The sequence below is a fragment of the Delphinus delphis genome, chromosome 1 (assembly GCF_949987515.2).
Source record: "Delphinus delphis chromosome 1, mDelDel1.2, whole genome shotgun sequence".
In the NCBI taxonomy this organism is placed as follows: Eukaryota; Metazoa; Chordata; class Mammalia; order Artiodactyla; family Delphinidae; genus Delphinus; species Delphinus delphis.
In genome coordinates, this window is record NC_082683.1 from 167,099,964 (window position 1) to 167,172,052 (window position 72,089).

Genomic DNA, 72,089 nt, shown 5'->3' on the forward strand with positions numbered 1-72,089 from the left:
GTAGCTGGCACTATGGAGATGGGATACGCCCAGCTTGTACATAAAGGCCACAGCTGGGCAACACATCCAAAGGGAGCAGAGCCAGGTTTGTTTTAGGAACAGGCCTCCCATGTGAAATTTGACTTTCCCCTCTTGTCTGATTTGGCCAGTTGAACAGTGCTCACCTCTAGATCACAGGAAGTACATATTTGCTACAAAGTCTCCTTGGAGAATCACATGGCCCTCAGATGAGCAATAATACAGATTTCTTATTTTATTTTATTTTCCATGAGAATAAAAGTGCCTCCCTGCCAAAGGACATAGTTTAGGCTTTGCTTTTAGCTGCTCCCAGGGGTACTCAAGAGACTGGTAATTTTTTTTTAACTATGTATCAAGGGGAAGCTGAACACTTTTGTGGAAAAAAAAGGGAAATATGCTTCATGCACCTAACTGACCTGTCTCCTCCAGTGAACTAGGCTTCAAGGGTAAAGTTGAATCCATTAAAGTCTTGGTGGGAGTGGCAGCACATCTGAGGGGGCAAAGGGTTCTTTGAATCATCCCAGCCACACCTCTTGTTTAGAAAAAATCAATTATGCTGTGCAAATATTTTGTGGATCACAACATCTATTGGCAGCCAGTCTTTTTCTTTTTTTTTTGCTGTGAATAAAAGGGAAAACAAAACTGGGCAGAATTCTGGGGTGTGGATATTTATGTCAGCTCCAATGGGGAGCAAAGTTTGAATCCTGATAATTGTGGAAGCGTTGGGATATGTCTTCACTTCTTTATAGATGTCAGTGACCAAGTGCAAGGTCAAGGACGCTGACTTGAATAGTACCTGTACTGAATTTTATTTTGCTTTTAAGAATGGCCGAAACGTGAATGAATTAAAAGTCTACACATAGAAGCTGGTCCAGAAATAGGACTGAAAGAGAGGAAAAAGTGGTAACAAGCTCAAATACTAAGAAAGATTTTTGAAAAATCATAATTAATAAGAACGAAAGTGATGGTGTCAATTTAAGAGAAGTGTGAAAGGTATAAAGATATAGGAGGATGAAAGATACAAAGGAGGATGAAAGAGGGAAAATGATTAACAAGAAGCAAAATTAAAGTATTTTTGGAGGTGTTTTTGTGATATAAGAACACATCTTAGCTATAATAAAAAAAGTTGGCCAAAGCCCCAATAAAAGGAACAAAATAAGGGCCCTGGTGTTTGTCAAAAGATGTTTCCAGCAGCCTTTCCCAGGGGTAAGCTCTCTGTGCCCTTGTCTTAACCCTGCTTGCTCTGTTTCCTTTCTGATCAGGCATTTTGAGTTTGAGATCCTGGGTCTCCAGCTTCTACTCACCCTTTATTTCCTATTTTACAAATTCTCTTCTCTGGATTTCCACTTATGTGACTACCAGCCTAAGTTTACCAATATGGTCACACCTCTGTTAATCTATGAGTGCCCCCCACCTCCTGCTTTTACAGGTTCTCCCCAGGCTCATGAGGTCTCCTGAGAGATGTCTAGGGGGTGGGGTCCAATGAGGGGTCTTCCTCTGACATCAACCTTATCAGTTCTTATTCATCTCTTGTGTACGCGTTTGTATACCAAATGGATGCTCAGCCCCAAACCCTCCCTGGACTGTCTTCCGTGGACCTCCCTGGGGGCAGCCTTGCCATGTACTACCTCATGTGCCAGACTTTGCTCACTCCCCCTCCGCCTTCTCCCTAATCCTGGGGTCCAAAGGAGCTAACAAATGTAGACCAGGGTGGACAAACATTCAAGGTGACAAAGCAGAACAGATAGTGAGTCTGTAAGGACAAAGTTGAGGGGTTTGGAAGACAGCAACAACATTGCCATGAAGTGGTCAGAGTTTGTCTTTGGGACCTGCTAGAGCTGTGTCTTTCCAATGTTGTGTTCCTTTCTCTTCCCTATTTTCTTCTTTTGAACACCTGTGACCACCCTCTGCGTTCGGAGGAAGGAGAAGGAGGGCAGGTGGAGGGAAACAAATGGGATTTCTCCCCATCCCAGCCCACCCCCCTCCCAGCCTAATCAGAGCTCACTTTGTGTAGGATGTCAAGTTCAAGTTTCTGTTGGTGTTCTCATCTAAACTCACCATAGTAATGTGTTTTCATGAGCACACACATACATACTTTCTCTTGATATTTAATTATCGTTTAGAGTTCTTGAATTATATTTTAGAATGAGTTGAGTTATGGATTAAAAACAAAACCAGACAAACAAAAATCTACTTATCATGGGCAGCAGAAGCTGTCTGGGTAAAGGAGAGGGAAAATTGGAGCCAGCTTCATGTAATTTTTTTCCCAGGTGTATACTCAGAATGCTGCCGCTTACTTCACTCATTTACACATTGGATTAATATTTTAAGATACCTACTCCATGAAAGACACTATGTGGTACTATGAGGAGAAACACAAGAAACTAATCCTCATGAGACTTTACAATAGAGGTGAAATTAACTATGCATGCAAATATGTGATCCCCACAAACGAGGAAGTGTTCCCTGAAGTACTATATGTAAAGACACTTTGTAAATGATAATGCTATAGATAAAAAGGAAATATTCCTATTTATTAATTGAAATTTGAGTTTTACAATGAAGTGCTGTAAAAGTTGCCACTTCTGACTATTGTGATTAAGAAAAACACTGTGGAAAAGATGATATGTGAATAGATCTTTGAAGCACACAGAGAAGAAATATAAATAAGATTTTGATGGGTAGAAGATGTTAAGAAGAGGACATCTCAGGAAAAAGCTCCAGTAATAAAAGACACTGAAGTAGAAAGGTTTGATGTGTGAAAAGGATACCGTAGGTTTAGAAAGAAAAGAGAGACTTTCAGAAACATGGCAAAGGAAGGACTGACTGGGATTATGAATCATTCCTAGGAGCAGGTGAAATAGAAGGAGACAAGGAGGACCCCAAGGATTTTATTCTGGAAGTTACGTTACCATTAGGAAGTCTGGGAAAGACAAAAGGAGAGCTGGTGCAGGAGAGAAAGATGATAAATTTGGTCCTAGACACATAGAGGTGAAGATTAGGATGGACCTTTGAGGCTGTAATATTTCAGAGACAATGGGAATTTGAAACTGATGCCAAGAAGTGGTTAAGGCTATTAACAAAGCAGGGAACTATCTGTGCAATGGACCAATTTAAATCCATAACAGTAAGTACATTTACAATAGACGTAAAGTATAAAAGGAGAAAACCTGGGGAAAGACTTCCACTTAGTGAATGGAAGGCGGACACAGCTAGTAAAGAAGAGAGTAAAGAGGTGAATAGAGAAGAGGGACCAGAATAGTATCATTTCACAGAAGTCAAAGGAGGAGCCAGTTTTAGATATGGAGAAACCTCAATGCTCCAAGTACCATAAAGGGGTAAAACTGGTTGTGACAGAGAAAAAAACCTAAGGGTCCACTTTTTCCCTTAGAGTAAACAGCTCCATGCAAGTGGTAGAGGGAAGACCAGCAATGGTGGATTAACTCATGAGTGCAGCAACAAGGCAGAGAATTCTGTTAGAAATTTGATAATTAAGAGAAGGAAGAAGGTGGATGTGTATTTTGAGGGGGTATCAGATTTTAGAAAGGCTATTTGCTTTTCCTCAGGACTGACCTGAGCAAATCTCAGGTAGAGGAGAAACTTTCCACAGGAAGAGAGAATTTAAGATGCCGTAACATTTAGAAAGAATCGCTGGTAAAGAAAAAGCATAGAAAGACAAATATGCATGGAAACAAAATCAACCTGTGGAGAGATCGCCTTTAGGAGAGACAGAGATAGAAGTAAGGGGAAGATGGCTAAATGATTGGCAGTTATATTGAGGCAAAGGTCAGAGAAAGAAGATGATGGAACTCTCTCTAAGAGTGAAATAAAAGGTTAAGATGATTCGTAATTGATATCCAGACTTAAAGAGAAGAACAGGACCTTGTAAATATCTCCAAATTTGTCAACCAAAAGAAGGGATTTCTCCTATAACAACTGTGATTGTTGCCTGATTTAAGGGAAAAAATGCATTGAAAAAAATTGGAACAAATATGATGTAGGTAGAAAGCGTTTTCTAAAAAAATTTTTTTTGAAAACAGCCCTGTTATTTTCCCTCTGCCTGACTTTAATTTAAAACTTTGCTTCAGTAAAACAAATCTACTAGAAGATGTCGAACATTCCTTATAGAGAAATTGTCAAGGTTCAGATTACAATCAACGTTTTATTACAATGGCTTATGAATCCACCTAATTTAGATTTTGTTTTAAAATAAATTAGATTCATTTTTATTATAAATTCTACATAAGTCTAAAGCAAACAGCTTGTCATTCATGCTCAAACATAAAAACAGGCTCTTGTAAGTCCACCTAGTAGGAAAAAATAAAGAAATGATAAGTGTATTCTTTAACAATGGTTCTTTGTGAACTTTGTTTTCATTAGATTTTTAATAATAAAAAGGCCAGTTGGTTCAGGATAGAGCGGTATAATAAATGCAGCACATTAAAACAAAATAAAGCATACATTACTAAACTGTCTAATACTGAATCTGATAATTTATCAAGTTGACCCAAAATAATAAACCGTACTTTGAGAAAAAAATGAAATAAAATTGGACATTTTCAGAAAGAGAAAAAGAAATACCATATGCTAACACATATATATGGAATCTAAAAAAAAAAAATATGTTCTGAAGAAACTAGGGCAGGACAGGAATAAAGACGCAGACATAGAGAATGGACTTGAGGACATGGGGGGGGGGAAGGGTAAGCTGGGACAAAGTGAGAGAGTGGATGGACATATATTCACTACCAAATGTAAAATAGATTAGATAGCTAGTGGGAAGTAGTCACATAGCACAGGGAGATCAGCTCAGAGCTTTGTGACCACCTAGAGGGGTGGGATAGGGAGGATGGGAGGGAGATGCAAGAGGGAGGAGATATGGGGATATATGTTTATGTATAGCTGATTCACTTTGTTATACAGCAGAAACTAACACACCGTTGTAAAGCAGTTATACTCCAATAAAGATGTTTTAAAAAAAATTAGACATTTTCTGAAAAGAGAGCCATATTGCTTACAGAATACCCCACATCAATACAATCTAAGGAGGAAGAAAATTTGTAAAATTCAGAGTCAAAGGAATTTCTGGCTGTGGGCATACCTCCAGGTATGTGTATTCTAGAACTAGCATATATAATATGTTGTTAAAAGTACTAGAATATGGGAACATGTATTCAAATTAACTTTTTCCCCCTCTCTGAAGTATTTGAGTCTTTTCGGAGAAAAATATATCAGACAAACTGGCTATTATTAACAAGACAAAAAACAAAAGTTTAATAATAATAGTAGTAGTAATAAAGATGTATCTTGAATGCACACCATGTATATTGTTTGTGGGTTTTGTGATACATACACAATTTGTGTCTTTGGAATATAAACTTGGATGGGTAGGTCGGGTAGAAACATGCGCATGGAACATTAGTGAATAGCACCCTACAGGTTGAGATAATACTGAGTTCCAACAAGGACTATTGCAGTTCAGGTGAAGTCCTGGGATCTGGAGGGCGTAGAAAAAGCCTTAACATGTAGAAGGTCAGCTGAAGAACTCTTTACCTCCACCCTGTTACAAAACAAACAAATTACAAGTATATAAAAGTGAAGATGAAAGCAGAAAGACCTAAATTCTACTTGTAGTTTCACTGATGATTTTTCAGACCCGTGTTCAGTGCTGATTCTCTTTATGCCCTCATCCCAGCTTCATCTTCCCAGGATCACAAGGTTACTCTTAGTGTAAGTGGGAAAGTCATTAAAGTTTCTGAAAGGAATAGATTTTTTAAATGTCCATTGACTCAACTCCAAGAGCTAGAAGAATCCAGGTGAAAGGAAGAAATTGTAGACTTTAATGGGGAGAATGGGAAAAAGGAACTGGAAATAGGTTAATGTTACTTACCCTCCAACACACACCCATTGGTAACCCGCACTCTTAATTGGTTGGCTGTGTTCACCACACTTATAGGGGAAATCCTTGATTCTTGTATAAGAACAGAAGGATGTGATCCAGGTAGCTTAAAGAGGTTTGAATCTTAAGTTAAATCTGGAATAGACTCTGACACTGGAATACTGAACTGATCTACTTCTAGGACTTTCAAATAAACAGTGAGCCACTAAAGCTGTCACAGAGAGACTTAAATGAGCTAAACACTATAACTATTTTCCATCATTTTGTTGATACTCAAGACTACAGTTATTAGTTACAGAATATTCTGTACCAATTGCTGTAAGCTGTGTTCTGTTCACTGAATTGTGTTAATTTTTATTGTAAGATAGTTACATGCTATATATTTTTTCAACAAAAAATATTCATGATGACTGGGTTAGGTTTCTCATGTATACACTCTGAGAATCCTGGAGAAAGACTCTCAGAATCTTGGAGAAAGAAATGTTACAGTTGTAAATTCCTGCATTGGAAAGGAAGAAATTGTTTAACAATACAAAAAGTCCATAGAGAGGAAGCTCACGACCCTGCCAGTACACGGCGTAAAAATGCACTGGGGTTTTGGGTTGGTTAAATTTCCCAAGCTTGCCTTTACATATTTGGATAAAATTAACTACTTTTTTTTCCTTGATTTTTTCAATCCTGATGTATTTTCAGGGAAATTTGATCCATATGTTTCTAAATCATTTAACTCCAACTCATCAAATGTTGTTTTGTAAGACTATTCTCTGCCCAAGGTTTTCTAAACAGTCTTAAGAAGGCCTCTAAACTAGAAATGGGGAGAGATACATGTGGTGCCCATTGCCAAACCTAAATTTTCTTGAACCCAGTGTTAAGGAGAAGACTAACATCTATTTTTAAACTTGGCAAACTATAGACACATTCAGCTGCTGACACAAAGAGTGAAACAACAGTTAGCTGCTACTTGTGTAAATTGTGGATGCAGAAAGACTTGTTTTTTAAAAATCTATGGAAAAGGATTCAATTCTTAATAACAAGTATCAGCACAGTGTTTTGCTTTTTTCTAAAACTTTCTGATAGTTATTATTACTCTTAGTTCTCAGCATAATCCTGTGATGGACAAGGTAATTATACCCATTCCCATTGTATACTTGAGGAAACTGAAGCCCAGAGAAATCAAGGAAGCTTCATATTATACAGGGATGATGTGGCAGAAGAGGTCCTATAACCCAGTCCTCCTAGCTCTGAATTTAGCGTTGTCTATGTCTCTCCATGTCTCACACAGGGTGAGACAATATCCCACTTCAGGGCAGCATTGGGCGACCCAGCGTATAAAACTCAAAATGAGTGTCACTAAGGGTCTTGTTAATTTCAGGGCCAAAGTACACGCCTCTTTCCCCAGGGTACCTCTGAGCTAGATATGGGGTCAAGCAGCCTCAATGACAACTGAGTAAAGTTAGTGTATAGGCATTTACGCATACCTATAGATTTCCTCTAATCCAATTTGATCTACTTATGTCTAATCAGTTTATTCACAGATTTATTGCAAATATTATTACAAAGATTTATGGCAAAGATTAATATGACACTTGATGATATTAACAATGATTGTGTCCAAGATATCATTTGATTCTCAAATGCTGAAAAAACAATAATTGTTTTTCCCTATTTTATAAATAAAGAATCTAAGGTATGGAGTTAATTAATTTTCCATATTAAAAGCAGAGTTCTGATGTGGTACATTTTCTAGAATTTCCTGAGATGAAGCAACTTTAGGTTTGTCTTCAATGTTAGTGATGCTGTTGAGGATGAAGATGATGATAATGGTGACAACCACTGACGGGGTTTTTACCATCTGCCACGTACATGATCTTGATTAGTTGTCCCAAAAAATATTGAGGTAGATATTCTTGCTCTAATTTTTAAAAATGAAGAAACAGGCTCAGTAAAGTTAGCTATTTTATCAGCTAGGAGGCTGTTTGTTGCAAGTGACAGATAACCAAACAGATAACTGATTGAAGCAGAAACAGAATATTTTGATTTACATAACTGAAATCTCCATGGGCAAGGCTGGCTTCACGTGTGGTTTCATTCTGGGTCACAAGTAACATTATCAGACCTCAGATTTTTCTCTACTTCTTATTTCTTCTTCTCTCTATTGTTGACCTTATTCCCAGCTCCTACATGGAAGCAAAATGATAACCAACAGTCCTAGATCTTTTCATGCTTCAATAGTATGCGCTTATCCCTGGTCAGTATTGGCTGTGTCAGGTCACGCGTTCCCCCCTGAACAGATTCCTAAACTCTCTTTCTGGTTTAAGCCTGGATTTCATGCTTACCCTTGATTAAGGGTAGGCCAAGTTCTATCCAAACCACATAGAATGAGGGTGAGAAGGGAGTGGTCCCTCAAGAAAATTCGAGGGGAGTTTATCAAAATAACAATGAGGGCAAAAGGATTCTAGGGACCCAAATAACTATCCACTGTTACAAGCATGCCCAAGGTCAAACAGCTAGAGTGGGAGAGAGTCAGTCTCACACTCATATCTTTTTAATTCCAAAGTCCATCCTTTAACCCATGGGTTAGTGATTTTTTTCTGTAAGCAGCCAGTTAATAAATGTTTCAGGTTTGCAAGTCATACAGCATGTGATGGAACTACTAAAGTTGGCCATTGCTGTACAAAGTCAGCCACAGAAAACACAGAAACAAATGGACATGGCTGTGTTTATAAAACTTTACAAAAAGAAGTGAAGGAACAGATTTGGTCGTGTGCCATAATTTGCCAATCCCTGCACCCCACCTTTCATGATCCTGATCAGCTACAATCTCCACATACAGAACAGAGCTAGAACAGCTTCAGTGATAAGAGAAGGTAAAAATTATTGACTAGATGAAGGTGCACCAGCCACAAAGCTAATGATCAGTCATGATGAGAACCCCAAGTGCCCATGGTCTACTCCACAGAAAATCCCCCATGGACTCCTGCTTTAACCAAATGAAATACAAGAAACAGAAGCATTCAGAGAGGACAGTTTATGGGTTAGACAATATTCTACACTATGGAGATATTTCCTATATCATAACCTTAGCACAAGCTTTCTTCAGATGTTCTTATCCCCCGAATAATTTAACTTCATTTCTGACAATCTTCGTGGTAGACAGAATAATGGACTCCCATATACGTCCATGCCCTAATCCCCAGAGCCTCTGAATACGTTACCTTATAGGATAAAAGGGACTTTGCAAATGTGACTAAGAATCTCAAAATGGGGAGATTATTCTGGATCATCTGAGTGGGCCCAATGTAAACACAAAAGTGCTTCTAAGAGAGAGCTGGAACAGTTAGGGGTAAGAGTGGAGAAGGCAGTGGGATGAAGGAAGCAGAGACAGCAGTGTTGCTGTCACAAGCCAAGGGACGCTAGCAGCCTCTAGAAGATGAGAGTGATAAGGGAGGGATTCCTCCCTGGAGCCTCCAGAAGAAACCAGCTCTGCTGACACCTTGATTCTAGCTTCAGAAAATTCATTTTGAACTTCTGATATCCAAGAATGTAAGAGAATAAATTCGTGTTGACTTAAGTCACTAAGTTTGTTGTAACTTGTTAGAGCAGCTCTAGGAAACAAATGCAATTCTGTACCTAAGAAGGTTAGTATTATTTTGGCTGTTTTCTCCTCTACTGGAGTTAGTTGTAGAAGCATAAACGAGTAAGAAAAAAGCAACAACCTTGTTCCCAATATCCCAAACTCACTTGTTATATGTAGATTGTGCCTTCTGCTGAGAAATTAACATACATGGACACTTTGATATTACAGTGATTTCATAGAAATATTAGTTGTAGGAATAATAATAGTAGAAAAGACAAATTAGCTAATGCATGAAAAAAGGTGGTATATAGGAGTAAAAAATAGCTATTATTATTATCAGTAATTGTGTTGATAGTATTAGTAACAGTAATAGTATTGGTATTGGTATGAGTACTAGTAATAAAATTAATCATTTTTTGAGTATATACCATTGCTAAGCGCTATCTAAATATTTTCTATGCATTGCCTGTTTTTAGTCCTCATATAATATGATGAGGTAGGCATAATTACCCTCATTTTGTGAATGATGAAAAAGAATGAGAGTGAACTTAATGTCTGTGCCCCCCCAAAATTTTATGTATTGAAATCCTAACCTCCAATGTGACAGTAGTAGAAGGTGGAGCCCTTGGGAAGTGATTAAGTTATGAGGGTAGAGCTCTCATGGGTGGGATTAATATCCTTGTAAAAGAGACCCCGTAGAACTCTCGTCTCTTCCCACATGTGAGGACACAGCTAGAAGAGGGACATCTATGAACCAGGAAGTGGTTCTAACTAGACACCAAATCACTGCCTTGATCTTGGACTCGCTGGGTTCCAGAACTGTGAGAAATAAGTTTCTATTATTTAAAAGTCACTCGGTTACGGTATTCTGGTATAGCTTCCTGAAAAGACTGAGATGGTGAATCTTTGGGAAATTACATTGTTTGCCCAATACATTATGGTTAGTAAGTAATAGAAATAGAGTTAAACCTTGGTATGTTTATTAATAAAATCCAAACTTTTTACAATAATTTGATTTTGAAGCTATCATTCCTATGCATCTAAACTTAGCTGGTGCACTGAGAAGAACTGGATCCTTAATGAAAGAGGATACCATGGGACATCAAAGACACACTTTGTTCATCTAACACTTATGCCAAGAGCTTACATTCCTTTGTTAACATTGTTCCCTCTGCTAAGAATGTCCTTGTTGGTCTGCCTAGTGAAAACTCAGGCCTCTGTCAAGGTTACGATCAAACATCACCTTCCTTGTGAAGCCTTTCTGGTTTTTATTGAAATAGAGTTGCTTTACAATATTGTATTAGTTTTAGGTGTACAACATAGTCACTCAATATTTTATAGATTATACTCCATTTAAAGTTATTAAAACACTGCCTATATCCCTTGTATTGTACAAGATATCCTTGTAGCTTATTTATTTTTTCCATGGTAGTTTGTACCTCTTAAGCCCCTACGCTTCTCTGACCGCTACCCCCTTTCTTCTCCTATCACGTAAAAGACCACAAATAATAAATGTTAGTGAGGATGTGGAGTAAAGGGAACCCTACTACACTGTCCGTAGGAAAGTAAATTGATACAGCCACTATGGAAAACAGTATGGAGGGTCCTCAAAAACTAAAATTAGAACTACCATGTGAAGCCTTTCTTGACATCATCACCTCGTCTTGATTTCACTGTGTCTCTACTTCTGTGTCTCTACTCTAGGTTGAATGTTCTGTGGTAGGGTCCACACTTACCTGGTTATGTTTATTTGGTGTACATGTCTCCCTCAGTAGGATACACGCTTTCTAATATCAAGAAACCTGCTTATTGGCAACTGTATATCCGGTGGTAGCACAATTCAGGCGCATTAAAATGTTTAATGAATATTTAGTAATAAAAGTACAAAAGAATGAGAAAATATGTAAATTAATAAATTAATAGATTATTTTCACAAGGGGAAGGGGGGGTTCTCATTCCAGAGAAAAGTTGAGATTTTAGTTCTCAGTGCACCTTATTTTAAAATTCTATGCCACAGCACAAATATCTAAATATCTAAATAATAAGGAAACAATTTGTAATTTTATAGCAAAAATTGGTAGGACTACAATACAAATAATTTTGCTTCTCTTACCAAGATGGCGGCTTTCAACTAAATATCGCATTTTATTTCTTATAAATTCTGGTGTTTTTTCTCAGACCAGTGAAAAGGAAAACTAAAGTTGATATGTGTAAAGATACATCCCAGACAAATTTTTTACATGTGAATGAGAAAATCTTGTATTCTAAGATATGGAATATGGTGACTTTGTGAAGTGTTCCCTGGACCTTTCACTTTTGTAGTTACCTTAATAAATAATTCAGCAGTCCTTACCTTAGGACACATGGAGTATGTAGAACTGGTAACTTAAACCAATGGGTGTGAACGGGAGGGGGTGGCATCAATAGAAGTGACTCGGGATATTCTAAGATGTACATACACAAATTTAGACATAGGTGGTAATTGAAACTAGAGCTGAAGAAGAAAATACAAGGACTAAACTAATCAAAAATATGATTGTGACTAGTTTCCCATTAAAGTTGAAATAGAGTTTGATGGAACAAATTGGATTTGACTTATGAGAGTTTTCTATATACGGAAGAAATATTTTGATATGTGGGTTTGGATGAAGGTAAGATGTGCTGAAGAAGAACCACTAGCAAATGTAAAGAAAGAGAGGATTTGGGAGAACAGACAAATGTAGTGGGAATTTTGAAAAGTTTACTATGAAATGTACAATTGCTTTTCTCTTATTAACATTTCTGGGCCTTCCATATTACCACCAATGCTTTTGGTGTGAGTGGAGTATTGTAGGTTAATGTGACAAAAGGCTGGGAGCCTAACGCAAGGTTTGTAGGGGGAGAAAATATAGTTTTCACACAGAGACAGCCAGCATAATAATAATAAATACCTTGCCTATTTAGTTTTTGATTGATTCATTCATTCAAAACACAATTACTGGGAACCTATTAAACACCAAGTATAAATGATACCAATTTCACATTTCTTTGAATTTGTGGAAACTCAGATGTGATATAAGTGTTTTTCATACAAAATACCATGTGAACACAGATTTTAAAAGAACACAGACACAAAATCTCTTCATTATGACAGGGGCAGAATGCTTCACACGTAAGATGTCATTAATGCCAGAAGAGTAGAAATATCACTGAAAGAAAAAGGATCAATTCATTCTAGACATGGAAGAACACTTGATCAATGGTGTAGGGTCATAAAAGTAGGGAGAGCAAACAATCCTACATCATTTGAATATTAGAGTAGAAAATGGGGAGCAGAAATGCAGCAGGAGATGAGATTGATGCTCATAACAGTCTTATGAATTGGTAGGAAAAGATCTTACTCTCACTTAAATGAGAAGAGAAACTCAGAATTCAAAGCATCGCTCAAGGTTACAAGGCTGATAAAATTAAGAAATGTATTTTGCCTCCCATTCCAATGATCTTTCCACTCTACTAATATTTTCAACACTGAGTTCAAAGAAGCTTTAGGATTCTATGATGGAGTTTCAGGAGTTTCAAAGACAGGCAAAGGGGAATCTGAATTAACAATCATGAAAGCTCCATTTGTGCTTTTAAAGTAATTGGACTTCATATGTTAGATGTGCTTGAAAACCATTTTCCACCACATAAATAAAGTTGAGAGATATAGCACTATATCAGTCTTCCTCAGGTCAAACTCATGGCTCCATAATGAGACTGTGAGGTAATTAGTAGGCATGAGTAATGTTATCATAACTGGAAGATGAGAAGATGGCAGCTCTCTCCTGGACGAGGTAATACGTAGCTGGTGACCCATGAGAAAGGCTGACTCAGCTGGGCAGCAGAAACAGTTTAGTGAGCAGAGCTAGAATGCGTTCAGAATATGTGAGAAGAATAGCTAGGCTTGAGAATGACCTGATGGATCTATGCATATGTCCATTATTTTCTTGCTAAATAATCTATCCTACAATTTTCTTTCTGCAATTAAAAATAAATTTTATTCCTGTTATAAGTATTTCCTTTAAAAACTCCCTTTGTTTGTTTATGTTTAAGAGAAAATCTTCCTCTTGGGTTAATAAAGAGAGGAGATGAAAAGAGAAAGGCTCTGGAATGAGAGGAAGGTAGTAACTTGCCAGTATGAGATTGGGAGGATCTCTGACAGAAATGGAGCCATGGCCATGTAATCTTCCTCACCTCTGCTCTGTTATGTTTCTAAGAGCTGCAGCATATGGCTACACAGGCTGCACATTACACAACTCCTGAGAGTGCCATTTACATAGACCATGATGTGAAAGGAGATTCTTGCAATTGATTGAGGCAGATGACTTGCTATAGTAGACAAATAATGGACTCCTAAATACATCTATGTCCTCATCCCCAAAACCTGTGACTGTGTTATGTTGTATAGCAAAGGGACATTAAAGTTGCAGATGGAATTGTTTACTAATCAGTTGACCTTAACATATGGAAATTAAACTAGATTATCCAGGTAGGCCCAATCTGATCATCTGAGCTCCTAAAAGCAGAAGAGAGAAGCAGGAAGTAGGTCAGAAAATGAGACAGAAGTAGAAGAAGGAGCGATTTGAACTGTGAGAGAGACATGACCTGCCATTGCTGGAGGACAGGGGCAAGGAACCAAGAAATTCAAATTTCCTCTAGAAGCTGGAAGTAGCTCTTAGTTTACAGCCAGCAAGAAAATCTGGTTCTCTATCCTACAACATAACATACTTAATTCTACCAACAGCCCAAAGGAGGACGAAATGAATTCTACTCTAGAGCCTCCAATAAGCGCTGGTTTTCTTGACCTGGCTTAATTTTCTAGCAGAAAACCAACTAATACATTAATTTATTGAATCTCTTCCTTTAGGTAATCCAGTTGTAGATTTTAGGCCTCAAAATTAAAGAATATTTAGTTGGAAAAGAATAAACTAGCTCTTCCCTCTCCAAACTCAACCAATAACAAGAAATGAGTCTTTTTACTGTCACTGACATTCTCTCTGATAAAAGTGCCACGTTCTTTAGAAAGAATGTCCAAAATAGCAAAGTGATAAGGGCCAAATAAGAATTTCACCTTTTGGAGGAATTCTCATGAAGATCACCCTTTCAATTATCTTTTGCTTCCTAACAAACCACCTCAAAACCTAGTGGCTTAAAACAATAATGTGTTTGTTATTTCTCACAATTCCATGGATCAGGCATTCAGATGAGACACAACAGGAATGGCTTATCTCTGCTTCACACAGTATTTGCTGGGGATGGAATAGCCAAGATGGCCTCTTCATGCATACATATGACAGTTCAGCCAGCGTGGTTTGAACAGCTGGGAGCTGGCTGAGACAGCTCAACTGGAGTGATATGTCTGGGTGCAGGTTCTTGCTGTTGGCTGGTTCCTTTACTATTCTCCATGTAGCATCTCCTTTATTCCACAACACTACCCCTCAACTGCCACTTCAAAGTTGGTCTTTCCATGGGGTGTCTCCAGCAGTGGGGTACCCTGACTTCTTGAATGGCAGAAGGCTCCAAGAAAGAGGGAGCAGAAGCAGAAGTTTTCCAAATTGGCACAGCATCAGACTTTCCCCTAAAGAAATGTACAAACCTCTACAAAATTCTCTTTTCTATATGAGTCAACCTAAGGCTAGAGATACTACTGGTGTCCAGATTCTATGTAACCTTGCATTAACTAACAAAGAATTAGAATTCCATTTTGAGATGCCTCAGTAAGTTCTCAGAGGCTATGAGACTCTAGCGTGATAGCAAGCCAAAGGTCAAGTTCATGTGAAAAGTGTTGCACGGCCTTCATTGTTGAGGGAATTTTACCTCTTGAATGTGCTATCATTAACGCCTTGAATATGGCTACACACTGACCTGCATGCCTTCCTTGACATTGGACGGTATGGTACATTGGATTGTCAGCCCCAGGACTTAACCCCTCACTGTTCCAGCCCTTTGTCATGTGACTTTGTCATTCTCCTCAGTATAAGCAGATTGTACTTTCCCAGTGCTTGACTTTAGGTTCAGCCAATTGACTTGATTTAGCCAGTGGAATATGGGCACATGTGTCAGTTGCCAGTTCTGCATGTTTCCACTTGCCCATCTTTATACCTCTGCCATTGTCATCAGATAAACATGTCCTGACGAGTCTACCAGTCAGATGACGACAAACATGTGGAGAAGACCTAGATCCAACCTGGAAATTGGAGTTGTACTTAATGGAGACCCATTTAGACCATCTGACCCCCAGCTGACCAGCAGATGTGTGAGCAAGAGGAAGCATTATTGTGTAAAGACACTGAGTTTGGGGTGGCTTATTATGCAGCATTATTTCAGCAATAATTGGTGAATACACATGGCAAGCTTAAATCACCAGAGGAAAATCTTCCCATGGCTTCAGGCAATGGTTGTCACTATGAAATTTGGAAATCATAAAGTCAAAGAACTCCAACCACCCAGCCAATGTTGAGATTCCTATATTACCAAGTGGTTTCCAAATTCTGCCAGACTAAATGAATTCCTGACTTTCTGGTATACTTGAAAGGGTACAAATTACAAGCCAAGAGGATGAAAATAACTCTTCGTGGATGTGCTGATGCATACCTTTATATGATGGGAAACTAGCTAAGAAGCTGTTACAATAGCAGTAACGCTGCCCTGACTAGTGCCAATTTCTAATATGTGACTTTGAGAAGCTTTAGAAGAAAAGAGGTAGAAACAGAAACTGCATTATAAAAACAATGCCTGTTGCCTCAGAGCCAAAGAGAACTCTGGTCATGCAATGGTCTTCTCAGCACTTGGATCATGGGGCCATGGTGACAGATGCCAATGCAAAGAATGTGGACATACGGCTGTTAGGAAAAACACAGACATCAGTGGCCAAAGCCAGCAACCTCCCTTCCCCTTCACTGTTGAGCAAGCAAAAACATTTTGTCTTGTAGAAAAGTAACTATTTCACTGAATGTATTTAGAAGTGTGTGTTCAAAGGTGACTTCCTGTTAACTTAGCATACAACTTAATCACATTAATTGATATTTCTAGCATCAATTGTGTAAAAGCCTATATAGAAAACAAAATTAGAAATAGGTTGAGATATATCTTACATTCAACACGGGAACCATGGAAAGAGTTCATAATTTGATTTAAACTTTTGCATTTGAAGCAATTAGCATTTAAACAATTGATGTAAAAAATACAGTTTCAGTCTTTTTCTACACAAAACATGAATATTTTACAAAATTGGGTCTCTGTTCAAATTTAAAATATTTTGTGTTGGTGTAGCGGCATTAACTATATTGTCTGCAGTATCTCACCCTTACTCTATAGGTTATGTCAACATGAAATTCCTGAAAGTAATGTCAATGAAACATGAAATTAATTTTGTGTGGCTTACTAGCTTTTGCCAAAACAGCAGTCATGTCTTTAAAGTGGTTACTTAAAATGCAGCTATGTTCTGTCTATGGAAAGTTTAATTTTTCTCTTAGGACTTGGTCCCTTTATTATTTCTCCTCACACAACTGAAGGATATCAAAACCCACATGCTTTCGTGGCATTTTGTGCCCTAGAGATCTGTAAGTCCATTCCCAAGCGGGGGCCTCCAGTAAATTTTAACATTTATCTGCTGTCCTGTGTTATATAATGGCAACTTAATGCTTTTTACGAAGAGAGAAAGAAGGTCAAAAGATACAGTAATAAATCAGAGGGGGTGAGGGTGAAGAGGAGATTACCAAGAATGCTTTGGGGGGAGATAGTTAGCCCACTTGAATACCGAAGGTCTATAGTTTCCTGTGGTAGGCAAAATCTTTGAAGCTCAAGTTCTTATTATGTGCTCTCAGAGCTGACTGAGAAGGAGAAGCTTGGACACTGAATTTCCCTTTGACACCAATCCCTTCCTCTTACTTCCATTAAGCATTATCGGAGTTGGTTGGGGAAAAATGAGTGGCATGCTTACAATGAAGGCTGACTGCACATTCCAGAGAGAACCAAGTCATGTCCTTGGGGAAATATGCAATAAAAAGGTAAGCTAGAGGTGGCTGTTGAGAATGCTTCATTCACTCAAGAAGAAGAGGATTTTAAGTAAATCATCATCATTGCCCTCATCTAAAAATTTTTACATACACGTTTGATTAATGACCTTACATTTGGGACCAGGGGAAAATGTTTAAAGCAGAAAGAATAGGTTTCTCAGAAATTTTACTCAAAAGATTTGCATTGTCATTGCTTCATGCTTGACAAAAATTAGGTCATGATGGTGACAATCATATTTTATAATACATGAATTAAGTAGTATTTATTGAGGACATAGTAAGGATGATGAATTATGCTAGGACCTTTGATATCCATGATTTTACCTATTTGTCACATTGTCCCTGTTGTAAGAACAGTTCTAATTTAAGCAAGTATAGTTGAGGAACTTTCTGGGGTAACAGCTGCTGTGTGGACTTGGGACCAGTACCTAAATTTGTTTACTCCTGTTATAGGATATGGTGATGGTAAGATCAAAAATCAAGACTCAGAAGGAAATGTTGAACCATAGAAAGATAGAGGGGGAAAAAACGACAGGAGAATAAAAGAGGGTTTACCTTGATAAGCTTGCTCCAAAAGGGATTTGAGGTAACATATAAAAATATACATAATATAAAGAAATAAAATTAATTTATTAGTAGTAAGAAAAAAATCAATTGTTAATTAGATAGAGAAGAAGATGCTTATTGATGAATAAAAACCATAAGCATAGACATGGTTTTGCAATTCCAGTCAATCCCAAGTACTCAACCTTGGGATGGTTGAAAGAAGGAAATAACAAAGAATACTTTTAATGTTGGCAAATGATGATGTTGGCACCAGGAGCCCATGTGGGGTGCCGTTTTGATTGCCGTTTCTTAATGTGGCTTGATTTCCATAGGAATTGCACCCCAAGTTAAGGCTGGTTCATTTTATAAGGATCTGTATATTGAGTCGTAATTTATTTCCTTATCAAATATATGAGGATTTTTGAGATGTCAGTTATGTTCTGAATGATGACTCTATCAGGCAAGAGAAAAAAGAAAACAAAAGCGTTTATAACGAGAAGATGACAATCTTTCCAACATGTAGTCAAAGGGGTAAAGACAATGACAGGCATACAGAGAAAAGAATGCTATGGAAGCTGAGAATCAGAATCTAGGAGGACTAGATCCAGATTGAAAGACTACTATTGGCTAGCAAGAAAATCTTTCACCAGAGGTAGGTCAGCTAGGAAGGTGTGACAATGGAGAAAACAGCTTAGGGAAATTTTTCTGGGCAGGCAAAAAGTGTCTACCAAAGACTGGCTGGATCAGAGAGACATCCATGAAGTATTGCCAGCCCAGATGTCAGGAATCAGAGTGGAGATAAGAAAGAAACAAGGAAATACACAAGCTTGTCTGGAGAGAGTGTGACGACAAGCATATAGGGCAAAACATGTCATGCATAAGCAAGACCTTTAAAAAAGCTATCTAAAGGTAAATACAGACCAGAGGAAAAATAAAGATATTAGTTGTGAAAGTGTGGTATCTAGATTAAAAACTGATTTTCCCTATGCCTAGGAGAATGGATGGAGAGAATGGATATCATCAACAGAATACAGTTGTCCCCCCTTATCCACAGTTTCAGTTACCCATGGTCAACCATGGTCCAAAAATATTAAGTGAAAAGTTCCAGAAATAAACAATTCATAGGTTTTAAATTGCATGCCCTTCGAAGTAGTGTGATGAGATCTCACCATCCTGCTCCATCCTGTAGCCCAGGAGGTGAATCATCCCTTTGTCCAGGGTATCTGGTCCATTAGTCAATTAGCAGCCCTCAGTTATCAGATCAAATGTCTCATTATCTCAGTGCTTGTGTTCAAGTAACATTTATTTTACGGAATAATGGCCCCAAAGTGCAAGAGCAGTGATGCTGCTAATTTGGATAAGACAAAGGGTAGCTGTAAAGTGAAAGGGGGGAAGTTTTTGACAATAAGAAAAGAAAAAAACAAAAGCTTATGCTGAGAGTGTTAAAACCTACGGTAAGAACATAATCTATCTGTGAAATTGTGACAAGGGAAAAAGAAATCCATGCTAGTTTTGCTGTTCACACCTCAAGCTGCAAAATTTACAGCCACAGTGTGTATTAAATGCTTGGTTAAGATGGAAAAGGCATTAAATTGGTACAATAAGATATTTTGAGAGAGAACAATTCACATAACTTTTATGACAGTATAAGATGTAATTGTTCTATTTTATTATTAGGTCTTGTTGTTAACTTCTTAGTATGCTGAATTTATTAATTAAACTTTGTCATAGGTATGCATGTATAGGAAAAAGGGTAGTATATTTCCATAACACTATCTGAGGTTTCAGGCATCCACTAGGGGTCTAGAAAGGTATCCCCTTTGGATAATGGGGGGCGACTGCATTTTCTGTGTTTCGGAGTCCCAGATGCATTTGTCACACCATGTCTAGTGAAGCTGTTAACCAGCTGCTATCCATTGTCAGTACCCCATATCCCTCCAAGCACCCAGTGCACAATATTGCCTCCTGATCATCTGAGCTTCTCCCCAACCCTCATGTGCTTCACTTCTTCAGGACCTCAACTGCCTCACCGTTTCAAATCCTTCTTGTCTCCACTTGCCTAATCAGTGTTCCATAATTCACTTGCAGCCATGGTGACTGCTTGGGCCAAGAGAATACGTTAACTACAGTAAGTTCCCTACATACGAACCTTCAAGCTGCGAACTTTCAAAGATGCGAACGTGCATCTGGTTCCAGCAAGGAACCAGAACCTGTGCCATCCACGTCAGGCGTGAGGGAAATTGCAGCTTGCCCTCCGTCTCCTACTGCTGACGATCCTTCAGCTCTACCTTCTCCCACCTCCTCTCCTTCCTCCAGTCAGTAACTCTTCTTGCCTGTTCACTCGATGCCAGGCCCTGTATGCCAGCTGCTGTAGTACTACTGTACTTTCAAGGTACTGTACTGTAAGATTAAAAATGTTATATTTTTTCCTGTTTGTTTTTTATGTATTATTTCTGTGAAAAGTATTATAAACCTATTACAGTACAGTACTATACAACCGATTGTGTTAGTTGGGTACCTAGGCTAACTTTGTTGGATTTAACGAACAAATTGGACTTACGAACTTGCTCTTGGAATGGAACGCGTTCATATGCAGGGGACTTACTGTATTGATAATAGTGAGCTTTGTAGTATCAGTTGCATTCTCTAACACCTGCAGAGGGTTAAAGTCTTTCCCCATCTCTCAACTTCTCCGATAAGGCTATTGCAGTCCCATGGGGGAGTCAGTGTGGTACCCAGAGGAAAGCAGACTTGGTGTGGAAAGCTTAGGGGAATGCAAGAAACTCTCCTTCCTCGGGACACCAATTCAAGGGCTCATCTTCCTTCTGCTTCTTCTCACTGTCAAAGTGGTAAAACCTTGAGGGTCTAAGCTTTGTCGGCCCAGGCTAAAGGAATGGGGCCAAGGAAGCTACTTACCTGCTTGGATCTCCAGCTAACACAGAGGTTTAGGCCACTGACTCGAGTCAAGAATCCTAGAAAGGGTGAAATAATCAGACAGAGAAAGACAAATACTGTATGATATCACCTATATGTGCAGTCTAAAAAAGACAACAAACCAGTGAATGTAACAAAAAAGAAGCAGACTCACAGGTATAGAGAACCAACTAGTGGTTACCAATGAGGAGAGGGAAGTGGGGAGGGACAATATAGAGGTAGGGGAGTAAGAGTATAAATTATTAGGTATAAAATAAGCTATAAGGATATTGTACAACATGGGGAATATAGCCAATATTTTATATTAACTATAAATGGAGTATAACCTTAAAAATTGTGAATCACTATATTGTACACTTATAACTGATATAATATTGTACATCAATGATACTTCAATTAAAAAAATTAAAAGGAGTTGGGAACCATATGTATAGTAATAACCACTACTGGGATTACAATGGGAAACTGAAAAAGGACTTGTATTTTGGGGTCCCAGCCATCTCTGGGAGCACCACCCCTGCCAGTACTGGCATTTTAACTGGGCAATTGTCACTTTAACCCAAGAAAAATTCATGTGCCTATTTCTGTCTTTAACAAAGGCCTTCTTATTTTAGCTATCCCCCCAACAAAAATAAAACCAAACAAAACAAAGTAGGGATTTCAGGTTAGTAAGATTGAGATTTGGGAATCAGAAAGCCTTAAGACTCCCAAATTACATCATTTAGGTACGTATTACTTTACCTACAAAAAAAAAAATCCTCGATGGACATACCTTTAGGATTACATCACTTCCCACATTTTCCCCCCAAATCTATAATCCCAAACTTCACTCAGGATTAGTCCGAAGAGACGGCAACACTCACCACGCAGATCCAACAGCTCTGCTAAAACTGCGTGGATTAACAATGTGCGCTCAGTGAGCTGAGGGGAAGGCTGATTTAATTCACTCGGGATTAAATCAGAATTCGTTCTGTTTCTCATAGGGGGAAGGTGAGGTGAGAAGCGAAGTGATAAAGGAAAAAATATGTATGTGGTGGCTTAATTGACTTGTACTCATTTATAAGTTACAGCCCATTGTTTTTATTATTTTCATATGTTCTTGAACTCTTCGAAATTCTCAAAGGAACAACTCCATATAAGTACAAAACCATGATGATACGCTATTGCTTTTTCCACTCCAGTTCAGCCGGCTCTAATGGTCTTCATGAGACAAGGGGAGATGGTGGTGTTTTTCTTAGCATGGAAACCTTCAAAATATCAAGGAGAGGGTGGCTTAGACAATGTCTCAAAATTTCTTTTTTCAGGAGCTCTGACTTAACAATGTTGTTGCAAAGAACAAAAAACGGAGGAGTGGAGGTAGGGGGTGAGTGAATCTATATGACAAATCTTGTAGTACAAGTGTTTGTGGTTAACCGAGAAACACATTATGAGTCAAACCTTTGGAAAGAGGTGAGTAATTAAAGACAAATGCTATGACATAATCATTTACACACAGCAGAAAGATTTTAGATTAAATCTGGCCTGACCCACTGCTCGGCAAGTGTTATCATGGATTCTTGAGAAGTATTCATTTATTTACTTTCTAATTTGGCCCATATGTTCTATTGAAAACAAAAAATTTCGTATTTCCCGGAGGAAATAGCCTGAGTCCAGCGATGGTTAATAAGGCTGGTGTATTTGGGAACAGACCCCCCCCGCCCCCCACCGCCGTGTGCACCACAAACCCGATGAACAACATGTCAGCTGGAAAACACCTCATCTGAAAAAAGCCAAGGAGCTGTGCTATAAGGACTTTTGCTGAAACAAATTCTCTTGTATTTAGGAAGATTACTGTGTGTACCGTGAGGTAATTCAGAGAAACGTCAGTTAAACCAGTCATTTTGCCATGATAATGAAAATCATGTTTACTCAGTTTTTAGCTTTGCTACTCTTCAACCTGCCCCTCAAACACACACACACAGAGACACACACACTTTTTGGCCTCATCCTATTTTCAGTTATCATAAATATCAGCCTGGTGTCGAGAAACCCGTTTTCAGAACAAGAACAGATTCTAGCCTCCCTCCTTTCTTAATCCCAGCCCTATAATATAAAACATGCCATGTAACTCCAGGAGACGGCTTCATGGTTTTCCAAATGCTATTAAATTTTAGCTGCTGCTTTTATTAAATGCAGGAAACAGGAGTGGGGAGGGGGAAGGGAAGACAGAGAAGGCCTGAGTCTCTACCTTTTGTTCTTTTTCTCTGCATAGATGTGCAATTGTTAAGGTAAGGTAGGTTTTCTGCAGAATGAAACAAGAGTCGGTTCTGTTTGCTGAGCTGGCCCAGTTCTTCTAGGAATCTTGGAACATTCTATTGAAGAGCAATACATTTGTCTCAGGGCAGGAGAAACCATGGTAACACTCATCCCTTCCAGAGAGAAAGAAACTTAGAATTCATGGTCCTAAACCCAAGAGTCACAGAGCGAGGATTAAGTATTAGAAACTGGCATGCATTTCCCTTACAGGATGATTATTTCCTAGTAACCACTATGTGACCACATTCTGTTCTTTGGCAGGGTAAAGCATGAATGTGTATTCCTGGAGAAACACACATTTAGAGCTGGTGGTAAAACAAATTATATATATGATACAACTAAAATAAAATAAAATAAAAATTAGAGTTGGGGGTAAAGACAGCATGCCTCGCTGGCCAGTTACTGTGTTCTTGGAAACTCCACTGATGTGTCCAAACTTGACAGATGTTCAGAAAGGTGAGGAGGCTTATGTCACAGCCTTTGAAAAATTATTGTGTGAATGTATGTAGGTGTGTGTGTGTGTGTGCACAGTCATGGGTATATTTCTTCCCGCAAGTTGAAACCATAATTCCATCAATACTGTTATATGGGAGAAGTAAAAGCCACTCTAGGAATCTACTGTACTTCTCTCTAGGGCTCTTATGATTGTTTTCGCCTTTGCTCTCATCCTTTCCAAATCCCTTTGTTTATTATTGAAGCTTATATTATACATTGTTGAACGAACGCAGGTCCCATGGGAACCACAGTTCTCCCCGTCCATGGGTCACTTTCATACCTGTTGTGTTTGGAGCAGTGGTAACAAAGCCCAGAGTCAAGGGAGCACACTCACGAGAGCGGTAGGCAGGAATTTCATTACACCACATGACACAGGTGGGATGCTCTTCCCACTTCAACTACTGCCAACCTCATGGGGCACAGACAGATGGGCAGGGATGCTTCACTGCTTGCCTATTTGTCTCAGGGCCTTTCCCTCTCACCTCTCCCAAAGCCAACTATTTGGTAGAAGAGGATAACGCTTCTTGAGAGAGAAGGACTATTGTCAGGCAGTCAGTACAAGGGTCTGAGTCCCACTTAGCTCTCTTATTCTCTTCCCTCCCCACAAGGTATTCTACCCTAGATTTTTTTTCAGCACACTTTCAATTCCATGACTGACCAAACCTTAATCCATATGTTTTCACCTGCAGCTTTTCACAGTGTACTTTGTGACTTTTCCCCAAACATCTCTGTTTTTCAGAAAAGGACAATCAGCCTTCTGTGTGTACATCAAACAGTCAAGCTAGGTCTTGGATTGTTTAGCTAAATAGTTGCACTTGCTTATAGGAGTTAATGAATAAAACAAGGTCTGGATTTCACTAGTATCTTTGAACCTGAAGTCTTGCATTTCACACCAGGAGCCAATTTCATGCAGAACTTTCCTATTATAACACCTAAGATGAAAGAAAAAAAGCATTACTTAAACAAACTGGCATTTAGAACGTAGCATTAAAATCTAAAAACTGAGGCTAACTTCAGAATTTCTATTTTTCCCTTGCTGCAATGTTTATGTGTTTGATTTTTAATTGGAACATGTATCTATGCTGATAAAAGATCAGAAACGATAGAGCTCTGAATAACTGGGACAGAAAACAGTCTCAATGAGGAAGAGAAAAATAACACATAGGAACCCTAAGACTCCTGATTTGTTTTTTCTCAGATATAATACAATTTAAACTTGGAGAAGACCTACGTGAAATATCGCTTTCTTTATTTCTCAGAAGTTTCAAGTAAACAATTTTCCCTTTGTTGGCTTGACTTTTGGAGGAATGTTTAAAAGTGTGAAAGATATAAGAATAAGTTGCAAGAAAAGGAAAATACATCCCATTATGTATATCCTAATGTTATCTGATTCCAAAATCACTGCCTGGGGGTTTTAACACCTCATTAAGTTATTCACCTCATTGTCTTCAAGAAAGACTTTGCTTTTGACTATTATGAACATCTATTGATCTAATGAAGCCAGTAGGTTCAACACACTACTACAGCCCCTGCTCCTTTTAAAATCAGCCTGGATAAATTTGTCAACTGAGCTAATGAGAGAGCCCAGAGGTTGGGTTTTAGACAGATGTGTTTAAATGACTAATACATTATGGGCAGGTTCTATAATCTTGGGGCTCTATGAGGTTTCCCAATGCGGATAAACACCAGTGAGGGTAAACTTGGACATAATGGTACCAAGGAAAGTCGTACAACAGAGAGAGGAGGATTCTAAGACTCAAAGTTGAAGTGAGGAACTTGGGAAGATGCTTTCTACATAAATATTTCTAGGCCAGTTTTTGTTATTCCACAAAATGCAACTTAGATGTGCTAAATAGAATCATCTGTGTTTCTGTTATGCTCCAGATTCTGGCCAACTTTATCCAAGGCACTGGACCTCCAATTCGGCAAGAAATGTTTCTTCTAATTTCCAGTACTGGGGGAACTGCTGCTTTGACCTGGGATATACTACTTCTCAGCCACAATGATGCCATGCCATCATTCCCACTTCACATTATAGTTCTCTTTTTTTTTTTTTGAACTAACACACACGTATTTTATTATAATATTAATGAAGAGTAACTGGACTTTACAGTAGGTTCCATTCACCTAAGTCAAGGAACAGATTCTTAGTCTAGCGCATCTAAAGCTTTAATGTAGATGCGTAATCAGTTCATGTCTAATGTTTACAGGCTCTATGCCACAGGTGAGAGCCAACAAAGGTTTTGCAGTTTCATATACAACAAAAATACTAATCAAAAAATGCTAAAATGTATGCCTATTAGCTTTCAATCCAAATTCAAGAATGATTTTTTGACTGTGTACTTTTTGAATTTTTTTTTTTAATTGAGGTATAGTTGCATATAGTTCTCTCTTTCTACTCTCCCTCTTCCTTATCTCTTTGAATGAAGCCTGGCATTCAAAGAGATAAGGCAAACTCCTAGGAGTAGCCCCCAAACCAATCTCCAACACTTGTTGAATGAGTCTGGTTTATGCTCTCCCTACCTCAATCATTTGATGCTACCACTGACCACTTTGGCATCCTCATGCTATTGAACCAACATGCAAAAAAAGGAGCTCACTATTTGCTATCGTGCTTGATCTTGATGACCCAGGGGAAATTGGATGACTCTGTTCACTGGGGACAGGAAGAATTATGTCTGGGTTCCAGAGGATTCTCAGGGCATCTTTCCATGTCTCATGCCAATAGCAAAAGTGAATGGAAAATAGTGGCAACAAAAAGATGGCAGCACCAGTGAGGACTGAAGGTTTGTGTCACCTTAGCAGATAAAGAACTAAATTTGCTAAGGAGCTGAAGGCTAAGAAAACATGGAATAGAGAGTGGAGGGAAGGAATGATAAATATCTACTATGGCCTGATGACTACTGACAAAACAAGAGCTATAGCAGGCATGCATATTTACTTCCTTCTTTATTGCGTTGTGTGGCATATATGCTAGTAATTTTCTTCTTTTTTTCTTCCTATTATATTATGTAAGGATTGTTGTATTGTCGGGTCATTTTAAAATTTAGTGTTTAGGTTACAGAATATCCTGGTGGGACTGTGACTGGATTATGAAAATAGAGACTGTCACTCACAGATGGATGCCATGCTCGTTGCTCAGGGATGGAGACCTTGACTGTTGGGACTTTATGTCTTCTCTTTTTGGTGAGAGGGCAACAGAGTTTTCATTTGTATGAAGGATGGTTGAATCTTATTAGAGAAAAGTATAAAGAGGTTCTTCCTTTATGAAAGTTTAAATATATGCAGAAGAGTATGTGTCAGTGTAAGAAGACAAAGGGTGTGAACATGTTTTATATTGAGCTCTTGCCTCTCATTCCAATCAGCCCTTCCATGATCTGTTTTTTGATGTTGGGGCCGGGACTCTGCACAACACACTTCTCCTTTGTCATCTGGCTTCTGTCAATAAGAGATACCAGAGGGAGACTGGGAGACAGGAATAGGGAGAAACGATTTGCTCCTTCCTGCTCCTGAAGCATCCTCCAGAACTTGCCCTTTGCCACCAGGCAGCACAGTTGGCTGCAGTCTCCAGCTCCCTTTAGCACCCCCAGAACCAGTCTCATGAGTCCCCTCAACGTTCCTAATGTAGCACCAAATGTCTGAGTACAACTCCATGGGGACCCTGCCTCCAGCACCAGATACATGGCACTTTGTGTTTAGGGGCCTGAGTCTCAGTTTTCCAAGGTCTTTCCTCCGAGTTCTGAGGGTCGACACAAGCCCTCCTCAGGTCTGAGTCCAGCCCCTCTAAGACCTCCTCTGAGCTTCTAGGTTCCAACTACTAACCTCTTCCTTTGTTTCCCCAGGCCCTACTTCCTGCAGTTGCTGTCTCCATGTTATCTCCATGTTCCCCTTCTGTTTTTTAGTTCTCGAACACCTACTTAACCTATTCCCTGTATTATATTATCTCTGCTGAAACATGGATTCTGTTTTACAGATTGGACCCTGCCTGGAAAAAAAAAAAAACACCTAATTACTATAAAGTGTTCCATTTGAAAAAGGACAGAATGGGAAACAACCTCGAGGGGTCACTGGTCCAAAGCATATACCATATTCCCATGGAAAGGAAGCCAAGGCCCCCTACACTAGCAGTAGACTAAATTCCTTGGCCAACCCACCTGTCAGCCTTCATCTGCCCTCTGGGAATATTTCCCTGTTCATTTTCCCAGGGATGCACTGGGGGTTCTCCACTTCCTCTTGGTGAGTGTGTGAGGACATGGTGATTTCATCAGGGAATGAGCAATCCTAGGACTTCCTTGATTAGCTTTGTCTTTCTCTAAACACACAATTCCCTGATGACCTTGGTCAAATTTTAATCTATTTTATTCATTCAATTCAAGGGCTAGTAAGCAAAACTAGAGCTATTGTAGGCTGTAGTCTTTGAGACTGGAATTCGGCATGGGCATTTCTCTTTCCAACCAAAGACCTTGGTTCTCTTATTATTAGCAAGTATTTATTAAGTACATGCTGGGTAGCAGAAATGCATCAGTGAATAACACGCATTCCTTATTTTAGATAAGCTCACAGCTGAGTGGGGAGGGATTAGGATGGGAGAAAAATGAGCAAATTAGGCATTTTAACTTAGGTAGTTCTGGTTGCAATGAATAAAGGTAACACTGATGTCTGTGTGTGGTGGTAAGAGGATGCTTCTCTCAGTCTCAGTGAGGCAGGGAGAACTTCCTGGTGAAATGAACTTGAGCTGAGAGTAAGACGAGGGGAATGAGGAACACTCTAGGCAATGGAAAGTCAGAGAAGTATGACAAGTATTAATTGTTCTTGCAGAACTGGGCAAAGGGAAGGGAGAAATCTACTTTTACTTTTTTAACTCAAAAGAAAACTAGTTCAAGTTCATACACATCAGATTAGCCAAACACTCACTATCTCCACCTTGCAATTCCTCATTTTTCTGAGTTTCCTAAAACTCCAAAGGCTTACACAGTCCAACAGGAGGTCATCACTCTGACCTAGTCATCCAAGAGTGATGAGCTTGGGGTCAGGTCAGTCTGTTATTGCTTTTGCTTCTTGCTGCCACTTGGTGACACTGTTGACAATTGGACCTACAGTCCACAAAGATGATGATGTGCCAGGGACCTGCTGCTATGGATCTTGGAGGTTGGAGGATCCACCTCTCAGAATCAGCCTCAGTGGAGTGAGGGGTGACTAGGTTCAAAGCTCTTAATCTTTGGTCTCCCATACAGAGCCGTTCTCTGAGATGACAGCTTCAGCAGGAGCGTGACGTCAGGACTGAATCAAGCATTTATCCCCTGCAGATCTAGAATTTCTTATCTCTTTCCTTCTCTAAGCACAGATACCAGCAGGGATCAGACAGCTTTCTTCTTCAATTCTGGAAATAGATAAGTTCTTTTTACTCACTCTTCCCTGGACAATTAGAATAGCTACCCACTTCCTCATGGCCACCTCATCTTCTCCAGAATATGAATATATATAGCTCTCTCTATACTATCCCCTCTTTGGATTGACAGCTTTACATCCAGTGCCTAAAGATTCTTTACTCTTCTGAAGATGATCAAAGTGGTCTCCCAGTATCACTTTCAGAAGAGCAAAAAAGAAAAAATTCCTAGTTTAATATCCATCAGGACATTCCACTACAGAAATATTATAGGGACAGAAAATAGTTTATAGGAATAGAACATAGGAGTTTGGGGGGGATAGTAAAACATGAGATAGTGCAGATGAGAGCCTAGGTACAGAAAGGACTTTGGTGCCATGCTAAGGAGTTCAAGCTCACTTCTGAAGGCAGTGGAGAATCCATGAAGGATTTAAGTGAAGTGGAATGAAGTATTTGAATTTCAGAAAGTTGCTCTTGCACTAGTGAGGAGGACTGACTGCAGAGGGCAGGCAAGCTTGTAAAAATGTAACAAGAAATTGTATCATGACTTTACTATGGTTAGTACAAGTCTTCATCAACGGAGCCACTGGCTATGATCAAAATTTGTAGAAGCATTTAACCCTAAAGAGTGATCTTATTGGATCTTTGATATCGCCTTCTCTGTACGATCACACTGACTGTAGCTTGTCACCAAATTGTCCCATAATGGAGCTTTTTTAAATCAGAAGTTTTCTTAAAATATTAATCCATCTATATTTGTTATATCTTTTTCTGAAATAGAAGAAGGAATTTAAATTATTTCATCAGCTATTAAGGATCAGATACTTCATCCCTAAGCTTCTGAAGACAGAAACCCAAAGTTTGAACTTATTTCTAAATTTTTACTCTTTCCTCATTTCGGACATTTTGCCAATATCTGCTAATACTTTTATAATATTTGTAATTACCAGAACTCCCAATAGTTCTATCTTGGAACTAGAGATGGGTGAAACCAGCTGTATTGGGGGTTTGGTGAACATCTGGAACTATTTTTCAAATCGTGTTTGGGGTTCAAGGAAAACCAAAACATATTTTCATATTTTACCAAGAACTTTTTTTCTACCTCAATTTTAAAATGATGTCTATTTTAAGGAAAATTTAATCCATATGTTACTAAATTCCTTACACTTACCTCATCAAAATTTTGTTCTGTAAGAGCTGTTTGATGTGCAAAAAGCCTTGGGAGTTATTTTATGAGATTTTTTTTTTTAAGAGGAATTTTTTTTCTTAGAAACAGGAAGTCAAATTTGCTAGGTGAAGTGTACATTTTGTCATTCTAATAAGTGTACATTTTGCCATTCTAATAAGTGAAGGTGGAATTCCTAGATTTTGAGAAGGATATTTTAAACACACATCCCAGAAGTTATCAATTCACATGACTGTGTTCTCCAACATTATCACCTCTGCTCTTATTCCAATGATGCTGTGTATCACTTAGGTAATGCCAGCTACTAGCAAACATTACAGAGTAGTCACACTCCCAACATCTCAGTGGCTTAACAAAATAGGAGATTATTTATCACTCATGTAAAATCTAAAAGGGGTTTTTCTGGTCAGGTCTCCTTCAGTTGGGAGGAGGGACCTGGGTTCCTTCTATCTCACATCATACCATCTTCAATACATAACTGAATCACCACTGAGCAGAGAAGAACATGAGGACTCTTGTGTGGGAGGTATTTATGGGCCATAACTAAAAGGAGTAGATATATTGGAACTCAGTCACACACTGGGCAACTGGGAAAAGTAGTCACGGTGTAGTCTCAGAGACAGGGAGAAATGGATTTGGTGATCGGGTAGTGGTCTCTTCCACATACCTTCATTGTTCAAGATCTATTTGGAATTCCCATTTAAAAATTATTTTCAAAGCTAGCTTTTGATCCTTTAAGAAAAATAAGGGGTGAAATATCTATCAACTACATGTATAGAGCTCATTGTCTTCTAGAAAGTACTAGTAATAGCTGGGACTCTCAGCCTGTCTGAAGATTAGGATACCCTTCATGTATGGAAATAACCTGAACTAATGCAATATCTCTAATCTGGAAATGGGAGAACAGTAGCCATCAACAACCCTAGATTAAATCAGAAAATACTGTATAAACAAAGTGAAGTTATGGTAGTACAGTGATGGTAGTGGTGGTGATGGCGGTGCTGTTGAAGGTAAGAGGTTATCACTACCAACAACATATGTTAATCCTCCTTTCTACCCCAATTGTAGTTTCCTTTCAGCTGAGGAATCAGCCTTGTATTTCTTTCATGTTCTGACAGCATCTGGTTCAGAGCCCAACACATACTGAGTGGTCAAGAACTTTTGTCTGTAAATTTTAGGTTTTACAACAAACATCTAATGCACTCAACACCACATTCTGTATCGTGTCACTATTCTGCATTACCAAGTTGTGTACATCAGTTAAGACATGCACAGTTAAGCACGACTTACAATAGCCAAGACATGGAAGCAACTGAAGTGTCCATTGACAGATGAATGGATAAATAAGATAAGGTGTGTGTACACACACACACACACACACACACACACACACACACTGGAATATTACACAGCCATAAAAAATCGGTAAACTAATGCCATTTGCAGCAACATGGGTGGACCTAGAGATTACCATACTAAGTGAAGGAAGTCAGACAGGGAAAGACAAATACCATATGCTATCACTTGTAAGTGGAATCTAAAATATGACACAAATGAGCTTATTTACAAAACAGAAAGAGACACAGACGTAGAGAACACACTTATGGTTACCAAGGGGGAAAGGGGGAGGGGAGGGATAAATGAGGAATCTGGGAGTAACAGACACACACTACTAATGTCTGGGAACCCTCCGGCTGATGTCCTCCTGTGTGGGGACGATTTTTTCACTCTCACAAGTTCTCAGAGTGTCTCTCCTCTACGAACAACATCTGACACTGGAACTTCCGAAACCTGCAGTACGGTGTCAAGCCAAGCCTCTTCCCTGATAGGAGAAATGAAAGTCAGTTTTGCTCTTCGTTCTGATTCATTGTGCTTTGACCTTGTGTGGACCAACCTTTTTTTTTTTTTTTTTTTTTCCAATACTCCAATGTCATTTTATTCTCACGACAGAAAGATAGCTCTGTTCTCCTTAGCAGTGATAGAGGTCAAAAGGAAAAGCATAAGATTCATAGACAGAGAATACCCTAAACTGATACAAACTGTGTTAGCTGGAAGAGAATATTTATAACACTGATTCTTCCTTTTTATTGGGGTATAGTTGCTTTACAATGTTGAGTTAGCTTCTGCTGGACCAGCCTTTGATTCCCTTTGAAGTCTGTGTAGATGATTTGGCACCTCAATGCAGTGCTTGGTGCTTTCATGGCAATCCAGGGTCTGGAAACTTCCCTACGCTCCACAGCCATCATTTAGCGATGACTCCTTCAATTTCTGCCTCGCTTACTTTCATTGCACAACTTAGAATTTAGTTATACACATCTTTATATTTTTGGACTCTTACTTCCCAGTCTAAACTGCTAATTTGCTAAAGGAATGGGCTGTGTTTTGTGTTTCTCCTGAATCCTACTCAAAGCACCTAGTATCCTGTCTGAATAACCTAACGGTCACTCACTAAACAGATGCCATGATGATGAAATCATACTAATTGCTTTTGATGATATCCCAGATCTTATACTTTCACATGAATGCTTTCCTTGTCAAGACTGCCACCTGGGGAGGCTATCCACATATGCCAATGATGTTATCAGTGCTCAACATAATGTTTCAATACTTCTCTCTCTTTGAATGTGCGTCAGAATCTGTGACTTTTATTTAATGCTTGATATTTAGCACAAACTATAATGTAAGACACTGTTTTCAGTGAGTACCCCAAAGATTATTCAGACACAATTCCCACTCACGGACATTTGCCATCTTATGTAGAAGATAAGGCAAATGTGTAAATAGTGATGATACAAGGCAGAATGTGTCAGGTATGACAGTGAGATACAAAGGATGTTAACGACCAAAAAGAGAAGAAGAGGTATTTAGACCTGAGCCTGCAAGGTACTGTGCAATGCCAATGACTGTAAATCCTTATCCTATAATTGGCTTGGTCTCAGGAAGCAGCTAAAAGCTCCCTGAAGCTAGGTCTAGGAATAAATTAGATGAATACACTAGGTAATACCATCTGGAGCAATAAGTCGTATCCCTAAGTTAGGAAACGATTTCGAAGGCAACTGTGTCTTCAAACAGAAGAAACTGATGGCCAAATGAGCCTATCAGGTATCAAAAGATTCCTGTGATATGGGTCACACTTGCCTGGCATCTAGCTTTTGATCATTCATCTCTCTGCCCCATCTGTACCTCCATTTCCTCATTTGTAAAAGAAAATATCATAAACCAGGTCAAAGCTTTCCAATGGAACTGTGAAAATATCCAGACTTTCTGTGAGATTTCACTTGTACAAACAAGTTATACGTTATGTGTTACATGGAAGTGATATAGCATTTGAGAATTGCTGGGCTGTGTAACTGCTGAGTCCTCTTCCAGTTTGCACGTTCTACACTCTGTACACAACAGATGAGGGGAAGCCACCAACGCCGTTGGGTGACAGAAAACAGCCATTTGCCAGCTGCAGATCATCTGTCCCACAGCCAGAAAGCCGAGGGAATTCCAAGACCCTGGGCATAGTCCTGCTTCTCTGTCATCGGTTCTCCTGTCACCCTATTTTATTTCTCTCATAGTATTCACGACTCTTAAATTATTCATTTACTTACCTTTGAATTGTGTGTTTTCCCACTAGGGAAATGGTAAAAAATAAGTCTGAAATTAATTTGTTGTTGGAATATGCTAAGATCCTTGGATGGAATTCTGTACTGTAAGTGAAGATATGAAAAATTCTTACCAATGGGGTTGACTCTTTGGAAGTGTTAATTTAGGAAATTTCATCTGAATGGATTGAAGGTCAGGGATAGAAACAAGGAGGTCAGTTAATGGTTACTATAACATCTCTGAGATGAGGGGAATGCAAATGAAGTAGGAAGAAATAGGAACAATGGTGGACTTACCTTTTTTTTTTTTTTTTTTGCTGTACGTGGGCCTCTCACTGCTGTGGCCTCTCCCGTTGTGGAGCACAGGCTCTGGACGCGCAGGCCCAGCGGCCATGGCTCACGGGCCCAGCTGCTCCGCGGCATGTGGGATCCTCCCGGACTGGGGCACGAACACGTGTCCCCTGCATCGGCAGGCGGACTCTCAACCACTGCGCCACCAGGGAAGCCCCCTACCTTTAAGAGTGAGAGAATTCCTGAGTCATCATGGGAACTAAGTCAGAAATCAAATACAACCTTAGTTCTGCTGGCCGTTCTCTACTGCCATGCCCATATCCCCTTTGTCACACCTGTAGTACCTTCTTCTGGTTAGAATCCCTATCCTCAAAACACACACACACACACAGTCACAGTCACAGTCATAGTTCTTTCTTTGCTTTTGCTTACCCTTATTTTGTAGTTTTTTCTCTAAAACAAACATGGGTTATTGGGGAATAAAAAAGAAATTTAAAAAGAGAAAATGAGTTACTGGCCACTTTTTGCAAATCATAAAAAGAGAGGCATTTAATATATACCAAGAATGGAAAATGAGAAAGAGAGTTAAATTATATGTTTAAGAAATAAAGAGTTATATTAGATTATAAAGAGAAGAGTATAGACGATTTTTTTTTTTTTGGAGAGTTGTAAAACTTTAAAGATTTTTACTGAACAGGGAAGTAAATGAAGTTATAATAGACATTCACCTATAAATTAGAAATAATAAAAGTACCTGCCTCTTTCCACTTCCCTGAAACTCTACAAGGTTAATAGAAGGCATAATGCATTTGAAATTGCTTTACATTTTTTTGAAGAAATGTTTATTAAAATATATTTTAAAAGAAAGGAGCATGCTCTAAATGGAATAAAAATAAACTTGTATTTTTCCTCACATGCTACCATCACAATTTTCCTATATATTCTAATGCAATTTTTGTTCAGTACAGTTCTGATTTCTGAATATCTGGGAAATTAGAAAGCCCAGTTATGCTCACTGATATGTTTATATATCACACATAATCCTCATTATTTTGTACCATAATTATATGATTTTTTTACCTGTTTTCCTAGACTACTGTGAATGCCTTGGGGAAGAAGATGTGTTTCTTTATTTTTCTTAACCCTGGTCCTTCGACTAAATGAGTTGCTTAATAAATGGGGTTAATGAATGAAAAGATTAACAGTACAAATCATTCTATGACATTTCACTGCATGAGAATTAATAATATTGAATTACTATTGGAAAAACAACCTATTTTGATTTCTTGTATAACAATCAGGAAAATATGAATATTCTTGAAAGAAGAAACAAATATTTAAATATCTAAAAGATAATTTCCACCACTGGTTTACTCTCAGAGAAAGTAGAAAATTTTAGATTCAAGAATCTCTTAGGTTCACCAAATCCCTTCTTTTCTTTCTTCTTGTATAAATCTTTTTTCCACCTATTCATGGGTTACAAGTTAAAAAAAAAAAGGTGTTTAAATAGGAAAGGGAAAGGGAAATTTTCTGTTAAAAATAACAATTACATTCACAGAATAATCTTACCTCTTGACATAAGTACCCTGAAAAGTACTTATATTTTTCCCTGTGATTATATTTATACACATGTTAGAGGATAAAGATTATATCTAGTATATAGCTATATATTATATATCTATATAGTGTTTTACTTTAAGCTGATTACTTTTGATTACATATACAACTAATTATACATAATATTATTTAAGTTGAAGTAAATGAAGATTTTACAAAAAGTAGTGGGAAATGACCACTTTTTCCCTTTGGCTGTTCTGAACCATTAATACACTTTGCACATGTGGCTCTTGTCTTCATGTTTTCCCATCTCCATTTAGGTCAGCCCCAAAAAAGAGCAACACACTGCCCTAGGAAGAGAATCAACTTTACAGTCAGATATTCCTGGACTTGAATTACTCCCACCCACTATTTTAAAGTCATGAGTCCTCCTTGAACAAATCACTTCACCTTTCCGATTCACACTTTCACCATCTGTGCAATGGGGGTGATTCCCCCTCACCCCCTCCAACATGCCTTCATACCTGTCACCTACTAAGCCTTCAGTAAACACAAGTATGCATGCTCTTACTTCCCCACACCTAAATCTCTTTCAAAAATATACAGAAATCTCTTTGAATCCATTACCTCACATGATTCTGCCTTTTTTTGTGTTGTTAAACCTTCCCCTATGGTTTCCCAAACCACACATATGCAATAACACATAGTTCATATGACTAAGATGTAATACCCTCTAACAGCTTTTGCTCATCCTGGTAGGTTGAATCTCAAATTGGCGGCCTCCAACTGGTTATCTGTTGAAACACTTTATCCTTTCATAAGGGTGAATCCAGAGTGCACTGAGTAATGCATAATAAAATTAGTTTTGGGAGAAAGGAACCAAGTTTAATAGAAAAAAAAAAAAAAGAAGGGACAGATAAGCACAGTAAAATAATCTCCAATGACTTCATTGTGAAGTAATGACTTTTACCAAATAACTGTATTGTAGTTTTATCTTTCCAACCAAGATTGTGTTAATGCTCTAAAATTAAATCTCTTGTGAAAGTTATCTGGAATTTCTCAACAAGTTTTTAAAGGGGTTTTATTTTTTCATTGGAGGTCATGCCTCAAGAATTTGTAGGAATTCCGCCTGGAAAGTAATAATCAGTGGAAACTGGCAGTCAAAGCTAATTTATATTACTCTTCCAGATAAAAATTCCTTCCGTCTTAGACCTGCATTTCAAAAAAGATTATTATCACTCTGGAGAGAATACATCAGTGTAGAAAAAAAAAAAAGAATGACCTCAAAGATGTCTTTGCTGCCTCTGTGCAACTCCAGGTCTGCTTCTTTTTAAAACTCCCTTTTTAATCCTCTCTTTTGAAATGTTTTGAGGCTATTCAAAGTAGGAGGATGTCAGAGGCATGCCTGAGGAGGACTCCCAAAATAATGTTTCCTAGTTTGCCTGCTGTGGGAGTTCATGACACATCTTGGGTGGTGGGAAAAAGGAGGACAGAAGAAGGAAATATGGGGGAGAGAGAGGTTCAGCCCCTGGGCTAAGAGGAGGAAGGTGTTTTCCCTACAGCAATATATTCTAATCCACTTAGTGGCTAAAGAGATTGGTCCTTCCCAAACCAGATTCTTTGCTCTTCCTTTAGCTGTTTGTATTTCCACATGCATGAGACATTCATGAGGGAGCATGCTGAATGGAAAAGTCTTGGCTATTTTTAAAGACAGACCTAAATTTAAACCTCAGCTCCTCCATTTACAAGTTACTGAAGACTTCCCTGGTGGTCCAGAGGTTAAGACTCCACACTTCCAATGCAGGGGGCAATGGTTTGATCCCTGATGGGAGAACTAAGATCCCACGTGGCATGCACTGTGATCAAAAAAATTAAAAAATCAAAATCAAAAAATTTTTAAATTAAATTAAAATTTAAAAAGTTACTGAACCCCTCAGTGTCAATGTCTCAGTCTCCATACCTACAAAATGGGTTTCATAGAAGTGTTAGGAGTCAACTAGATGTTATATGTAAATCATTCAGCTCAGCATTTTGTTAGTGCCAAATAAAAGTTTGCTGGAAAAACAAATGGTCAATAAATATTCATTTCCTTCTACTCTCTCCATCCTATCCAGAGAATGTGAGGTATTAATCCAATGTGGATAACTTGTCTATTCAAGGATCCAATCAATGAAACACTAGCGCTCTCTGTGGTGATTCTGAAAATTGAAGTCACCAGATATTTTTGAATCAATACCAGTGAAAATCCACAAAAGAGATATGACAAATCATAATCTGTATGATCAGACCAGGTATTCAGAAGTTCCACCCACCTCTCAAGACTAGAAGCCTACACCGAGGGGACTAGGAATAACTTTTAAGGGCCATTTTTTATTCATAGGATTTCAATCTGAGATACAGCTAAAAACATATTAGTGTCAAAACCAAATGGCCTGCCTTTTCTATCATCCCAGATGTATGTAACGAATGGATCAGACCCACCAAACTTCCAGCATTCAACAGACCAAAACTGAACAGAGGAAGCATTTCATTTACTAAGAATTCAGTCACTCTTATTGAAATATTTCAGCAGTTAAACCAAAAGTTGCTAGCATCATAAATACAATTTGTACAATTCCACAAAGCATATATTTGGGACAAGGCCATTGTTAATCCTATGTGGTTTTTCAGTGGGTAGGTAATTCTTTAACAGTAGAAACAGAAGACAGATTTGCTTCCAATTGTGAGCTCATTCCTAAGGTCAGAACTGAAAGCTGAAAGAGAAACAGAGTCCAAAATAAACATCAGTTCGGACTACAAAGCATTTCTCTCTGAGGGTGCCCAGGTTTAGATGAAGGAATTCCACCTCAAACAAGGAGAAATCTAACTCACTTTTCCCAGTTAATAGTGGGCATGCCTCGTGTCTGCCTGTTCACATTGATCCATTCCCCCACCTCAAATCCATTTTCCTAAGACCCTGGCTTAAGAACCACATGAACCCAAAGTCCTCCTGACTCGTTGCTCTTTAGTTGCTCTAGAGGAGCAAAAAATAGAGTTATAAACTATCTGTAGGAATAGTCACTAACATGAGCAGCCAGAAAATCTCGGTAAGAGAGCCAGCAAGTTTAATTTGTTCTAACCTATGATTTCTTAGTAAATATTAACTAATGTGGGAAGCATGCATGGGTTTACTTCTCTAGGCTGTTTGAACATTATAAACCATAATTTTTTAAAACAAAAAGTTTAAGCAAGACCTCAAAAAGTGACTCAGAAAGGATGGATGTTTGGTTTGCTTCCCTCACCTCCTCTAGGCTACACATCTTCAGAGTGATGTTTTCCTTTCATGAGCTTGTCCCTTTCACTATGTGCCTGGTTGATGCATAATTCCCTCTGCAGGTGTCTCCAAGGCCGCAAGTCTCCCTTTGGTTAAGTGCCCAAGCAAACCAACCAATGTGCGCCATGGCACTTAACTTCCTTTACCTCAGTCACGTTTGCCAGTTGGATGCTCAATCACACCAAGACTGAAGACTTAACCATTGACCCAGGTGCAGACTCCCAGGAGCCCTGCACAGAGTCATGACTGAGACATGAACCAGAAACCTACATGTCTCCTAACCACAAAAGTCCTCTTCCTAGCCCAGCCTGCAGAAGTTCAGTTGATCTGTAAATAGCTATCTGTATGGACTGGATTCTTAGAAGCTATTATTGTTTTATGGTCAATTCATTTACTTACTGATATATTTTCAAGATGTCAGATGCTGTCTTCCTTAGATCCCATGGACACAGAACTACTCTAGAATTTAGGAAATTTCCAATATGTATACATTAATCTATTATTTATCAGCTATCAATTTAATACCAACTTTATGCCAATTGGAGAAATGATGGAAAGGGCGCACTGAAAAAGAGAAAAGCAAGAAAGGTTACATAATATATTGCAGAAAATGAACAGGCCAGTGTGGATGGAGCTTGGCATTCATTCATTGGAGATAAAAGGTACCAACTGGGGACTGGAAAGCTGGGGAAATTTGTGGGGAGGTGTTGAGAGAACCCATTGCAAACATCTTCCAAATGCCATTGAGTTTAGACTTGATTCTGCAAGCTAAAAGAGAACTAAAGGAAGCACATGAAATTCATGATGTGGAATGATAGTGTTAGCTGCAGTTTGGAGAATAGCTAGAGTGAAGGAGTGACCAATGACAAGGATGTTAGTACAAAGGCTCTGGCAATGTGGAAGCCCTGAGTTAAGGGCAGTGAAGAGAAGCTGAAGAGGATGGGACAAATTAAGGAACTTGGCTAAAATTAACATGGCCTCAGGACATTTCTCTTTTGGAACAGACATGTTTTCTGGTAATGAATGTAGCTGAAAATGAAAAGGTTTCAAAACTAGGCATTGGGAATCCCTCTTAAATACTGAATTTATAACTATAGCTGGGGGATTTATCTTGTATCTCTCTTTACTAATGCATGACCTCAGAGCTAAACTGAAATCATATCAAACACATTCACAATGAACTTGTGTGGGAAGAGGGGGGTGGTACAAAGATCAAAAGATACAATCTCTGCCCTTAGAGATTTTATAGACTAGTTCAATGGCTCTCAGTGGTTATGTGTTATGAACAACTGTGCGGTGGGCCATAATGAAATTTTTAAAATGACAATATAATGCAGCCTATGTAAGTGTCTAGTAGCAGTGATGATAAATATTATAATTTCATTTTTGAGCTCTTTCTTTAAGTCTTGCATTTCATGGATTAGCTCATATAATCCTTAGGAAAAAAAGAGAAGTTACTGTTTCCTCCACTGTTTTGAAATAAGCTACAGAGGCATAGAAAAGTTAAGAAACTTATCTGCAATCACACAGCTAGAAGTGGGAGGGCCAGTGTGTACTCACCAGGTCTGTAGTGGATGCTGTGGTGTGTTACCCAGAGCTTCTTTTGGGACCAAGGAAGGCACTCATCCCCCAAGAGCAGGGAAGGAGTGTTGACTACTCATGATTCCTGGTCTCTCCAGGAATTGTCTTTGGCTGAAAGAAGCTGCCTCACCCAAGGTTTAGCCTGGTGGTGGGAGTAGCATACAAATTGGTCTCAGTTGGAAAACCCTGAGAGGATCATCCCACCTCCAGACCTCCCAGGATTGGCCAAAGCCTCTGCGACAATGGTGCTGCAGTTCAACTTCTCCCTCTGCACAATATTACCTCTTTCCCTCCCCCAAAGATATCGATCCCAAGCCCAACTTGCAATAATTCTCATTGTGACCCAGGAATCTGAGCTGTAAGAAGACTTAACCCCAAAACCTGTGTGCTTAGCTACCAAGCCATGCAGTAGAAGAGTCATCACAGCTAATTTGAGCCAAATGTGAAGGAAAGGTAGATTTTCAAAGACGAAGATTAGATGCTTCAGGCACAAGGAGTAATAGAAATAAATGAAAGTATACTTGGGGAACAAGGACAAGAGCAGGAGGTTCATGTAGTTATTAGAGGTCAGTAATGAGGGTTGTCCTCAGGCTGCTTCTCAGATGCCAGGGTCAGGAGCTTCTTGCTTGCTCTCTTCTTGAGAAGAACAGAAGGTTGACATGATGTAAATAGTATTTTAAGAAAATCAATCAGGCATCTGTGGACAGGATGAAATAGAACAAGGGTGCCAGACACCAGTGATATTTTGTGTTAAAAAAAAATCCACAAGAAGTTTTGGCTAATTGAACAAGTGAAGCCAGGGAAAAGTAGGAGTCATAGAGACTTCAAGTCTGGGTGAATGGGAGAAAAGAAGTTGTCCTTCCAGAGAGATGTGATATGGTTGCTCTCCTTGGGATATCTTCACAGTAGACATAAACATATACTATATTACCATAGACATAAATAGCTAAATCTTAGGACATCTCCCTCTTATCAAATAGTTTGTGAAAATTTTCCTCTTTTATGAAATGTCTCTTGATTAACCCTCTCCAGAAAACACTCCATTTCAATGTTTGCCTCAAGAAGATGATAATGAGGAAATAGTTAAGCTGCTTTGGGGATAGTCTGCAGTTTGGGTATTTTTCCAAGAATCAATGTCATAGAGCACACTGCTCTGTGCTGAGCATGTGACATACAGACACTGAAGGCACATGGAGGGCAGGACAGAGGTTGTAACTTCTGAAATGCAAGGCAAGTGTTCATCCTCTTATCCAAGGTCAATTTTTCTCTACTTTGAACCTCAGGTTCTTATTAAGCTCAGCTGCCATATTTGAAATGCAAGCTGCTTTAATAGATAATAATTTTATTCTGTATATATTATCTATTAAGATACCCACACTATTAGTTTCTATATATGCACACATCTAGTGGCTTGGTCATAATCAGCTACTAATCACTTGGTGAAATCAAGTAGGAAAGACATACACAAGCACGATTTTGTGCTTTGTAATCAGCCTTCCCAAGATAAGTTCTTTCTGGCTTTCAGCCACAGGAAACAAGATGTTTTATTTCAATGTGAATTTCATGATTCCAAATTTAAATAAAATAACAAAACATGTGACAGCTGAGGAAAGCAATGACCCCAATGATATGATTGCACTGAATTGCAGAATTGGGGGGAGTGAAGAGACATGGGGAAAGAGAGACTATATTTTCAACTGTGAGCCAGAGGTGTAATAATTAAATTGCAAGTTTGGAAAGCAGGATTGTTTTATTCGAATCTCTTCTATATAATGTCATAACAAACCCATTACATGGGGGAAATACCCTATACCATTTCATTTTTACTGTCTCTCCCACTTCCTCTGGTTTTTTTTTTTTTTTTTTTTTTGGTTTTTATTTTTCTGTTCAGCTTTTACATAGTTTGCTCAGACCAGAAATGTCAAAACTCTGTGGAGAACAGCTGTTCTCATTGCTGGCTCCTCTGTGACTAAGTGTTCAGAATGTCCTAAAGGAGCATGTCTCCTATGACATGTCCCATTCCAGATGTCAACTAGTAGATTGATTTTTTTTATATTCCAAGAAAGAAATAGAGGCAAAGGACTTAACTTCTCTCTTAGGTACCATATGGAAATTATTTGGAGCCAGAGCTCCAAGATGGCAGGGTCCCCAGGAGGTCCCGATGCAGTGGACCCACTAGGATATTAGTAAGACATTAACAACCCGGGCCTTTTGGGTGGAGTCAGAGAAGATTGGCTGACTCTTATTCCAGGAAGCTTCCTCTGAAGCCCCATCTGCCAATCTAGGTCAATAGTCTTTTAATAAGTGACTGGGAATCCTTGCCTCTCTCTCAGGACACTGACACAAAACACATATTTTTATAATAACTCCCTTAAGTGCCCCCTCCCCAGCAGATGAGGAGCAGAGGATGTGTCATGTTTATGTTGTAACCACAGTGTCTGGCATAGTATGCAGCACATTTAAAGTGCTCTGTGAGGGCTTCCCTGGTGGCGCAGTGGTTGAGAGTCTGCCGGCCGATGCAGGGGACACGGGTTCGTGCCCCGGTTCGGGAAGATCCCACATGCCGCGGAGCGGCTGTACCCGTGAGCCATGGCCGCTGAGGCTGCGCGTCCGGAGCCTGTGCTCCGCAGCGGGAGAGGCCAGAACAGTGAGAGGCCCGCGTACCGCAAAAAATAAATAAATACATAAAGTGCTCTGTGAGTATCCTAAGGATGCAATCAGTTTTAAATCTAGCTGGATGCAGCTAGAAGAGAGTTGAGAAGGTGTAAAAGACACGCTGTGATGGGGAAATGAAGAGAACAGAAGGGCCCCAGTCCAAATTTCAGGCTGGGGGCTCTGATACACAAGTTCCCTGCAGGCTCACAGGGCACCAGCAGAGGAGGGAGCGTCAGTGCTCAAGACGTTGCTCATACAGGCAAAGAGTGAGCTCTTTAGCTTTTTCTAAACCTCTTGATTGGCTCGCAGGTAGGGTGGGTAGGACTCAGAAATTCCTACTCATTCCCACTGGGGGATGAAACATTGCTGAGAATCTGAGATTACCAGAGGGGACTACAATGGTTGGTGGAAAACATTCTGAGGTGGAAGACTTCTGGGTAGATTCTCTGGCCTGGGGACTAAACTGGAGTCACTCTGTGACCTCAGGGGGTCCACACTCCCAGGAGAGGTGTGGAGGTCAGTGCGCGGACAGCTGGGCCCTAATTAATTCAGACTTGGGAATCAGAGAAGAGCAGCACAAGGTGGTGTTAGGAGAGAGAAGGGCATTGCTGCAGTACCAAAGGAGCAAGAGGCCAGTTCCCGAGCCCACGCGGGCCTCTGCCACAGGCCAAGGCAGCATCTGATAAACAGCAAGGAGAACAGAAGAAATGTGTTCATAAACCGCCCGGCATATGTTGACTGTTTCAGTTGTTACTATAACCAGTCCTGGAAAACAAGAAGTAAACTTTTTTTTTGGCTTTACTCTCCAACCCTGTTACCAGTAGGTAGAGCCTTTTGATGACAATGAGATCATTTTGCCACGAAACAAAGAAGCTACATTTTCCCTGTGCGTGACCATGGAGTGTGAGAAAATTTGTAATCCTGCAATAGATCATTTCAATTTATCATCTATACAAAACTATATTTAAAACAAAAAAGCTTGGCTTAACTTGGAACGTAAATAGAGAAGTAAGGACGGGAGGAGAGATCTTATCTTTGAGTTGAAGTAAGACGAATTGGTGACATATACTTAATTATCACCACCTCCATTCCCACCAAGGGTCAGGACCCGGTGAAACCTGATTAGGGAAAAGATGCATTAATGCTTCACTGATGAAACATGGTAAACATTATTCTAAGAGAAGAATCATTAGGGAAGTCAAAAGATAAACGTTCCCAACAGAAGAAAGGACGTAGGATGTAGAGAAGCTTGAGAGCTGGTACTTATTTTCACATATCTGTCTACTGTTTACTATTGTACATCCAAATCATCCAGACAAAAGAACAGAGATAAATATTTTCCTCCACATCTAATAGAACCCAGAAGACTGAAACACAAAATGACAATATCTGGATTAGAGATAATTTGGTCTTGTATTATATAAGGTACTAAGAATTTATTAAATACGTATTTTCCTTTTCTTATTTCTTTTTTTCTGACACCAATCATATCATATTAAATTATATATAACGTAAAGGAATCTAGCACTTACTACTATGTGCCAAGTACTAGTTTAAACACTTTATACAAGTTTATTTAGCGTAAACTGTATGAAGTAGGTGCTATTAATTCCCCACATTACAGATAAGGAACCAAAGAAAAGGATATTAAGCACCTCGACTTACAGGTTTTACAGCCAGTAAGTAGCAGACGTGGGATTTGATGTCAGGTTTTCTGCTACCTTAGACTATGTGCTTAACTTTTACACTATAGTGCTCTGTGAATAGAGCAAATCCAGCAAAACTTTATGAGTACCTACCACAGGCAAGGTGCTATGGAAAATACAAAGATAACTCATGCAGCCATGGTCACAGGTAAGATGTAAGCTCTAGAAACACACTATAGGAAGAGACCATAAAAGAAATAGATTTCACCGTCCTTGTGCTTAAGGATCTGACAGATTAAAAGCAGAGAAAACATGGCAAGAAGGCTAGATCAAGAAAATAACATATCACGTGCATAAAAATCTATACGCCAATGGGCTGTAGAATGTAGGAGTAGTCAGAAAGAAGAATTGTGTTGAGGGAACAGCCTTTGGTTCAAGTAAAGAATCACTCTCAATCCTGGGCCTAGATTTGTTCAGCTGTTTTTTTCTTTTTTGAGCCCCTGGTCCTGTCAAGAGCTTTCAAGTGCATTGTTTTCCTTAATGCTCACAATAACTCACGTCATCCTCATTTTACAAATGAAGAAAGGGCAGTTCAGAGAAGTTAAGTAAACATTCCCAAGATGACACAATGAAGTGACCAAACTTGGGTTTAAATCCGAGAAAATCTCCCTGATTCTAGAGCCACTTGGTCACCCTATTTCACTTTAGAGAAACATGTCTAGTCATCAGCTGTTCTTTAATCAAATGAGAAGTAGAATCTTGTGACTAATCTCAGTCACGCAAAATCTTCCATGCCCAGACAACCCTTTGGTTTAGTGAGCACTGCAGATAAACTTGGCTCTGCCTTGCTAATGCCAGATGGCTGAGAGACGCCTACCTACAGGAAATGACAGGTCTCCTTGACTGTCTTGCTAGAACTCATCAGAATTGTCAAGTGTGGTGTCTTGGTAATGATGTTCCAAAAAATAAACAAATAAATAACAATTGAGCATGTCTGGGGCTCTGTTGTGCCATGTTATTGTAATAGGGAAGAACAAATCTGACTCCATATTAGATCTGTTCCATTTGCTTTAACCTTTGTGCTTTGCTGCCTGTAGTCATGCTGACTTTGCACTTTTGTAAAAGAATGTTGCCTATAGCCTGAAATATACCGGATAGCCTATTCTCAGGGCTCTGACCTTTAAGAATCTATTCATATAGAGATAAAAATTTGCAGAACAGAGAAAAACATTTGTTTTGTTGGAGGTTTACAGGAACACTGTGTCCTGACCTATGTGGACAGATGCGCTAAAAAAGAATTTCTACACCAAGAAGTTTGCAACTAACCACGCCTCTCCCTCACCTTGCGTGCTTTGCTGAAACGCTTCGAGGAGTTGGCACTTTTTGGGCATGAGCCACCCGTCTCTTTGCATGGCCCTGCAATAAACCTTTTTCTGCTCCAAACTCTGAAGTTTCCGTATTGTTTGGCCTCACTGTGGGTGGGGCATACGAACTTTCACTTTCGTCAGGTAACATCATTTGTACAACTATTTTGTTTCTCTTCCCATAGTACCTGATATAATCTTTCCACAGAGCCTGCAATATATGGTAAGAATACAAATATATGTCACTTGACAATTTACAGCACTATATACTATGCTCTGCAATTTACAAAATAATTTCACATGCATCACCTCATGTGATCTCAGCATACCTCTGAGGCTTTCTTGGTTCTCAGATCACTGTGATTGGGCGGTGGTCAGACTAAGTAATGATCAGGTTTCAGCATGAAGCATGTACTCTGATACTTATCGAATTTTTCTTTGCCACCTCCTTCTTCTCTCTAACCTTGTGCCCTCAGAAATATATCTCAATTACACACCCCCAGGTCCTGTACCTCCAAAAAAGGGTTCAAACAGCCAAAGAAAACCAAAAGATAATGCACTCCAGCACAGTCTTGTACTCCCTCCCTCAAAAGAAAACAGCCTAAGTTTATCACCCAGACTCGTTTTGTTGGAGACTCATTAACATTTTCTGACCCAACTCAAGCAAAATGATTTAAATGAGACCATGTCTCATGGCACTGAACAACAAATGAAGTATTTGAAAAGCATGAGTTGATTTGAAAGCTTAATTCTACTAAAATTCTCACCAATTAAAATGAATGTAATTCTTAAAATCTTCTCCAGGAGCCAACTGCACTGGCATCTGTGTAGCATGGGGTAGCAATGGATATCATCCTAAAAAACTATTCTGTGGATGGGTTAACTCTCTGTTAAAATAGTTAAATTATTTACATCTAGGGGAGACTGGGAGGTCTGGGAAGCAAGTCTTTGTCATTCTTCCTCTTTTCTATCCCTGCAGCCACGAGAAAGAAAGGATTGTTGTGGTGTCCACAAGTACAAAAGGTGAGGCCAACAGCATCTCTATAGAAATTGTAAGGTCACAGATCCAAACCTCATACCTCAGAGAGCAAAAGGATGAAAGAGCCTTTCTGAGCAAATGCACTGTGGATATGTTTTGCTGTTGCGTCCTGCCATTCAGCTGAAAAGATGATACTGTGTGTTTTGCTCTCATTTTGTGTCCTCCTTCCTCACCATCTCCTAAATTTAATTCTTTTTCAGATTTATTCAATGAAGAAGGTGAATGGAAAAAAAAGGGGAAGAAAACTTCTACTGGGAAGTGTACAAAGCAGAGGTGGTGGGCCACGAAAATCCAGACCAGTAGCCAGAACTGTTACCACATAGAGAAGGACAGGCAAAACTCTTTGGAGAAAAGTATTAACTGTTTTCCTGGAGCTGAAATTTGGCTGAGCAGAGAAAGTAAAGCATGTTTTTCAGAATTCACGATTGAGCTCCTCTTCCTGAGAGGAAGGGTGTCACGTGACTTGTTCTGACCAGTAGAATGCAGCAGAGGCCACATGGTCCCAGGCTGTGCTGGAAGAGGCCTGGCAGCCTCTGTTTTCACTCAGGCAAGAGGTACTCCTCAGTGAGGTACAGTGCATTGTGCAGAAGGAAGCTGCAAACTTTAGAGAAAAGGAATTTTTAAGCAAAAACGCCTTTGATTTTTTTCCTAGGGACATTGACTTAGCCTCCCAAGCAACATATCCTCCTTGCTCACGTGATAGGTCAACAATCACAATATAATAGCCATCGTTATGAAATTGTGATTGTTGACCTATCACGTGAGCAAGGAGGGTATGTTGCTTGGTTCAGAAGCATAAACTGATTTCGGTTCTAATCAGAGCTGAAATTCAACTAGTGCTATGCTTGTTGTGAAAATATAAAATATTTCATTGACTATTTGTATAGAGCTCCTTCCTCTAGCTCTTTGAATGATCTCCAGGTCCCAGGATTCCCAGTTTGTCACTTCAGGGGAGGCCACTAGCCAGCCTACTGCAGCTCTCCTCTACCAGCGCCCTTTCCTGGCTCCCCAGTGCAGGAGACAGCACCCCTGGCTGCAGTATAGACACCCTGGTGGCTGAATCCCCAGTGGATATCTGGCCCCAGTAAGCTTCAGCTACCTGGCTATTTGTGGGAATTGTAGTCTTCCAAGTGCACTGTGCTGGTTGGTTGTATGAGTGTGTCTGTCTATGTCTGTCTGTCTATCTACCTATCATCTATCTATCTATCTGTCTATCTATCATCTATCTATCTATCATCTATCTATCTATCTATCATCTCTATCTTGAGAGAAAGAGAGAGAAATGAAGTTCATGTAACATAAAATTGACCATTTAAAGTGTGTAATTCAGTGGTATTTAGTATTTTCACTCACAATGTTGTGCAATGACCAGCTCTAGCTCCAAAACAATTTCTCACCCCAAAAGCAAACCTCTACCCCATAAGTAGTCTCTCCCATTCCTCTCTCTCCCCAGCCCCTAGAAATCACCAAGTCCCCATGGACTTGCCTATTCTTGATATTTCACGTAAGTAGAATAATACAATATTCGGCTTTTTGTGTCTGGTTTCTTTTACTTAGTATAATGGTTTTGAGGTTTACTAGCAGGTGTTAGTACTTCGTTCCTTTTTTTTGCTGAATACATCCAGCAACCATGTTGTCTGGTTTCCAATCCAGACCAAACGGTCTGGATTCCAACACACACTCCCTTATGTATCAGCTATGGGCCAAGGCAAGGTCTTCAATGTCTCTTTGATATAAGTTTCTTCATCTGTGAAATGGAGATAATACAAGTAGTCCCTACCTCATGGGGATATTGTAAAATTAAATATTACTATATAAACAGCATTAAGAACAGTGCTGGACACGTATTTACTACATGCATAATTGTTGCTTTTATTATTCATTCTTGTGAATAGGATGAAAGGGACAGAGTGGTCCTTTGGGGTCATCTAATCTCGTAACCAGGAGAGCAATTTGATTCTGAGTCTCTATCTCCTGACTAGTGCCCAAGAAAAGAGCATGTGCGTTTCCCACTGTATCCTCACTCTTATGACATTATGAATGAGATAACAGAACACAAATGCAGCAAGATAAAATTTTAGTTGAAAATGTACAGGAATATACAAGGTAATTTCACAGTTAAACTGTCCTACAGTTACTAGTAAACATTTTTGCCTCTCCCCTGCCCAAAGGCCAGAAAGGTAATTGTCAATCACTACAAAAGTTTTTTTTTTTAAGTTGTTTTGATTTTGAACAAGTGTACCATTACTCTTATTTTAACTAGAATAAAAGGTGTAGAATTTAAAACTCAAAGAGCACTGGACAGCCAACGATAAAAAATGGATTTTTTTTCACTTTCTCTTTCCACACCTCAGTCCTACTCAGGCAAATACCCTCAACAGATTTGTTTCTCGTCTGCCTTTAACTCCATGTGTTTAAATAATTTGTGGGTACTGCTGTTTTTCTCTTGATAATTTTAGGTATGGATTTCGATCTCTGTCCTAACCCTGCTCAACAGTCTCTCTCAACCAAGTTATGCCAGGATTTATATCATATCAATAGTTAGAGTTACACCACAAATGACATGGCAAAGAGCAATGCACTGTCATCACTTCCTTGTGAGGTCGCGCTGGTTGAGAGCACTGACTCTGGAACCGGACTGCCTGAGTTATAATCCCAGCTCTGTCATTTACCAGACAGGTAACATTGGACAAATTACTCACTCTGTGCTACCTAGTATTATTTCCCAAACATCCCAACATCTCTGCCACAGGCCTATCAATAATCTATTCACTCAAACAGATCAGTCCCATCTGTCTCCCACTCATCTCTTTCTTGGAGCCCCACTTCCTCTCATTCTTTTACAGGCAACTCATTTTCTAGAGCCACTCTGCAGTCATCGTGGGACTTCCCGCAACCTCTTTCCTGTGTTCGGTAACAATTTCCGCATCTTCTTAGCAGAAGCTGCTATGAAAGAATACAAAGGGGACTTTAAAAAAAGTTTTTCCTGCATGACAAAATTTAAAACAGCAAATGTTTTATCTTTATGATTAATTGATAGTTTGGAAGGAAATAGAATTTTAAGTTGAAAATCACGGTCACTCAGAATTTTTCAGGCTTTGCTCCACTGTCTTCTAAGATCCAGTTGCTGTTAAGAAACTCAAAACCATTCCTGTATATTTGACTGGGTTCCCCCGACCCCCGCCAGCTCCTTTGGAAGCTGCTGGGATTCTTCTTGATCTCACGTATCCTCAGCTTTACCATGCCCTACTTGAGGCATGTGCCCTTTCAATAGGGAGACACAGAAGTTTCAGTTCTGGAAACTTAAAAAATCACTTCTTTACTTATATCACCTCTTCATTTTCTCTCCTCTCTTTCTGGAATTCCTAGTTATTAGCTGCTGAATTCTGGAGAATGATTCTTTAATTTTCCTTTTCTTTTTCTCTTTGTTCTATTTTTGAGAGTTTCTTGACCTTATCTTACAACTTTCTATTTAAGTGTTTAATGTCAGTTTTTTAAAAACTTTTAAAGGATAGGAATTATTTCTTATTCTCTGATCCCTTTTCGTAATGATCTGTATCTATATTATGGACTCACTGTTCTTGTGCATATTTTTGAGGACATACTTTAACTTTTTTAAGGTTTACTTATTATTTCTACATTGACTCTAATCCATCTAGATCTTCTCTGTCTGTTTGTTTTTTTATTTGTTTTGTTGGTTTTGGTCTCCATGGTGCACATTTTCCTCAAATGTCTCTGACTCCTGTCTGTTCGTTTACATCTAAGACTGAGTTGCTGAAACTGCTGGAACTACTGTATGCGTGGGCAGGGGTGGTGACTGGCAGGGCCACTGTAGTGTCCTTGTGGGGGGAATGACCTACCCTTTCCATGGAGGAACCTTAAATGTTTATCTAGAGACATTTTTCCTGCAGCTGTTCAGAAAAAAAAATCTAATTTCTGCCAGGGATGGAGCAGGAGGGTAGGTGTGGACAGAGCAGCATAAGTTTGACCTGGCCCCCCTGGAAGCACATAGAGAATGAGAAGCTGAGGGGAGAAGTTCCCCGTCCTCCATTTTTCCTGGTACTCCACGTTAAGAGCCTGTCCTCTTTTGTTTCTCTAGAGAATAAACTTCCTTTGGTCCCGTCTGTTCATCCTTGTGTGTGTGTGTGTGTGTGTGTGTGTGTGTGTGTGTGTTGGGGGGAGGGTGGTATTATTGAAGGTACATGGTTGTATGGAGTGCGGGCAGAGACTTGGGACACTTGGATCCAACATCGCCTGAATTCCACCTTCTGTTGAACCTACATCCTCCAAGTTCTGAGCTTTTCTGGGGCTCTGCAGGGTGAATTAGCTCAATTCTTGTCATTTCCCTGATAACAGATGCTTAGGTTTTATATTATCTCTCTGTTTTCACTACTGTTTTCCAGTTTTTTAAATTGCATCAAAATATTTTATCCACTGTTGTCTTTTTTTCCAGCTCTCTTTATTTTTATGAGCTACTGATTACCTTTTCTTCTCTCTTGTATTATTATTTTTTACTGACACGGGACTGGGGGTTGTATAGCAAAGTGGGAGGAGGGCATAAGGTATTAAAAGCCTCGGTCTATATGCTAGTTCATGCTGAAAGGAAAAGATGCTGCACGTGCTTTTTGCATAACATCCTGTGAATCCAACTGCCAACCCCATCCTGATCAAGGAGGTCCCAGTGGAATGTCCTCTCACCCACCCTGGGTAGTTCCTTAAAATTAATTAATAAAGCCTCATTCACTTCTTTACTATTTACCTTTTTTAACTGTTGGAGTTTCTTTGCACTGAGTCCTCAGAATGGTAGACAAGTTTTATCAAGTTGGCAAGAAATGGATGCATATGAGAATGGATTGTGTTCAGCCATTAACTGTATTTTGATGCTATGGAAATTAATGTGTGTGCTTTTCTCAAATTAAACGTATGCATTGTTCAGTAAGGTAGTAATAAGCAACTCATTAATGTGATTCCAATAACTGTGAAAAAATTAGTCATCTTTTGAGATGTGTATACACCTCAAAACAATAGGCGAAGCGGTAGTTTGGCAGGATGAATAAAAATAGAGCTTCAAATCCTGGAAAAACAGATATCCACTTGTCTAAGTGAGTTGTCATAAGGATATTAGGGATAATAATAGGATAAAAGCATCTACCTTTTGAGTGCCCAGTTCAGGTAGTTTGCTAAATTTTAAAATATCCTTTTTGAAGCTTCAGAAAGCTTTATGTAATAGTTATCATCTACACATTTACATATGGAAATGAGGCTCAGGGAAGTTATGAGGATCAGAGAAGTTCCAGCGGGTTTGAACAACTGTCTGAACATCTCTGAAGCCCACAATATGGGATACCATATTGCAGTAGTGAATGATGAAAATAACATCCATTTATAAACTTTTTAAAACTTGTTGGTGACTCCCCTTGGGAATCATCTGTCTCAGTAGTTTTTATTCTATTCTGCCACCACCTCACCTCAGGGAAAGAAGTTAAGATGTTTGGTACATTTGTAATCAGATTTTCAAATATCTTGAGCTCTCTTAAAAGTGCAATCCTATCTGTAATTTCTTCTCTCATTATTTTTTGCTTTATCTGATGCGATTTTTATAAATGTCTATGGAGGTTTGGGAGTCTTTTCTGACATAACAATAAAAATTTGACTTAGAAAGTCTTCATTCAAAGGAAATATAAATCTCACAGTGAAAAATTCTCTTGACTTTGGTTTTCTCTACACAGTTGGAAATACTGTTTATGATAGGATGGCTATGCCACAATTAAACAGCCTATAAAGAAATTCAACTTGTCAAAACTGGCTTGTTAAATAAGCTTGGAATCATTACTTGAATAACAAACTCGATCTGAACTTGGATACCAAACTTTAGTTTTATGGGTCTTCCAATGACCTCATTGTTATTGTAAATGAGTACATCAGGTTTCCTTATCCATTAGGAAAGCCCTACACTCTGTCAGATGACTCAGAAGACACACAGATGTCTCCCATGCTGAAAGATAAGCAGGTTCTGGGTTTTCTCCATCCAACACCACTTACAGCTACGTTAAAGCAACATCATCTCAAAGTCAACTCCTAACTGGGGGAGGAGTCTCAGTTCACCTGGGCATCAGATCTGTTACTGCACAGTGAGACTCATTCCTTTCTTTTCAGGAAGATGCTATAGGCACAGGCATGTGGTCTGATAGGAGCATCAGCACCACCATTAAATCCTTTCTCCATCGGAGATCCCTGAACCACCCACCATCCTCTCCCTAATACAGTTGGAATATTGCCTAGATTCAAGGATGTCATCCCAACAGGCACTATCTCCCAGCTGCTGGGAGAGAAGGCAAAGATGCACAAGGCGCTCCATTCTCTTTCCAAGGCTGTACTGAGAAAAGGTAGTCAAGTGGGAGCATCCTTGAAATGGGATTCCTGGAAAGGCCCAATCAGCCATATTCCCCTTCAAGACTGTACCTCCTTTTTATGCCCTTGGCCAGGACTTCTGAATCTGGGGGAATATCACCCCTACCCCCCTTGGATATTTGGCAATATCTGGAGACTTTTTTTTTTTTTTTTGCGGTACGCAGGCCTCTCACTGTTGTGGCCTCTCCCGTGGCAGAGCTCAGGCTCCAGACGCGCAGGCTCAGCGGCCATGGCTCACGGGCCCAGCCGCTCCGCGGCATGTGGGATCCTCCCGGACCGGGGCACGAACCCGCGTCCCCCGCATCGGCAGGCGGACTCCCAATCACTGCCGCATCCCCCGCATCGGCAGGCGGACTCCCAATCACTGCGCCACCAGGGAAGCCCTGGAGACATTTTTGATAATCACATTGGAGCACACTACTGGCATACAGAAGGTAGAGGCCAGGGATGCTGCTAAACCTGCTACAAGGCACAGAAAGGCCTCCAACATCAATAATGCAGAGTTTGGAAAGCCCAGCCCCAGGCCCAGAGGCAAGTAGACAAAAGTGTATCATCCTTTCTTTCCCAATCCGTAACTCACTTATTAAGTGTTTTTCAAGTGGTGAAGATTGTGTTCAATATCAAGGGAGATAAAAAGGAGCTGGACTGAATATAGAAAGCAAATAAAGTTTGGTGGGTAAGAGCACTGACTCAGGTGCAAGCATCCCTTCAAAGGATGCAAGCATCCCAGCTCTGTCACTTAGGAGCTGTGTGAACTTGGGCAAATTCCTTATCCTCCTTGAGCATCATTTTCTCATCTGTAAAATACCACAAGCAATAGTACATATGTTATAAGTTTGTTGTGATGATTAAATGAATTGTTACATATAAAAGTGCTTTGAACAGGCCTGACACTCTTTTTCCTCTCCCTTCCTACCACTTAAGATGACTAGGACACATTAGGAGTCCGTTGGACAAAAAGAGGCCGGTTCCCCTTCAAACAGGTGAGACCTGGCAGCAATGTAGTTTATGCAAAAGAGCCTAGGGTTAGGCTCTGTTCTAGTTCTACTTTCTTAGCAGTCTTGGCAAAATGACTCACGCAACCCAGGCCTCTATTTCCTTATGTGCAAAAGGGGAGTGTTGGCACCTGTCAAATCACAAGGTAGCTGGGAAGATAAAATGAGATAATAAATGTGAAAACAATTTGAAAATTTGTTATCACAGATTTAAACTTTGGGAGAATAATGTTTCATGCTATATATGTTGCATCTTTCTGCCTTCTCACATCTTCTCCAAAACTATATATATATATATATATATATATATATATATATATATATATATATATATATATATATATATATATATATTTTTTTTTTTTTTTTTTTTTCTTGAAAATAGTAGAACTGGAAGACTTTAACTTATTCAAAGTCCCTAAATTTGTTCCTGGATATAGACCAGTGAATTAATTTCCAAAGCTTTGCTAAAATATTTTTTAAAAAACATGGTGATAACTTTCTGGTTTTAAAAGATGAGGTTAGATAGAATATATCGATTACTGAAACCATTTTGTTAAATGCCTTCAAGTGCATAGTCATCTGAACATGAGTCATTTAGTGAGTAACAGTCAAGCAACCGAGGAATCACATCAGATACAGCATATGAGGCTCTGTTCTTTTGTTTTGCAGTTTCTGAGCCTAAAAGCCTGTGCTTCTCCTAAATCTCTTAGTTCTGACTGGAATTGCTGATCCTAGTGTGGCATCCTGCCTTGAACCCACTGTGCTTCTCACCTCAGTTCCCGTCTACCTCAGCTGTATGGAACAAAGCCCAGGTTTAGACAAGTGGAATGATTTCTAAACCTGCAGCCTCACTCTCCCTTTCTCCCTCCCTCCCCAAGCCCACGCTGTTTTCTATGATCAAGGGAACACTGCAGCTACACTCCATTTGCAACACCAAAATGTACTGACCAAAATCAATGAGTATTCTCAACAGTAGGTGAAAGGAGCTGTCAAAATGTATCATAATGGACACATGTCCACCTCATAAAGCTCTCCATAGAAATACCAGAGAAAAGGAGCTTGACCCCCTTGTAAAATTAATTGTTCCAATTGGGGATTACAGAGGATTAGGGGGAAGGAAGTCTTATGCTGTTCTGTGCTGTCACTATTCTGCCAGGGTAGAAAGAGCCTCTGCCTCCAAGGACCAATGCCCTTCTCAGATGTTAGATTTATTTTAACCAGACCTTTTATATGTACCACCTGAAGTCCTCCAATTTGCCTGGTTATCAGAGTTCATTTTCCCTGGGGAACTGGACGGGAACAAATATGATAGTCATTTCACAGGTCCACGGTGCGACTTGGTATTGGTGGGATAAAAGCCATTCACCACCAACCCCACCATCAGGACAACAACTGGGGTGCGACATCTCAGTTTCTCTACCTGAGCACTTGTAATTCTTCATAGTGAAGGCTGCTATGTCCTGGATATGTCCTCTAGGGCACTGCCTTCCACATTCCTCTCTGTCTTTACTTCTTTTGCAAACTGATCTGTCTAGGTGTTACGGAAACGTGAGGCTGAACTGAATTTCCCATCCAATAGGCAACATGATCCTCACTCAGAACAAAACCAGTCTTTATTTGTCTTTTCCCTCCGAGGCCTTGAAGACTGTATCAGTACATTTGTGCAAATATGGTAATTTACACATGGTCCCACCCCCTGGGGCAAGAAGCTATGCCGTGTGCTGTAAGTCCACAACAACCTCTCAGAGTTTTCATTATGATACTGGAAGGGTTTTCGCTGAATTTATCCTCTGGCTGACTCAATTCTATGTCTTAGACAATGGATGCTTTTATAAAGAAAATGTTCTTGGCATTTAAATCGTTTTTTTTGAGTCCACCGCAAATGTAAAAATTGATTTCCTTCACTGCCTTTTCCTAATTCCAAATAGCGCTGCGTGTACTGCTGCTGCCTCAAGAAGCAGGAAGGGCATAATTTACCAGATGTGAGGCTATTAGGCCTTCATTTCCTGAAGCAATGAATTAGCAGCTCTCTTTCCCTGTCACAGAAAATTGTCACCAAAATAGCCCAAGACACAATGGCAAGTCCAATTAATGTTTTGTTTCTTCAAGAGGGCCCAGCTGAAAGATGAATTGACTGAGTGAGAGGCAAATTGGGGAGGAAAATACTCAGCTCCAAAGCGGGGAGGGGGGCTGCAGTAAACATTATTTTATATATTCTATAACGTAAATGTTTCAAAAATTACATAAGGATTATTCTTTTCTACTAGTTAAGATGAAAGATCACAGGTGATATCTTTGATTTTGCTTGCTCCAATTCTCTGATGGAAAACACCCAATTTCACTTTTCAAAATGTAGCAGCAGAAAGTAGCAGCTGAAAGATAAATTTCAAGTGTGCAAAATTCTGTTTTAGTTGGAGTAGTGTCTTGGGGGCAAAGAGTAAAGCTAGATTCTGGGATCCTGAGCCTTAAGATGAGTTTAGTATTTTTCATATTATTTTTAATTTACAATATATTCAATGCTATATTTTCATATTATGTTGAATTTTATATTAATATTTTAATATTTATAATGGTTAATAACTTGAGAAGAAGCATATAATTTTATTTACCTGTAGCTTACCTTAATAGGTAGTATATTCTTGACCTACTCTATGGAAATATCTGTAAGATTTATGAAATATTAATAATTTGCTTTTAGAAGAAAATGTTCTTTGACTTTGCTGCATTCATTTAATAATGGAAAATCTACTTAAATCTGATGAGAAGAATAGAGGTAAAAGTTAATACAATATAGTCCATGTTTCTGAATATGTAGAAAATTATAGATGCTTTTCCCTTGTTGGTGCACTTGTTTAATAATCATGTTGAAACCATATGAGATTACATTGGATACACATAAGAAGTGGAGGACACAGTCCTTGCCCTTGAGGAACATGGGACACAATAGGAGACTGAAAGGATGTCCCTGAAACATTTGGAGAATAATTACCCAGCAGCCCACAAGGAAAGCTGAGTCAGTGTGGTAGAGTTACAGACATTGGAGCCAAGGACATTTGAAATTAGGGAAAGCTTGCTGTGGGTAAGAGCAGTCAGGAAAGTCTGGCATTCCTTTTCCTAAGAAATTTTCCAAAAGTAAGAAGAGAAGTGTGGGTGGAGTCAGGAAAGGGCATTGGGGTCCAAATAGAGAACATATGCTGAAAACCATTTTTGAAAATCCCAGTATTTTCCTTTAGATTTATGTAAAGGTTTTCATGAGACTGAAGGGGCAATAGGAATGATTTAGGAAAAATAACTTATTGATGGGACAATACTGAAGAAAGGAGAGTAACCCTGTGAAGAATAGTATGTAAGACTCATAATAATGATTAAAATCATTTTTTAAAACCTGATATAAGAGGAGGGCATGTGAACTTTTAGAGAGTCCTTATGGATCATCTCACCTAATAATGTCAGGAAAATCCATCCCTTGGCCTGCTCTGGAAGACCATGTATCCTTGAAATGCAACATAGGGAATAGAACTCGCCTCCTGAAAGATGCTGATTAATTCCACTTAGGTCCTAAAACATACAAAACTAAGTCTTTCGTGCTTCAAGTTTTCCTCAGGTAAATGGTGAGAACCACTTTTTCTATTTTATAATTTCCGGGTCTTTTCGTGTACCCCACTCTCTGATGGATTAGTCAGGCTGCTGATCCCCTAGGTAACCTGTCTGCTTTCCTTCTGGCATCTGTTTGGGCATGCTGTTTTCAGTGCCTGATATCACTGACTCCACTATCTCACTTCATTGCATTTTCATTCAAAATCCTTCCATTCTCTAGATCTGGGTCAAATTCTACACCTACATTCCACCCCCCCCCCCATCTCTTTTCAGCTAGTCAGTCAGCAGTGCTTGTAAAACACACTCAAAAAGCACAGAAAGGGAGTGTGGAGAATGTCCTCTTTCTCACAGAGAAAGAACTCTGTTTTAGAATAAAGAACACACACAGGGAAGAATACTTTGGAACACATGTTCAGTGGCACATCATGCGCCCAAAATAAGAGCATAAATACTAAAGGAATTAGGTCTGTTAGTTTAGAATTGAAAACGTCCCACCTCCTGTCCTTAGTCATTTAAATTCTATCACAACAGTAAAGTGAATCTTCCTAAGCTGTCGTCATCAGGTGCCTAAGAAAAACACAAATAAATCAAAGTCAACACAATTTTATTTATTTATTTATTCAGAGTTGAGGGGAAAAATGATATCACAACGTGGGTGCTGGTTTGGAATGAAGTATATTGAAAAAGTCTTACATCAGAAAAGTGTATGTTGGCAGTTCTACATGACATCATACGATAGGTACAAGAAGGATTTTATGCTGATACAAACTACTACTTTATTGCAGTTGAATCAAATAAGTTAGGCCTCCTCTGATGGACTTTAACAAATGTTTACCTTTTCTAGGCAATTACTTAACCTTCCAATTATCCAGAAAGGGAGCTCATGTGGAGAGCAAAATATACTAAATAATCTGAACACATGGTATTAAAAATCAGAGAACTTTGCTCTTTGTTTGCTTGTTAATATTGAACAAGGAGGTACAGACTTGACCTTGAGCATTTTGTTAATTCCAAAGCTTCTCTTTTTATTTGAAACCAGCTGTACACTTTGCTCTCATATTCCATCCACCCATTTAGATGCAGGTTTTCAATTTCCAGGGTCCTTAAACTCTAACAACATGGGGAAAAGTGTGGCTATACTCTTCTTACCTGTTTAGACCATCCAGAATTGATATTTTTCTATTATTGTCATCTGTGGGAGAATAGGATGCCTGTGGTTACCAAGGCATCCTTCCTAGGATTCTCGTACAGCTCTTGATAGAATTTTCACTCCTTAGAACATTGCTAAAATAATCAGCATTGTTGGTATTGATCAGGTTTCTTGATCAAGATCAAGTTGGATATAGCCTTTATCATTAATCCATTTTTCACATATATCTAAGGATATATATAGAACCTTTACTCAAAGGTATGCATCAAAGTATTGGAATGAAAGGTGGGACTCCAAGTCTTCACTTGTATTTAGTGCAAAGTCTGGGTAAACAGTTTCACAAAGTGAAATCCACCCCAGCCTCCTTGATCGATGATGCATCTGCTAGGCGTTTAAGCTTCTGACACTAGAGTTGTTTTCCTCTCTATGTTCTCTTTTTCTTTGGCTTTCAACATTTTGACCATGTTGTATGTAGGTAAGGACCTTTTTATGTTTACCCTATTTGGGATTCATTGAACTTCTTAGATCTATTAATAAATATTTTTTCATAAAGTTTGGGGAATTTTCAGCCATTATTTTTTCAAGTATTTGTTCTGTCCCTTTTTGTCTACTTCCACTGGGACTCCTTACTACACATAGGTTGATATGATTGGTGGTGGCTCTCAGGTCTCTGAGGCACCGTTCAGCTTACCTTCAAATTTTTTCTCTCTGTTCTTCAGACTGGATAAACTATTGATTCATCTTCAAGTTCAATAATTCTTTTTTCATTCATCTGAAATCTGCTGTAGAGCTCATCTATTGAATATTTCATTTTGGCTACTGTATTTTTCAACTCTAGAATTTTCATCTGGTATTTTTAAATAGATCTGACTTATCAATGGTCCCTATATTACCGAGTCATTGTCAGCATATTCTCTGTCAGTTCCTTAATATGTTCTTTGAACATATTAATAATTGACCCTTTGAAGTCTTTGTCTGCTAAGTCTAACTTATATAGGGCTTCTCAGAGTTTGTTTTCATTGACTGCTTTTTTTCCATTCTGAGTATGGGTCATATTTTCTACTTTTTTGCATGTCACATAATTTTTTAGTTGAAAATTGGACATTTTAGGTAATATAACACAACTTTGGTTCTAATATTTTGTTGGTTTTTTTTCTCCTGAGGGTTTTTTTTTTCTTGCTGAGTTTTAAATTTTCACTTCCTTTTAAACTAAATTAAATTAAATTTTTCTTAACTAGCCTAGACTTAATCAGCAGAAACTATCATCCCTGTAGTGTGTGGTTACTGTCTGTCTCTGCTCAGATTTTTTTTTGTTCAATGTTTAATTCCATTTTCAAACTGGTTTCCTAGAGGTAACCCCTGTATCTGCACAACTTAGTGGTCAGTTAATAATTGTTCACAAATTGTGCCCAAACACCTCAAGTCTATCAGGCTTCTACTCTCTGTTAGTGGATCTGTGTTTGGTTTGGGGAGTACATTCCAAATACAGGCCGTTTTCAAGTCTGCCTCAGTTCTTACTTTCTGCAGGGCATTCTCAGGTGTCCACTTCACAAGTACACAAGCTTCCAGCCTGGGATGTATGGAATGTTTATCAAGGTCTTCCATGGCCATCTCATTTCCGGGATCTCCCTGTCTAGTCCTCTGGTATTCCACTCACATCCCAACAAAGGCTTCAACCTCAGATTAGGAGAGCTGCAGGCTTTTCTCATTTGCTTCTGGTTGTGGGTCTTCCTCCTTTCACTCTAAATAAAGTCAGCGCCTCCAACAGCAAAGCTGCTGGTTTTCACAGACTGCTTTGGTAGATTTCCAGATCACTAGAATGATTGTTTTTGTCAAATTTGTTTAGCTTTATAGTTGTTTTAGGGAGAGAGAGTTTGCTGATCTCTTCATTCCTCCACGCCTGAAGTTCAACCTCATTCTTGACACTAGAATCATGCTCTTTTTTAAGAGATTTTAGAAGTTTAGCACTGGTTTACTTGTGGCCCTGGGCATCATTTCTTGGCAGGTGGCCACACATTACTACACTGGGACAAATGGTCCGATCAGGCCAGTGTGATCTTAATATGCGTCTAGTAAGGGAAGAAAGGGACTAGCATTTCAGTTTTATAAACTGTTAAAGACAAACATTGGCTAATCAAATTCCATATTTCTAAATTACGTGTATGGTCTTTTAATTGACAATATTTTTCAAATGCTTTTTAACATACAGTCAGAAAGTCAAAGAGAAAAAGACTATAATCTTTTAATCTCATGGAACTGGCTTCCTAGCTAGGAATATAGAAAATGCCTAAGGAAAAATGCCTTCAGAAGGGAAACGCTTTAACAAGCATGAATCAGTGAACCTAAATTCAACCCCACTCATGCTGTGGGGATTAGCAGAGGTTAGTTCTCAAGAGGAAACTCTTCAAGGTCTCACTGTTTCTGGAAAAGTCAACAGAATCTTTATAAAATGTTATTTAAAATTGCCTAATACATGAACAAAGGGTAGCCGCAAGTATACCGAGACAGGGTGAGCTTTTCTTTTTTGTTTGTTTTTCCTTATTGCGCCCCTGCCCAGCACCTGTGGCTGAGAGAAGGGTCGGTTTTGGTTCTACGTTGCTGCTCCTCCATCGGGACCCAGCTGGTGACTTGAGGGAGGTCTAAATTTAGCCTTTGTGTTCCATTTTCCATCAGCAATATGTAAGCTTGAGACTCATAAGCTATTGGACTTAAACCTTCAACCAAGCATTATGAGATAGGAATCTAAGTCATTTTTTAAAAAATAATCATGTATACCTTTGCCACTTCAGGAAGATAGTAGTTTGGTACCTTTATGATTTTTAGTTGCATCTCTATTTTTCTCTATTCTTGAAAATAAAATGGCAAGAACACATTTAGAAAATGATGACTTCTATATCAGAGAGATTTTCTGCTTCTTCATAGTATGATATATTTATAATTATGATGTGTGATATATTTATAATCAAGATCCCTTGTAAAAAGTAAAAATTCCATTTATCAGCTTAAATTCTTAGGAATAAAAAATTGAATGGGGAGGTAGGATGTATCCCAATCATCCCTTAGGCTGACATATTTATGAAACAAAATAATTATGCCATAAGGTTAGCATAGCATAGCATTGGCCTGGAGGTAAAGCACTAAGAAAAATCTCTTAAATTTGGCCCCTAAAATATCCTTGTATTAAAGTATAGTTAAGATATTAATCAGATTTTTGATTCCTGTCCATTTTTCCCTCCTGAGTAAGAAAGCTGATGTGACTACCATTCTGTGACGTTGTGCATTACCACACTATTTCCACTACCTGTGAAGTCTGCAAGCTGAATCATCTGAAAAGAATTAGTCACCATGTTCAGCTTTTTTTTCTTTGGCATGTCTTCGTTCTATGTTTTGCTATTCCTCCAAAGTATTTTCCCTTTCAATGGCGATAAGTTTAAAATATATACTATGTACGTAAAAGCAACTACTTTGACTAATGTTTCGCCTCTAATCCCCAAAAGCTCTGAGCAGCACCTTCTCCATCTCCCCCACCTTCAACCTCAGGAAACAAGAGAAAGTTCTCACCTTCTACTGCCTTTGCCCTCCAATTTCTGATACTCTTTCTTCTCTGCCAATAATCTCCAGTCTTCCCATTAAGATAAACTTGTGCATACAACACATTTCCTTCCCTATAAAACTTTGGAAGAGACTGCCAGCCATAGCTTGTCACAGACACAGAACTGGTGACCATTTTGACTGATGACATCACCTACTGACAATCGGCCAAAGGGGGTTTAACTGCAATGGAAGTAATTATGTTGGAAATAAACGATTGCTTCACAAGCAGCTTGGACCACATACACTGCTACTGAGGCCTGGGAGCATAAATCCATGAAGCCCTCTGCGCTTAGCATAGCACCTCACACAGGGTAGGCTGTGAATTTAATAAATCTTTAGCTAATGAATGGTTGAATAGAGTGGTTAGGTGACTAAAGAATAATGAAGCCTCGCAGAGAACTATACTCAGTATCTAGTAATAACTTATAAGCAAAAGAATCTGAAAAGGAATATATACATATGTATATATACATACACACACACACACACACACACACACACATAACTGAATCACTTGGTTGCATACCTGAAACTAACACAACATTGTACACCAACTGTACTTCAATAAAAAAAAGAAAAGAAAAGAGTCATGAAGCCTCCTTTCATGTGAAATTGTAACCATTTTCCTGGAATAATGTAGAAAAACACCTGCCTTTTCAATGTAGTCTGCACTACAGAGCTTTCCAAATATTTTTCTGGCCTTTGCAAACAGAATTCTTTGTTTTTCATTTATATAACTTTTTTGTCCCAAACCTGACAATTGTTTCCCATTTCATTTAGAGTGAAAGCACTTAACAGTGACCTGTAAGACCCAACACAAGTTCACCTGGTCCTTCCCCTCCTTGCGTTTCTGACTTCAAATTTTACTCCTCTCTCTTGCTCCCTCCCTCTACCCACACTGGCCTCCTTGGTATTCCTTGGATGCCCCTGGCACATACCTGCCCTAGGGCCTCTGTACTAGCTGGTCCATCTGCCTGGTTAATATTCACAGAGATGCACATGGCTCATTCCTCATCACCTTTAAATATCGCCTTGACGGGGAAAACAACCCTGACCTACCCGCCACTGATCCCCTTACACTTCGCTACTATTTTCCTTAGCCCTTACCATCTCGTCATATGACACGTAATTTGCTTATTTGTCATGTTTTTGTCGTCTCCTGTGACCTCCCTCTACACCCACACTAGAATGGAAGCTTCATGAGAGCTGGAATTTTTGCAACTGCCATGCCTATAACAACGTCAAAGACATAGTAGATACTTAATAAATATTTGTCAAATGAATGACTATTTATTAAGCGTTTTGGACCAGTTACTGTATTATGACTTGGAAAACTAGTGTGTTGTGTTTTAGTTATTCCTAACCTAGCTACATATCAAAAATCACGTGGAACCCTTGTTAAAATAGATTCCTGGGCCCCAGCACAAAAAATTCTTTTTTAAATAATCCAGAATGGAATTCAGAAATATATATGGGGACCCCAGATGATTCTGATGGAGCTTAGGTTTCAGAGCCTCAGAATGGTTGAAAGAACATGAGTTTGGGGTCATATCCGTCTAGCTTCAAATCTCTTCTTTACAATTTATTAGCTGGCTGGGTGATCTCAGGCAAATGACTTGTTGAAGCTTATTCTCCAGGAGCCTGTTTCCTCGTCTGTAAAATGGGAGCAAATATTTAGTGAATGAATGATTGAATGAATGGACGAGAGGCCCTCAAAAGGATATTCTATATATGACATACCACAAGTAAAGGAGGTAGACTTTAACATGAGGCATTTAAGGGATTTTAATTTCCTAGCTGCCTCTAGGCATAGTTACATTTAACAAATAAACAGAGGCATATCTTGTCCACTTTTCAGCCTTCTTGGTTTGGCAAAGGCTGAACTTGCTGGGGCTTCATCCAAGCTTGAACTATTTAATTTCCGTACTTAAGAAGAAAAGGGTTGACTCAGGCTGGCAGGCTATTTTGTTGTTGTTATTGACTTTGGCCAGAACTTCTATGTCATTAGCTCTTTGGAGAATGTCCTAAGTTTATGTGATGGGTACACTTTGATATCAATAAGAAAGCGGTTTGTTGCTGGGGTCTTAACGAAGGCTGTGTTTGAAACGATCCTGTGTTTTCTTGACTCAGATTGTGTCACCCCAGAAGATTCCTCTGAGTTTGGGAAATACAAAAAAAGAATTCATGCACTGGTTTAAGAAGAAATGCCAAGGTTTATGAATGCTCATAGGTAACTTCATAAAAAAAATAGTTTTCTTGCAACTTTGAAGTTTATTTTCAAAGAATAGTTGGGGTAGTATTTTTCCAGCCTTAAGTAATTCATCCATAAATCTACTTTGATCCTTCTCTGACACAACCAATAATAGATACCATGTTCACACAATTATTTATCTTCTGCACACTTTTAATTTTATCCCAATACTTGCATACGCAGTTTATTTAACAATCAGGCACTGCTTTGCACAAAATTATTTTTGTCATTTTACAATAGACTATTGTATATCTATTTTACCACAACTTAACACTTATTGGTTTATGATTCATCTCTTCAAAAACTCCTTGATGTAGCAATAGGTATCATATTCTTCACTTCAAGGCTTTCATGAGACCTGGATCCCAGACTTCAACATAAGAAGAATGTAATAAGCCTCTACTGTTTGAGTGATTGGCTTGCTGTGTTTAATCCATGTAATCAGGAAAGGAACATGAGCTAGAAAATCATAGAAAGTGTGATGTATATCCCAGGGCCACACCCATGCTACGTCAGCCTGCCAGGCATCCCTTTGCCTAATTTATTGCCATTAACACTCTTTATTTAAGAACAAAACACATAAAATTAGCAAAAGTGAATTGAAACTTTCAATATTAACTTTTAACACAAAGACAACAGGCTGATTAAGAAAAAATATTGTTTAATATGCCCACCCAAGCAAACAATAAATTATATATGTTTTAAAATGCTGTTGGCAAAGTAACGGGGCTAAGGGACTGAAATCATAATTGGCACTACTGTTTTGGCCCCATGACCAGTTTTACTTCAGGGACTTATTTTCCAGTTTTTTTCCTCTGAGTTGTTGTAATCATTTGCTCTAGGAGAATCTAAATTGGATGGCATGAACAATAAACGTGCTCCCTTCTGGAGCTCACACAGGCATTGTAAAATGCAAAGGAGGCATTAAAGTGGATCACACACTGACCTTTAAAAAAATGAATAGGAGAAAAGAACATCTAAAAGCCCGGGTTTGTTCAGGATCCCACCCACACTACTCCAGACTGTCTACACCCCAACCCAATCAAACATTCATATCCAGTGTTACAAAGGAGACAGGCCCAAAGACAATGGGGTCAGGCTGGAGCTATAGGTATAAAGCCATCAGGTGAGGATGAATTCTACTTTGGAGAGTCTATGAAGTGATTTTGCCAAAGTTAGTAAGTATAGTTAATATTTGCCTTGGCAATGTAAATCTAAGTTAAATAAAAGGACCAACTAATCAGAAGTTTTTTCTAGCTACTTTTACAGGACTTTCCAGGAAAAAAATATATTTTCAACTGACCAGAAACACTGTCAGATGTGCCCGGGGGAAAAAAAAATGGTGATGTATCTAAATCTTTCTCTCTCCACCCAACTGGTGGTCTGAAAATGCAGTTTCTCTTTCTGACACCATTGCCAATAATAAATGTTCTGCTGTTAGAGCTGACCCTTTTGTCAATAACTGTGATGGCGACCTGGATATAGGCTGGCTTTTGAAAGATTCTGGCTCTGGAGATACATGCAGCAGTGATTAAAAGGAAAGAAAAATATGGAAGACAACTCAACGAAACAAAGTAGCTGATATACATAAATGATCATTTTCACTTAAAAATTGGAATATGTGAAAACTAATGAATATGACTAAAACTAGCTTGATTAATTAAATCAGTGACCTTATAACTTTTAAAGAATATTCACAATTTAAAGTTTACTCTAACTTAAATCTCAGAAATGGTCCCACTACCATGTCCCTACCACTACCCACATCTTTTTCTTCCTGAGGTAGTAGGTAGTATCATAGTAATTTCCTAACACATTCTTCCCTGGATCAACTCCAGAAATGAAGCCAACTAACTATAATAGTTCTCAAATTATGACTCTTGTCCTGGAGTCCTAGCTAGCAACACAGTCGAAAATTCTCCCCATTGATATCTAAGCCTGAGCAGATAATCACTACCAAGTGGTGACAAGTCATAAACAGGACCATGAGGAATTTACATTTTATTGCTGGACCATAACTGATGTATAGGCTCATCCAGGTCATTTCAATAATTATGTAAAAATGTAATTGAATGTTTTGAACCTTACTTACCATGTTATGGTGGGGTTTGATGACAACTAATTTCTTAATTTTTCATCTTTTTTTCTCTAATGAGGAAGACATTTAAAGCTATTCCTTTTCCTCTGAATACAGTATTACTGAGCTCCATGGACTCTGATATAATGTATTCTCCTTTCCATCACTTTCTATCTTGTTTTATAGTCTTTTTTGATGTTTTCTTTTTTATCCAAGGATTCCTAAAGGGCATGTTTCTTAATTTTTAAGTTTTATGACTTAAAATCTTAATTATTTTACAGAGAAGAGAATCACCTTTTAATTATTTTAATTATTATGATCAAAGAATGTGGCAACTCTTTGTGGCTTTAATTAGCATTCCTTGATGGCTGGTAAGCTCCTTTTGCTTGGAAGCTTGGAATATTTTTCTTTATAACCTTTGAGTTCAGAAATTCTGTTCCATATATGACAAGATAGGTCTTGTCTCATCCCATCCTGGAATACAATGAGTGTGTCTAAGCTTTAGAGTCAGCTCTTTCTTCAATATAGAGAAAATCATTTTTTCCTTTATGAATTTCCCATATTAAATCATTTTCCCTCCTTCATGGGTTTTATTTATTCCTCTGAAACATATTCTCACCTTAGGCTTTCTATTTTCAAAGTTTTTCATGTTAAATCTTATAATATCATTCTTTTTGCATTTTTTCTGTGCTTTGAAGTATTTCAGTAATTCTTTTTTTTTTTTTTTTGGTACGTGGGCCTCTAACTGTTGCAGCCTCTCCCGTTGTGGAGCACAGGCTCCAGACGCGCAGGCCCAGCGGCCATGGCCTACGGGCCCAGCTGCTCCGTGGCATGTGGGATCCTCCCGGACCGGGGCACAAACCCGTGTCCCCTGCATCGGCAGGTGGACTCTCAACAACTGCGCCACCAGGGAAGCCCCATTCATATTTTAAAACATAGTAATAGCTTATGGCAGCACAACCATCCATCTGAGAACAACTAGAAACACTGGACAAATTTAAATGTTAGTTCTAAAACACTGGAGGACTACCAAGGCAGAGGAATGTGATGAGCCAAGATACAATACAGAAGGGAGAGGCAGAGAAATGAGTGCAACATTTATCTACATGTCTCCTCGTAAGATCTTTGCTAATTTGAAAGACATGAGTGAAGAAGCCACTAAAGTGAACAAAGCTTCTTTCAATCTTCCTGGGTTTGGGAATAAAACTTTTAGTTTAGAAACTACCATGGAGGTAGGGCTTTTTTGAACATATAAAATTGTCACTTAGATCCTTGAAGGGATCCACACTAGTGCTAGGAATCAACTCTCTGTAGCTGAAGCCTCAGAAAGGCTGAGAACTCTAATATTTAATATTTGACATAATTAAATATCCTTAATATATGATTTAATTATGATACTATTGCCCTAGATTAACTGCCAATTAGAATAAAGTTAACTCTCTGAACAAAGATAACATCATCCAAAGTTTCAAATTATTTCTCAAGTTTTTCCTTGAAATAAAAGGCATTACAAGAGACAAAACCAAACAAGTGAAAATCAAGAGAAAAAATCGACAGTAGAAACAGAGGCACAAGAGAAAATTGGAGTTTTTGGGTATCACTGTTGAATTAGTTGTAATTACAAGATCAAGAATACTAGCAGAGAATTGCTATTTATTTATTTATTTATTTATTTATTTATTTATTTATTTAAAGAAAATTTAAATTCCCAAACTGAAAAAATCATACCCCAAATTAAAAATTTGATAAATGTGCTTAAAAGGAGATTCAATGCAGCTGTAAAAGTGTTGGCAAACTGGAAGATGGTCAGTAGAAAATATCCAAACTGAATCATAGGGACAAAAATAATAATAACACAGAAAAGGAGGTAAAATGTATGGCACACAGTGAAAAGGATTAACCTGTGTAAAATGGAATTCCAGAAGAAAAAACTGAGAAAACAAGACAGAAATAAGTGTTGAAGAGACGAGAGCTGAGAAAGACATCAATACAGAAATTCAAGAAGCACTATGAACACCAAGCAGAATGGCAGAAATTCACAACTAACACTGTCATATTAAAACAGCTGAAAACAAAATATGAAGAGAAAAATCTTAATAGAAGTTAGGGGGAAAAATACTCATTATTCTTAAAAAAAAACAATGAAATTAAAATTGACTTCTCAACAGAAATAACAGAATATAAAAGTCAATGGAATTATACAAAGTGCTGAAAGAAAATAAGTGCCAACCTAGAATTATATATGCAGTATATGTATTCTTAAACATAAAAGCAAAATAAAGACATTTTCAGACCATCTACCATACTCCCCTCCCAAGTGAGAAACTTAAAGAAATCGTCATCAGTTGACTAACTTGAAAGCAACGATTTAAAAAAGGTTTTAGAGGGGAAACTTAAAGATGGTGGAGGAGTAAGACGTGGAGATCACCTTCCTCCCCACAAGTACATCAAAAATACATCTACATGTGGAACAACTCCTACAGAACACCTACTGAACGCTGGCAGAAGACCTCAGACTTTCCAAAAGGCAAGAAAATCCCCACGTACCTGGGTAGGGCAAAAGAAAAAAGAGAGACAAAAGAATAGGGACGGGACCTGCACCTCTGGGAGGGAGCTGTGAAGAAGGAAAAGTTTCCACACACTAGGAAGCTCCTTCACTGGTGGAGACAGGGGGTGGGCAGAGGGGGGGCTTTGAAGCCAATGGGGAGAGCTCAGCAACAGGGATGCAGAGGGCAAAGTGGAGAGATTCCCGCAGAGAGGAGCGGTGCTGACCAACACTCACCAGCCCGAGAGGCTTGTCTGCTCACCTACCGGGGCGGGTGGGGGCTGGGAGCTGAGGCTACAGAGTTCAGATCCCAAGGAGAGGACTGGGGTTGGCTGCGTGAATACAGCCTGAGGGGGCTAGTACACCACAGCTAGCCAGGAGGGAGTCCAGGAAAATCTCTGGACCTGCTGAAGAGGCAAGAGACCATTGTTTCAGGGTACGTGAGGAGAGGGGATTCCTTCCCCATCTGCCCACAGAAGGTGAAGTACCACCTAAACAAGCTCCAGAGATGGGCATGAGCCACAGACCCCAGAGATGGGCATGAAACACTAACACTGCTGCTGCAGCCACCAAGAATCCTGTGTGCAAGCACAGGTCACTATTCACACCCCTACTCCAGGAGCCTGTGCAGCCCGCCACTGCCAGGGTCCCGTGATCCAGGGACAACATCCCCAGGAGAGCACATAGTGCACCTCAGGCTGTTGCAACGTCACGCAGGCCTCTGCCACCCCAGGATCGCCACACATTCCAATTATGACTACCATACCCCTCTCTCCCCCTGGTCTGAGTGAGCAAGAGCTCCCTAATCAGCCGCTGCTTTAACCCCCTCCTGTCTGGGCAGGAACAGATGCCTGAGGTCAACCTACATGCAGAGGTGGGGCCAAAACCAAAGCTGAATGCCAGGAGCTCTGCGAACAAAGAAGAGAAAGGAAATTTCTCCATGTAGCTTCAGGAGGAGCAGATTAAATCCCTACAATCAACTTGATGTACCCTGCATCTGTGGAATACCTGAATAGACAACAAATCATCCCAAACTTGAGGCAGTGGACTTTGGGAGCAACTGTAGACCTGGGGTTTGCTTTCTGTGATTGATCTCTCTTTGATTTTTATGTTTATCTTAGTTTAGTTCTTAGCACTTGTTATCATTGGTGGATTTGTTTATTGGTTTTGTTGCTCTCTTCTTTTTTTATTATTATTTTTCTATTTTAATAATTTTTATTATTATTACTATTTATTTTCCTATCTTTTCTCCCTTTCTTCTGAGCCGTGTGGCTGACAGGGTCTTGATGCTCTGGCTTGGTGTCAGGCCTGAGCCTCTGAGGTGGGAGAGCCAAGTTCAGGACATTGGACCACCAGAGACCTCCCAGCTCCACGTAATATCAATCAGCGAGTGCTCTCCCAGAGATCTCCGTCTCAGTGCTAAGATCCAGCTCCACCCAACAGCCAGCAAGCTCCAGTGCTGGATGCCCCCTGCCAAACAACTAACAAGACAGGGACACAGCCACACCCATTAGAAGAGAGGCTGTGTAAAATCATAATAAGTTCACAGACACCCCAAAACACACCACCAGATGCAGTCCTGCCCACCAGAAAGATAAGATTCTGCCCCACCAACCAGAACGCAGGAGCCAGTACCCTCCACCAGGAAGCCTACACAACCCACTGAACCAACCTGACCCACTGGGGACAGACACCAAAAACAACAGGAACTACAAACCTGCAGCCTGTGAAAAGGAGATCCCAATCACAGTAAGTTAAGCAAAATGAGAAGACAGAGAAATATGCAGCAGATGAAGGAGAAAGGTAAAAAGCCACTGGAGCAAACAAATGAAGAGGAAATAGGCAGTGTACCTGAAAAAGAATTCAGAGTAATGATAGTAAAGATGATCCAAAATCTTGGAAATAGAATGGGGAAAATACAAGAAACAATCAACAAGGACCTAGAAGAACTAAAGAGCAAACAAACAACGATGAACAACACAATAAATGATACTAAAAATTATCTAGAAGGAATCAATAGCAGAATAACAGACTCAGAATAATGGATAAACGACCTGG